Raw genomic sequence first — 72,089 nt, 5'->3', positions numbered from 1 at the left:
ATTTCTTGAGCACACTGCATTATATTTACAAACCATTGGAAACACTTTAGTGAGATAAAGGTCGACTGGTCTCTGACCAAGAGAACACATTCTTTCTTAACAAGCTGTACAGCTGTCAGATCTTTACACCAGTTAAGACCATACATCTTTGATACTTATTTAATATTTAACAACAAATAGTCAGCAATGTGGGCACCACAGTGGTTAGCACAATTGATTTGCAGCAAGAAATCCTTGATTTCTTCTTTTATCCTTTCAATGTATTTAATTAATAATATATATGCTAAAAACACATTAAACTGTACAACTCCTGTCAACTCAACCAAATTTCAGTCCTGGCTTTTAAAAAAAGCAAGACGGGGGATTTCTGTGTGCTTTTTGAATGTGTCCCCCAGCTTCTCTCTGTGAGCTCTCGCTTCCTACCACAGTCCAAAGACATGCTTGGGTTAAGGTTTATTGGTGATTCTAAATTTGCTGTTGATGTGAACAGTTGTCTGTCTCATAAGCTCTGTGACTCACTGGCAACCTGTTCAGGGTCTACCTTGCCTTTTGCCCAATGACATCCAGCCCCCCTGCAACCCTGAATTGGATAAGTGAAAGAAAATGGATTGGATGTATTGAGTGAGCCCAGGAGGAAACGTTTTGACCTTACTGTAGGGCAAACCTTAATTCCTCAGATTTCACACTTTAATTTCAATCAATTTCTTTCCATCAGGGGCTCAGGTGGTCACTTCAGAGTCAATAATTTGGTTAACAAGGACCACCAACATCTTTCACATCTCAAAAATGGTGGAAAATGCTCTAGCCACCACTAGAGCTTAAAAATGGGTGGTTCACATAAAAATTAGGCCTAAAAAATAAAACTCCCAATTCAGATTATATATAAATCACATATTTTTCAGTTATGCCATTTTTTGCAGTGTCAGCTCATCAAGAAGGTTTTGAGTTTGAATCCACCAGCTGACTTTCTGTGTGGAGTTTGCACGTTCTCCTTGTCCCTGCATGGGTTCTGTCTAGCACTTCCCCACAGTCCAGTGACATAATTGTGAGTTAATTAGTGATTCTAAACTGGCTGTAGGTGTGAATAGTGTGTCACTGTGTGTTGTAGCTGTGATAGACTGCCTTTCACCTTCGCATGATCCTCAATAGGACAAATAGTTAAAGGCCTTCTTAATAGGCCCACACATTTAGTGAAATTCACTAGTTATGTAAGCATCACCGTGATGTAAAAAAATAAAAAATAACAATTTTGTGTAAAGTCCTGACTTCATCAGACAAACAACTTGATGTATTTTTCTAATTCTCCTGCTTAATGTGGCAGAATTCACCATTGTGGCTTTGGTTTAATTTCAGCCAGTCACAATAATGTTTATGTTTTTCATCAGTGAGGCACTGAAAAGAAAGCATTTAACTCCTACTATATAAAAAATTATTCATCCTAATTACTTGGAAGCGAGTGTTGATCGCTCATTAAATTGCATTTCCATTCATCATACAAGCATCTACAGTAGCTCTGCTAATTAGCTGTCATTGTACGTGTGTGCGTGTGCATATGTGCGTGTGTTAGGAAGCTTCTTATTCAAATGCTTGTGTAAAAGAAAAAAAGAAGCAGTCTCAGCAGTGTGAATATTTCATGCTGTCCTTCACTCAGGAGAAGCTGCTGATCCTCTGACCAGGCATAATGGTGTGGTGCGTTAGCGGACAGACAGAGACTGCATCTGCTCTGACAGCCTGTCAATCAAGGTTTTCTTTAAAGAAAGCTCCTTGATCTCAGCAGAGGCTTAACCCAACTATTACAATCTGAATTTCAGCTACAACCACAGTACATGCCTTTACAGTATAATGGATTTGTACGCATTTACATATATATTCAAAAAAATTTATAGAAAATAAAAGTTGTGCAAGTTAAGAGCCAGTTCCATTTATGTAGCCTTGAGCAAACACTGAATGCTAAATATGGTGTGTTTCAACAATAACAGCACACTGGTCATTAAGAATCTTATAATACAGTCACAAAAAGCATTTTGGACTGCAACGATCTGTCTCGATCATTCAGACTCAGCAGTCCCTTTCTTCAGACCTTAAACTGTTAATTAGCATCCTCATGTGGCCAGCTGGACAAAATGCACCTGCACAAAGTCAAATGTAATACTAAAAATAATGTAAAGTTTAAACATTTAATGATGCAAAGAGGAGATTTAAGGAAGAAATGTCTTGCTATAAACTTCATCAATCGAGATAAGGAGCTATAGCTTAATCTAACTAGCTATGTGTTAACCACTAACAGCTACATCCCACCAATGCTTTACAGGAGAAACTGGACTAAAATGAAGATTTATTTTCTTAACATCAAAGAAAATATAAAGAATAATTCTCGTAACTTTATTGTATTTGGTTAATTGTGCATAGCCTACTGCTGTTATTCTTTTCTTTGCGCTTGACTCTTGGTTACGTGTAGAAAAACATCTATATGTGTGGTACTCGTCAGTGATATAGTCCAAGTTTCTACCCTTCTTTTCCCAAACGGTGTAAACTGTTGTTGTAAGTGTTGATTTCAGCAGAGTTAGAATGAATGTGTGGGCCTAATACGTATGAGTTGCACCTGGGCTGACTGTTATCCCCCCAAGTGAAATTTAATTATTTTTTAGCTTCATGCTTCAGTTTCATTTAATCTTTGTGTAGTGAAGGCACAAGTGCTCATTTTATATCAGGTCTCCTGGAGTGAAAAGAATCATAAATCAACGTCAGGATTAGAGAAATTAGAGAAGTGTCTGCAATAAATCATAGATGATGCTAGTTAGAACCACAAGAAGTCAAATACTTACTGTATAATACTTAAGCTATTGATAGAGTTTTAAACTTTTTTGACATTAGTATGTCTTTCATTTTGAAAACACATGGCCATCTGGCCCGTGTTACTGATTGTGCTAAAGTGTTCCCATACACGGGTTGGACCTCTCCTCTCTGGCAGTGTTAACTGGGGAGCAACGTCTCTTATCAGGAGATGTACTCATCTGTTTTTACCAATTAACCTACTTAAATCAAAGCCCAACATCATACCTTTGCTTGAATAAGGATTATCCACAGTTTTACTGCGTAAATTAGCAAAGGTCAGTTCACTAGTCAAAGACTGAGTTGCCATGTCTCTGATCCACCTGTGTTTACTTGAGTCATCATAAGATCATCATTTACAACAGAATCATTTCATCATCAATGAGGAAATGAGGATAAAAGAAAAAGGACTGTGTCTCTTTAACTCCTAAGAGTCTATCTAATGAGTCCCCCTTCTTTTAACATCATTGGGGAATAAAGCTTAAAGGCCTGACTGAAAACAAACACTGTAGTCTAATTAATCTCTTCTGTAGTTCATTAGAAGTGGCAGGGGATATGGGAATGCAAGTATTTCAAAGAGACAGATTTGCAAACATCAACACTGTTTCCAAAACCCTCAACATTAGGTTATTATTACAGCATCCTGTAATAACAGGGTATGAATGATAAACAATACAAAATATAAATAATAGAAATTGTAGTTTGGCACCACTCCTTTACTTATTGTGAGTTTCAAATTAGATTTTTATTTAATATTTCTATTTAAAAAGGAAAATTTTAGCATTTTTTATTTTTCCTGTTGTCAAATACCCCTTAATCCTCACCAAACACTTGTGAATCGTCAGTATAAATGATCATCATAATCATTTTTGTTATAGAATTTATTGTACTGTCATAATGGGGTTCTCAAATCCCATTAGTCACATCTTATATTTGTATTAATGCAATGGAAAACTAACTGTTGGTTCACAGCAAGAAGGTCATGAGTTCGACTCTACTTCTGGCCTTTCTGTGTAGAGTTTGTTTGTTCTCCCTTGGTTGCATGAGTTTTCTCCAGGTCCTCTAGCTTCCTCCCACAGTCCAAAGACATGCAGTTAGTGGGATTAGGTCAATTGATAATTCTAAATTGCCTGTAGGCATTAATGTTTGTCTCTCTGTGTTAACCCTCCATCAGACTGATGACCTGTCCAGGTTGCACCCTACCTCTCACCCTATAGTAGCTGGGATAGGCTCCAGATTCCCCACAACCCCGATAAGGATAAAAGGAAGAGAACGGATGGATGGAAAACTAAGTACATATTTATTTCATTGGAATTAAGATGATAAGTAGCAGCAAGGAGCTGCTAATCATAGAAGGGTCGGCATATGAAATCCTCTTTTTTCAAAAAGGAACAAACCATAACACTTTTGAAATGTCCTTTGGACAGATGAGACCAAAGAGGAGATGTTTGGCTACAGCACAACATTGAAAAACCTCAAACACAACATATCAGCACAAACACCTGTTACGACCCTCCCACACTCATTAAAGCCATGGCCTGCTGTTTGGCCAGCATGGCAGCTTTGCTGGCACTGGGTCATGATCTCAGCACAGATGCAAGTCTACAAAAGGATGGCTGAAAAAGAAAGAAAGAATGAAACTGTTGCAATGGCCCGGTCAAAGTCCAGACCTCAACCTGATTGAAATACTTGACCCTAAGAGAGCTCTGCATAAATGAAAGAACTGAAAGAACTGTGGAGCAAAATTCTTCTACAAGAGACTGAAAAAGTCAAACAGAAAACAACTACTTCAACTTATTGCTGCTAAAGGTGGCTCTACAAGCTCTTGAATCATGGGGCGTACTTTGCTTTTCCCACACTGCTTCTGCATTTTGGCTTACTTTTTGTTACCCGTCATTTATGTAAGTTGTTGTTTGTATTTACCTAATTTTAAGAACTGCTAAGAATCAGGTGATTTTTTTAATCTAGTGACAAGTAAAACCTAAAATTGAAAGAGGGTTTACTTTCTTTTTCACATGACTGTAATTAATCTCAGTTATATGTATAATTCTCAAACTTGTAGGGAAATTGGTTTAAAATTGAGGCCCGAGCACACTGAGAAATATAATGTCATGTAATTTTTATTTTTGCATAACTAATACAAACACAGTGATTTTGTCCAAACATAAACTTCTGTATGAAATGACTAAATGGCTAAACTTTATAAAACTAACAATGAATGCCGATCCATTAGGACTTGGATTTCTGCACCCACGAGAAACTCTGTGTCTCAAGACAAAAATGATCCTCTCCAGCCTCCTCGACTCCTGGGAGCCCCACTAATGAGTCCTTATTTGTGATGTCACTTCCAGAGGATGCTGCCTAATGACCTTGTCTGTAACAAACAAAGCTTTTACTGTTCAAGCTTAGGCCTAATTAATCTCATCTGCATCCATTAGAAGGTTTTGCTCTCATGCAATTAAAGCTGCAGTGTAATGGGAAAGGATGTAGAGTGATATTAATGACTCATTAGTGTTCTTGAAAAGCTCAAGTAAACCTCTAATTGTCTAATAGTCATCTCCTCTTTGAAGAGCTGTAGAAGATAAGCCTGTAATCTCAGTTGCTGCACACAATGACCCGCTTTCTCAAGTCGCACTTTTTATAATGTCTTTATAATCACTGTGAAAAATAATAGGTGCAAAAGATTAGATTGTGCTCACATTTACTTGCAGTGGTGGCAATTGGGATAAATCATGTGCTGCAGACAGAATTTACAAGAAAGTGATGGTTTCACTGGAAATTTGAGTTCTGGTTCTGTTTTTCATAATTTGAGGGCAGATCAGAAAATTCACAATTTTATAATCAATCTTAAAATGTTATATGCTATCACATCAGGAAATGTGCCATCCAATCCTGGAGTACAGTAGTATACAGAACTCTGTGCAGTTCTGTAACAAAATAAGTACATCCAATGAGACAGTAACTTCGATATAACAATGTTTAGCAGCAATAACTTAAAGTAATAATTTTCTGTATGACTTTATCAGTTCATGGTCAACTCCTCTGTGTACCCAGAGACACCAGGTTGCCCGTGGCTGCAAAACAAGCCCAAATCATTACCCCTTCACCACCGTGCTGACAGTTAGTATGAGGTTGTTTGTGCTGATATGCTGTGTTTTGGGGTTTTGCAGAGATGTTCACTCCTGGGAAGTTTGTGGGTTGTGTTAACACACAGACCTGAATACTCCAGACCTGCAAGCTGTCAAAATGTCTGCTTTTATAGAGGTGCTCGCACTTCCTGATGACCAGTTTTTCAAGTCCATTTTAGCAGCTCCTGGCTGCTATACCTACTCTCTTAATTACTAATATGTAATTTGTTTTCCCCTGCCCTCCATAGAGTCATGTGAATACGTTTATAACTAATTTTGAAATGTCCTTGAGACCCCCCAAAATATTAATACATTATTAATAATATAAAAATATATGATTACAATGTTTTCTAATTATACTGTCATCAGCTTTAACATTTGACATGTTACCCGAGGCCTGTAGAGTCTGCAGTATAGCTCTCTCTTTTTCTTTTTTTTTCAGTTTCTCTGACCTTGGAGTGAATTTGCTGGAACATCCACTCCTGGGAGGACTGGTAGCTGTGTTGAATGTTTTTACTTGAATAATCTCTGTCACTTTAAATGACTTTAAATCGTTTGGAAATGGCCTTATAACCCTTCCCACTTGCTTCTCTAAGATCATTGTTGGTTACTGCTCCTCTTTGGCATTATGTACATACCTGAATACTCTTACAAGAATGCTTTTACAAGCATGTCAACCAACAGGCTATAAACTGTTAGGCCTAAAACTTTCCATTTTGACAATACATATAGTTAGGGTTGGATCAAGTGACCCTGAACCCTCCCTTAGTTATGCTGCAATAGGCCAAGGCTGCTGAGGGCTTCCCATGATGCACTGAGTGTTTCTTATTCACTTGCCATTTTCCCTTGGGGTCTTCTATGTCTTTGAGACGTATCTCAAAAATATACATTATCCCTCCAGCATTTGTCTTTTTTGTTACACTAATTGGCAACATCATAGCAAACAGGATGACCCTATTTGTGTTCTCTATCTCTTCCTAGACAAGTGGACTAATCTTGATGAAACTTTGCATAAACATTGCCTATGGCATTGCGAGCACCAACATCTATATGGCGTGTTCAAATATTTTACACAAATGCAACAATTGTACATATCTGTACAGCTGACATTTCAACTAAACGCTGAATGGAATTTCAATTAGAAATTGATTAATGTATCAGTAACATTTATGTATCAATGTATCATTAATATGCATTTTAATTTTAATTAGAATGGTGTGTCATAATAATGGATTAATAATGGATTGGATTTATATAGCGCTTTTCAAGGCACCCAAAGCGCTTTACAATGCCATTATTCATTCACGCTCACATTCATACACTAATATAATGTATCAGCAGTTCTACGCTGACCCTGAAAACAGACGATTTTTTTTGCATTATCACTAGCTATTAGTATTAATATTGATTAGTGATAGAAACCAATGACGTGCAGCGGAACCAAAGTCACCAGCGACGGAAGTACTTTACGGATACACTTTTGTCCGTCACTCAAATGTTACCCCTGCAGCGTCCGTGCAGGTTGGTTGTAAAAAGCCTGAAGTAATGAAGATTACGACAATTAAAGTGCCTCGATAGAGACATTCATCGAGAGACAATTAAAAGGTAGCAACAAGGGGTAGTTTCTTTATCCTCACAGGTGTTTAATAGTTGTCGTTCAGGAACACGAAACGACGGCACAGCTGTGTTGTAACATCAGTGTAGCTAAACGTCCAGGGTAGCCTGACACCGACAACGCTGCTTAACTAATTTAAAGTTGGAAGAGTTCAGTGTTATTTCACTCAGGTAAACATTACAAAAAAAAAGAGTTGTAATCAAAGTTTTGTATTTTGTATTTACTCCTGTTATCTTTCTTTCAAAGTTTGTTTGATGATCTGAAACGTGTGACAACATGCAAAAATACTTTTTCACAGCACTGTAAATATTGAATTGATATTTCACAACTCGGATCAAAGCACTGAATTCTGAAACAAAAAAGCATTTGTATAGGTTACAAAGGACCTTTAGAAAGGCAGATGTATAAAAGTAACCACAATAGTTCATAAAAATGATAAATACTAACAATAAAACTAAATTATTACATGAAACTCCTAAGATACAGATCTCTGTTTACTGTCTTCAGCGGATCTCTCACAGTGCAGGTTTTAAGATGCCTACAGGCCTGAGCAGCAGCTCTTTTGTGTTCTCATTATTAATAACAGTCTGTATTCTTGTCAGCAGTGTGACTGAGTCAGCAAGTTGTATTCACACAGGATGGCGTCACCTCATGACCGCAGCCGGAAAGATGACGAGGATGACCCTGTTGAACAGATGATATCGCGCACTGGCTGCGCTGAGCTTCACTACGCCGTCCAGGAATGCATGGCTGAACATCAGGACTGGCGAGCGTGTCAAAGCCAAGTTCAGACGTTCAAAGACTGCATGATGAATTTCCAAAAGGCCCAGAAAGAACAGCTGAGGCAGCAGCAGCTGCCCTCCACCAAGTCTACGGCCAGCTGAATATGCAACATCCTACAAACACATACAGTGCTGTGTTTGGGACTTGACTGACAGCTTTAAATTGCAAAGACTGTACCTAATTTAATCATTAGTAATGAAAATAAAGCTCTAGCCGTATCATAAAATCCCTACTTACAGTCTTAAGTGTGTGATTTAGAGCCTGACTGATAATTGGGATTTAAAAGGCAATATGAAATATCACTTAACTTCAGTTAGCTTGTGTTTAAGTGTGCATATATGTGTCTCTTGCCACAAACACATTTTTAGGGGAAAATCTGAAACTTTGGGATTTTTCATGACTTCAATCCAAAGCAATAAAACACCTCTGGAATCTTTAGTGTTTAGCTTTAGGTAGATAGAAAACTGTGCAAGCCACAGATATGAATAATGGTCTGTAAACTCTTTGAAATGAAAAAGCTTTGATATTTCCTCTATGAAACCACTGTCTAAGCATCACAAGCAAAACATTAATTCAAGCCATGGGTGTTAAAAAAAAAGAGTTATAAAGAGTTTATTAAGAGTTTTGTGGAGAGAAATTTGCCTCAAAGGTGTTACAAATGTGTACAGCATGATCCACAAGCATAAACTAAGATTTACAGATGTGTGCAGTAATTTGTGTGTAACTTTTGAGGATTCACAAATGCGTGCTGCAATCCATCAAACAAATACAAAGCAATTTGAACACAAACTATTTTACAAATGTTCATCAAAGCCTGTAAAAAAGTGGATCATTTATGCACAATTTATTAATTTCAGCTCCGCAAGTCTTTCAAAAATGCTACTGTGCATGTCCTACATGCAATGTGAGTTTTGAGACAAATTTCACACAAATCGTTGTAAACATGTGATCAACTGTGTACAGATCTGTGCACAGATCCACAAATGTAAGCTGTATTCATACAGTCCCTCTCAAAAGTTTAAGACCATTTAAAAAATACAGCTGATCAAAAGTTTAGGAACGCATGCCTTTAAAATGCCAAATCTGTGCAAAAATGTGGATTCATTGTCATTTTCTGTCAGGTAGTCACACTGTCATGATGTTCTGATGGCAAAGGCAAAAAAAAAGTTCCCTTTTTGAACTTGGTTGGGTTGTTGAACTGCATAAGTAGGGTCTCTCACAGCGTGCCATCGCTACATGCAGTAAGACAGCCATTTGGATTTTCTTAAATGATCGTAAGGGTTATGGAACAAAAAAGTCAAGTGGAAAACCAAAAATTTCACCAGCACTGAATGTTTGGTTTCCAACGTTACTGCCGTGACAAGCGGATCCCACCTGAGATGTTTTCTACGCATCACAGTGGAGGGGGCGCCATTATGGTCTGGGGTGTTTTTTCCTTCAGTGGTACAACGGAGTTTCAGGAGGTGCAGGGGCGTCAAACGATGAGGGCCCTTGTCTGTGTGGTAACGACTGGGCTTTTCAACAGGACAGCGCTACAGTACACAATGCCCGCAGGACAAGGGACTTCTTCCAGGAGCATAAGATCACTCATTTGGACCATCCTGCGTGTTCCCCTGATCTAAATCCAATTGAGAACCTTTGGGGATGGATGGCAAGGGAGGTTTACAAAAATGAACAACAGTTCCAGACAACAGATGCCCTTCGTGTGGCCGTCTTCACCACTTGGAGAAATGTTCCCACTCACCTCATGGAAATGCTTGTATCAAGCACACCACAACTAGTTTTTGAAGTGATCAGCTACTGTGGAGCTACTCATTACTGAGTTCATGTTTGGACCTTTGATTTCTGGTTTTCTTTTTTTTCTTTTTTTGGGGGGTGGGGGTGGGGGTGGGGTTCTTGTTGCATGTTGAAGCTCTACTTGGAACCTTGTTAAGATCCAACCATGCAAAATGTTTTTTTTTTTTTTCCATTTTTCAAGTACTCTTAAAGTTTTGATAGGGACTATATCTGGGCTTCCTCTGTATTCTCTCCATAGAGTTCTCTCTGTAGATAATCCATGCAGTCCATGCATCAGAAAAGAAGAGGTTGAATTACAAATGTGCTAAAAGCTTTAATGGGCCAGTAGAACTGTTGTTGAAAAAAAAAGTGTAGGGAAAGCCACAGCCAGACACAGCTTTTTAAATGAGTCCTGTGAGATGCTTCAACTTAGAAAACATTAAAACATTAATTAGAATTAGTTTATTTTAAGGACAGGAAAAGTTTGATGATCAAAGTAAGCCACAATTCTGCTCTCTATGGATCAAATTAGTGCAAATAATTGGATATTGTTTAATGTTTTTCTCATTATATTGTAAGCATCACCTCATGAGATCAGTATAGGAAAACTGTATATATTTCGCTGTAAAGAGGTCAGACATGCAGCCACATGCTTGCAGCCTGTGCTGTCCAATCCTTTCAGAAAACATCAGGTGAGGATCATTCACTCCATTTGCTACAAACTGCCATGTGAATTGTACCTGTATTGTAACATAACAATATGATTTTCTTTTCCTTAGACTAATAAGGTAGTCCTCAAACACAGGTGGTGGAGTTCAACTATGCCTTTTCAAAGGACTGTTTTAAACAGCTCTGCTATCATTCATCCGCCAGGTTTCTATATCATTGGATTTGAGACCTTTCCTTTCATCAGTGTCTACTTTATCTTCCTGGCGTTTGTTTATGGTGTAACAGTGCTGTTTAACATTTTGGTGATTTATGTGATTGCTTCTACTCGTCGTTTGCACACTCCTAAATTTTTGGCTGTTGTCAACCTTGCAGTTATTGATCTGTTTCTTAACACTTGTACCATTCCCAGCATGATAAAAATATTTCTCATCCAGGATAACTTCATTCCATTTAACTTATGTTTGCTACAGATGTATGTTTATTATGTGTTTGCATCTTTGGAGTCGTTTGCTCTTGCTATACTTGCCTATGACCGGTTAATTGCAATATGTTTCCCTCTGCGTCATAACTCCATCAACACTGTGAGAAGCATGTGTTGTATTATCAGTGTATCATGGATTTTTAATATGGGGAAAACAGCTTTTAATATAAGTATAATTACTCAACTATCTTTTTGCAGGTCTGTGAGAGTGTTCAGCTATTTCTGTGACTATGCACCTGTGTTTCGGCTTGCCTGTAATGATAACACAATGCAGTGGTTTGTATCTTCCATTTTCAGTATTTTGTTACTTTTTGTCCCTTTTACTTTCATTTTTCTGTCTTATGTCAGCATCCTGGTGACAGTGTTCAGGATGAAATCTGTGGACAGTCGGGTGAAAGCTTTGGCCACGTGTGCTGAGCATCTCATTCTTGTTGCTATATTTTACATTCCTCTTATTGTTATTTTCACAATTGGTTTTTTTCTGGGTGTTGTTAATCCAGATCAGCGAGTTCTGAGTCTGTCGCTGGCCTCATGCATCCCACCTTGTATCAATCCTATTGTATATTCTTTGAAAACCAAAGAAATCAAAACCGGAGCACTGAAACTGTTCAGAAAAACTAAAGTTATTGCATAACATAACAATTAATTCTAATGGAATTAGAATTAATTAATGCTGGATGTCAGCCCAACCTTCACTATGATGAATAGGATCCTTAAGGACTTGGGCTGGCTGATCTCCTTTTGCTTTGAGTGACTTTGTATATTTATCGAACAGTTTTCTCTGGTGTCTGTGAATGCTCAAAGTCCTCCATAGCAAAGAGATATCTCAAAGATGTTGCATGTATTATCTTTCAAAATGCTAATTACATCTCTGCTAATCTGATGCTGTAGCTCATTTCCATTTGCTTCAAATATCTTCACAATGTCGTCTAGCAAAACAAATACAAAGGGAGCATAACTCCAGTTATCCTGCTCAACATCACCTAACCAGAGTATATAATGTTTTCACCATTCAAGAAGAAGAGCGACAAAGTTTTTGATGTCTTTCCTCTTAAAGTCTTGAGTAGTTTACCGCATATTTTCAGAAGTTCTACTGAAACCTGAAAGAAATGGATCACAAATTCATCTCACCTGCTAATCTGTTAATTGTGTTTTCATATTATCAATTTTTTCATGTTTTATCTATTTTATTGCTTTTATTTGTTAGTTGTGTGCGTACTATACTGAGACCTTTTGTATTTAGAAAGTAAATAAAACTTTATTTCGGGCTAATTTAAAACTAATTCAATGAAATGTGCTTAATATGAAATATGTGCTAATAACTTACACTATACTTACTCTATGTTTATAAGGTAATTATGAGCATTGGGATAAATCACTGAGCAACTTTTGATGTGAATATTGAAATTTCAAAATTAGGATTATACCATCAGTACACTTTGAACTTAGAAAGTTTGTTTTCTCATGACCACTCAGGATTTCAAATCTTTTATTTCATTCAGCTTAACTAATTTTCCCACTAAGCTAAAGTTACTATCATGGTGTAACATGCCACATGTATATTTACTGGGTGATGATTTAAAGGAATTTCGTAGGTTCTTGTACTATGTTTGAAAAAATATTTTTATTTATTTATTTATTGTTTTAAATATATTTTTAGTATTATATCTAAAGTTGAAGTTTAGTAGTGTTTCTGCTTGATGGACTATGTTAAAATTTCCCAATTCTTTTCATCTTTGGGCTGAAGGAAGGACAATACTCGGTGTATAAATGCTCAATCAACAATTATTTTATTCCATACAATTTAACACTTATGAGCACAAACCATCATGATGGGGAGAAATGCATGAAGAGGGTCACAGCAAATCTCAAAATGGTGGAGGGTTACTCAGCCCCTTATAGCCTCTACTGGCCCCCACCTAGTCGTAAAAGCCTAAACATTCACATTCTTTCTCTCACACGGCACCTAAGTTATGACCTCGGCTCCTTGTTTTTCTGCTCCCAACAAGGTGGTGGTATGGAATGTGGTCTGTCTCTTCTACTATCAGAACAACAAGGCCCTCTGCACCCAACATTCTCTTAATGATTCAGCAGTATGAAATGTCAAGAAACAGTGTAACACATTCACAGCAGATCAATGGTACAGGATAATACACACCCATCTAACAAATCTAATAATTGTCACATTCTTTTAACTCAGAAGTATAATGGAAACTAAACTACATACACATCACACAATCTAGACTAAGGGATATAATATGACCTACAGCAGTACCATAATTCAACTACTTGATTACAGATATAAGGTAACATATGATAGCCTAATAATCTCACAACTATTTTCCGATTTTACCCTAAGACATTTACAGAAGCAGAAGCCTTAGTAGCTGTGCTTTTATTACACCATTATTCTTGAAAGTATTACATACTCTGTCAGGGGTCATAAACAAAGACTCATGCTGTATATAAAAAAAAAAGGTCATAACTTTTGTATACTCCTTAGATTTTGTTCAGTTTAAATGTTCTCAATGACCCTTTATCAGAGCAGCAACTGGTGATTGTTTTACAGGTTTTAATTTTTATTTGGAGGTGCAGATTTCCCCACACACACCAGGTTGAACTACACTGAGTAGTCATACTGATGATGAACTGTTTCTGTTTGAGAAAGTTGATGTTTGGTTTAACAGTTAATAAAATTGTAACCTGTGTTATGTGCTGATTTTTTTGTTTCCAAATATGTGCAGTCAGCAATTCGGAGTTAGCTACTTGCTAGTTTTCATATAATGTTTAAGTGAGGTATTATTCAGCTTTAAAGTAAAATTAATAAAGGGTTTCAATTATACTTTACCTTGTATAGCTTCTTTATAATTCAATTCAATTCCTTATGCTTAAAAAAAAAGTTGTTTTTTTTTAAGTGAAGAGTTTATTATAAAGAAGTTAAACACTTTATATAGTTATAAGAAAAAAAGTTTAGTTGCCTTTATCTATCTATCTATATATATGGACAAACTTCTATTCTTCAAGCTTGGGTCCTGTACCAGAAGCCTGGAAACTTCAGGGTCCTTCTCATTACCTTCGCTGTTCTCAGGGCTGTGCTCTTCTGCAAATTGATCTTAAAAGTAATTCCTCCATCTGCTTGAGCTACTTGACCAGTCTGAGGGTCACTGCCCTGAGTCTCCGATTACCAGTGGCTCCTCTCTCAACTTTTGGTATTTCTTAAGCTTCTTCTGTTCCTTCTTCCTTATTTTGCTATCACTCAGTATAGCTACATCTCTTACTACACCCATCTTCCTCTGTTTGTCCACAACTACTATGTCCGGTTGGTTAGCCATCACTAGTTTGTCCGTCTGTATCTGCAAGTCTCACAGGCTCTTAGCTCAGTCATTCTCAACCAGCCTAGGGGGTGTTTCCCATTTTGTCCTTAGGACTTCAGGCCATATTCGCAGATGTTACTGTATGCCAGCCACTTGGTTATAGTTTTCCATGTATGCCCTGCATGCTAGCATCTTGCACCTTGCTGTTATGTGCTGGATAGAGCATCTTTGCATAGCTTGCACTTGGAGCCTTGCCCAGTGTGGTATATCCCAGCATCTGTGGATTTTGTGCTTAGAGCTTGTTCCTGTGCTGCCATGATTAGTTTCTTTGTGCTGTTTTTCATTCCAGCTTTGTCCAGCTACTGGTAGGATTTCTTGATATCAGCCACTTCTTCTATCTGCTGGTAGTACTTGCCACACAGGGGCCTGTTCTTCCATGATGGTTCCTCTTCTTGCTCTACAGGTTTATGCTGCCTGAAGTATTCACTAAGCAAGTGATCAGTTGTGGCCATTTTCCTGATGTTCTCATGGATTATCCTGGATAGTGGTCCTGACATTCACTAGTCCTTGGTCTCCTTCCTTCCACTTAGTGTACAATCTCATCGTACTGGATTTGGGGTGAATCCCTCCATGGATGGTAAGGAGCTTCCTTATCAAGTTAGGGTCCAGTTGATCTTGTACAGTTCCTGGCATTCCAGGATCCATGTGTGGCACTGAGTAATAGGCTTTCTTTTAGTCAATCTAGGTGGTGCATAGGTATGTCAGTCTGGTCTTACAGACTCAAGCAACTGCTGTATCTACCAGTAGCTGTTGCTTTGCCTCTCTGTTGTTTCTACCAATTCTTTTCTGGGCCCTGCTCATATGCCTGTTCATCTTAGCCGCTATGATGCCTGACAGGAGCTTCCGTGCTGTGCTGAGACAGGTTATTGGCCGGTAGCTGGATGGGACCGGTCCCTTCTGGGGATCCCTGGGAATCAGGACTGTCCAGATGTCCAGCATCTTAGCCAGTAGGCATGAATCATGTCAGAGTTTGGTGCTGTCAAAATCTTCATGCTTTTGAGACCCTTTCTTGGATGTTTTGTCTCACATTGTCACTGGAGCCTGTTCACGTTGTTTGCTCCATCTTGAACCTTGCTGATGCTGTTCTCAAAGGACTGTCCATAATACATGATCACTGTGCATGATAAGTGCCTATCTTCCTGATGTACTTATGTGTATTTGTTGTTTCATCCTGTATAGTGGTTCTGACTGTCACTAGTCCTCAGTGTTCTTCCTTCCTTAGAGTACAGTCTCACGGTGCTAGACTTGGGGTGAAACCCTCCTTGTATGCTAAAGAGCTTTCTTATCATGTCATTGATGGCTGTTATCTCCTCCTTTGGTGAGCTTGTTCGTCAGGGCTTTGATGTAGATTGCCCGGATCTTGTTCTTCCCATTCAACTGACTTAATGTGGGTAAGCAGGTATTTGGTGTTATTTATAGCTATCCTCAAAATCTGCAATGTTGGTATTGTAGTCCCTTCAGTTCTCACTACCTTCTTTCTTTTAGTTGCCATTCGACTAGAGAAGTCATTCTTCTACCGTCATCGTTGTAGTAATCTGTCAAAAACTTGTTTAAAATAACCAAACAAAAGAAAAAGTAATTTATTTGTCAAATAACAAACTGAAACAGCAAAGGAATCCTTATTTATACACAATAACACAAAAAAAAATAACATTTTTTCAGGCCTCTTTCGGCCTTGCACTCTTGCTGGTGTTATTGAGTTCCAAATAGTTTCCATTGATGAAAATTATCTTTAAATCTGCTAAATTCCAAATGTGTTCAATAGGCCACTCCATCAGTTCTAGTCATTCAAATTCATTTTTCTTGGTCAAATAGTCTCTGCACAGCTTTGAAGTCTTTTTTGCTATATGAACCCACAGCCAGTCTATTTGAGACTAGAAGGGATACAATGATGCACCAAGATGTTATGGTAGACCTTGTTCATGACACCATTAAGTTTTGGTGATTTGCCAGTGCCATTTCCACAAATGAAACCTAAAGAATCTCAATTGTGTTTCATTGCTGGTGCAATGCACCTAACGGCAAAGCTTTTCTACACACAAAAACACAACAATGCTGACAAAAGTGTTCAAACTTGGAGTCATCCATCCAGAGTCCACTCTGCAGTCCAGTATTTGTGCTGCCTGGAGGTGTTTCTTTATTTATGTTTTTTCAAGAACCAAACCAGACCAAAAAGCAATGAAATGTTCTCTGTATCACACCCTGACCCACTCCCACAACAAGCCCAACTTAAAAAAACAACAAAAAAAACCTATTTCAATTAGTGCTATAATCTTTTTTTTGTTGTTCATACATTTGCCACATTTGAGACTGCACCAGGAAGATGCAGGAATATGAAATATATTTATGTCAAGCAAAAAATGTCATTCAGGTTATATTATATTAAAAAATGTTAACAGCTTTTATCATGTAATTTTAAACTTATAAAAACAATGATGAAAGCTTTAGTCTTTTTAAATCTTAAGCAGTGTTTACACAGCAACTAACAACCACTATTTGGAGCATCATGGAAACAGAAGCAGAAACATTTATTGACTGATTTTATTGATTTATGATCATGAAGAGCATAATCTTCATTTTAAAGGTGAGGAAAGGATGTTGAAAGAGAGAAAGACGGGATATGGAATTAAGGTGTTTAGTGAAGTTGGAAGAAATGAAGATAGAGAAGTGATGAGGAAATTTGGAGAGATTTGGGGATGGAGGAAAGAGAAGAAAGGGATGGGGAGAGATGGGGGAGAGGGAAGATGGAGAAAGGAGAATGGACAGAAAGAGGTAAAGGTAGATGGGTGACAATAGAAAAGATTAAGAGCAAGGTGGAAACTATCGCTCAGCCTGAGCTTAAGGCTATCAGTAAATTTTCATAGGAGACAGAAAAACTTCTCTGCTGTCGTGTCATTGTATAGTACATCATCTGCACTTCATAGAATCTGAGAGATACTACTCACACAGTCAAAATCTGTGGGAACCCACTCTACATCAAGGATGGTAAATACAGTTATTCCAGTTTGTTCAATACATACCATTTTTCAATGCAAAAACCTGTTAACTGCACTATTACACTATTAAAATTGTATACATAAGTATCTATAGAAATGTCAATATGACTTTTCTCCAATATTTATCTAATAATGTTATTTTATTTTATTCTATTCTGCAATTAATTCGTTTTTATTACTGGTGGTATCTATGAGACACCAAATGAAGAACACAGTGACAATAAAGCCTTGTCTTATCTTGCTCATGTTATGCACTCAACTTTCGCAAAGAGTTGTGGTGGGCAGCAGGCTGTGTGTAGTTCCAAGCACAGTGCTTGGAGGTCAAGAAGTTGGCTTCTTGATGCAAAGACAGACTACTAATCCAACACAACTGTTGTGTTCAAGAAAAGAAACACATATGTTCCATAACACAGTAAAGTTGTGTCATCACTGTAAAACTGTCAGAAGTTTAGTTGTAAAACCTTCCCTGGCTTTAATACCACAACTATATTATTTTTCATGTGTGTGAGCTAAATTATCTCAACACTTTTCCACAAGATTATTTTGGTCAGACACAGTTTTTAAATGAGTCCTGTGAGATGCTTCAACTCTGAAAGTATTAAAAAAACATTCATTAGAATTCGTTTTGACTGCTCTCCATGGATCCAATTAGTGCAAATAATTGGATATTGTTTAATGTTTTTCTCATTATATTGTAAGCATCACCTCATGAGATCAGTATAGGAAAACTGTATTTATTTTGCTGTAAAGAAGTCAGACATGCAGCCACATGCTTGCAGCCTGTGCTGTCCAATCCTTTCAGAAAACATCAGGTGAGGATCATTCACTCCATTTGCCACATGCATGACTTCAAATGTGCTCATTAAAATGCCATGTGAATTGTACCTGTATTGTAATGCCTATGTAACAATATGATTTTCTTTTCCTTAGACTAATAAGGTAGTCCTCAAACACAGGTGGTGGAGTTCAACTATGATTTTTCAAAGGACTGTTTTAAACAGCTCTGCTATCATTCATCCTCCAGGTTTCTATATCATTGGATTTGAGACCTTTCCTTTCATCAGTGTCTACTTTATCTTCCTGGCGTTTGTTTATGGTGTAACAGTGCTGTTTAACATTTTGGTGATTTATGTGATTGCTTCTACTCGTCGTTTGCACACTCCTAAATTTTTGGCTGTTGTCAACCTTGCAGTTATTGATCTGTTTCTTAACACTTGTACCATTCCCAGCATGATAAAAATATTTCTCATCAAGAACAACTTCATTCCATTTAACTTATGTTTGCTACAGATGTATGTTTATTATGTGTTTGTATCTTTGGAGTCGTTTGCTCTTGCCATACTTGCCTATGACCGGTTAATTGCAATATGTTTCCCTCTGCGTCATAACTCCATCAACACTGTGAGAAGCATGTGTTGTATTGTCAGTGTAACATGGTTTCTTGTTATGGGAGTAATTGCATTTACAACAGGTATAATGACTCGACTCTCTTTTTGCAGGTCTGTGAGAGTGTTCAGCTATTTCTGTGACTATGCACCTGTGTTTCGGCTTGCCTGTAATGATAACACAATGCAGTGGTTTGCAGCTTCCTTTCTAAGTGTTTTGTTACTTTTTGTCCCTTTTACTTTCATTTTTCTGTCTTATGTCAGCATCCTGGTGACAGTGTTCAGGATGAAATCTGTGGACAGTCGGGTGAAAGCTTTGGCCACGTGTGCTGAGCATCTCATTCTTGTTGCTATATTTTACATTCCTCTTACTGTCATTTTCACAATTGGTTTTTTTCTGGGTGTTGTTAATCCAGATCAGCGAGTTCTGAGTCTGTCGCTGGCCTCATGCATCCCTCCTTGTATCAATCCTATTGTGTATTCTTTGAAAACCAAAGAAATCAAAACCGGAGCACTGAAACTGTTCAGAAAAACTAAAGTTAATGCATAACATAATAAATAGACTGAAATAGTTTGAAATGTCAAACTGATTTCACCTCATGGGGCACATACAGCCCACTTTGTTCTTAAATGGGCTAGATGAGTGAGACTCTCCTTTATTTCAGTGTAAAAAGTTTTAAATAGAAGAAAACAAGGTGGTATTTTAGCTGCATGTCTTGGTTTTCTACATGTGTAGAGTTAAAGAAAAGGTTCTGGTACCTTATTGCCCAGACTGTCCTGTATTTATAAAACAAAGGTTATCTATAGGTGGTGAAAAACGGGAACTTTTCTGTCATTTAATCATTTATCTATTACTTAATTCTTCTGGTTTACCATGATTGGTAATAGGGGAGGGGTTTTTTTTTATTGGAAAAGCTATCAATCATATGAAAATAAACTTTTTTCTTCCTTCACATTTTCTAGCCTGGCTGGATTATGCTGTTTTGTGCCCCCATGCCTTATGTTTGAAACCTTTAGTTTAGAGAATCAGTGTCAAGAAGGCTGACAACAGGGTAATGTTCTGTAAACCTGAGTCTATAATGTTCACATCATTCAAGAAGAGGAGCGACAAAGTTTGTGATGTCTTTACTCTTAAACTACTTAAACTACTACTTAAGAAATTCATCTCTCTCACTATTCTGTTAATTGTGTTTTCATATTATTGATTTGGTGGCTTGTGTGATTTTTTTTCATAATACTTACACCATGTTTATGAGGTAACAAGTAGCATTGTGATAAATTATTGAACTTTTAATGTGAATATTGAAGTTTTAAAATTTGGATTAACTGGAAAAAAAATTTATGAACCAATCAGGATTTCACATCTGTTATTTCAATAAGGAGAGCTTGTTAGAAGGAAATTTACACATAAGCTTCATTTCATTTAACTAGACTAATTTTGTGACTAAACTAAACTAAACTAACTGTCACATTGTAAGTAACACTCCATATGTATACAATGGTTAAAATAAGTATTGAACATGTCACTATTTTCTAAATATATTTATAAAGGTGTTATTGACATGACATTCTCAGCAGATGTCGGTAAAAACCCATCCAGTCCACACATGCAAATTAATCAAACCACAGATGTCCATAAAATATGTGTAATTAGTTAGAAATGACACAGTACTGAACACATGAAGAAAGGGAGGTGCAAAAAAACATGACATCAGTTGTAATCTATCAGTGATTAGTAAGCAATCCTGCCACTTTGTGCAAATTAATGTCAGCTGGTTCAGTCCCAAATGATGCTACACAAGAAACATCTCATCATGGGTGAAACCAAAGAGTCCTTGACCCTTGGAACCTTATTGCGCCAAAAGATACAGATGGCACTGGCTACAAAAGAATTTCTAAACTACTGAAGGTTCCAGTGAGCATTGTTGGAGCCATAATCCGGAAGTGGAAAGAACATAATTTTTCCATAAACCAGCCACGACCAAGTGCTCGCCGCAAGATTTCACACAGAGGTGTGAAAAGAATCAGCAGGTACAATTGTGTCAAAGAAAACAATGGCCTATATGCACGCTCATGACACAAGATTCCATTACTAAAGAAAAAGCATGTTGCAGGTGCGTTTTCAGTTTGCTGAACAACATTTGGACAAGCCTGTAAAAGAATGGGAGGATATAGTCTGGTCAGATTAAACAAAAATTGAACTCTTTGGATGCCATAATAAACACTATGTTTGGTGGTGAAAAGGCACCACATATCACCCCCAAAACACCATACTAATGGTGAAGTTTGAAGGTGAAATTTGGAGGTGGGAAAATCATGGTGTTGGGCTGTGGCACTGGAACACCACATATTACTGAAGGAAGGATGAATGGAAAAATGTAACGAGACATTCTTTATAAAAATCTGCTGCCTTCTATCAGGATGATTAAGATGAAACAAAAGTGGAAGCTTGAGCAAGACAGTGAACCTAAACAGACAGCCAGGGGACCTCTCTGTTGGTTTTAGAGAAAGAAAACAAAGCTGCTAGAATGGCCAAGCCAATCACCTGACCTGAATTCAACTGAAAATCTATGGAGAGAACTAAAGGCCAGAGTTCTTAGGAGGGAACCTTCAGGATTATTTGAAGACTGTCTGTGTAGAAGAATGGGCCAAAATCACACCTGAGCAATGCATGGGACTAGTTTCTCCATACAGAAGGCGTTTAAAAGCTGTCATTGTCCACAAAGGCTTCTGTATGACGTATTAAAGAAATTTCAGTTAGCGTGTTCAATACATTTTCCCTTTTTTATTATTCATTATTACATATAATTTAAGGACATCTATGGTTTTTATTGCTTTGCATGTGTGGATTGGATGAGTTGTTACTGACATCTGCTGAGAATTTCATGTCAACAGCACCTTTAGCAATATATTTACTTGGAAAATTGTTGATGTATATATATTTCGCCAATCTCCAAACTTTTCTGGGTTCTGGAATATTTATATATTCAGAGAGCACTTAGCTGTTTTTATTTGCCAAACAATCTGCAGAATTAAAGTTTGGTTTAATTTTTAATAAAATTGTGACCTGCATTTTAATTGCGTGCCTTGTTTTTAAATATGAGTAGTAAGCAAATTTGAGTTATATTTACTTCATGTCCTATTTAAGTGAAGTATTATTCAGTTTTGACGTTAAATGAACAACAGCTCTGAGTTGGGTGAAGGTGGAGGAGGTGGTTGAAGAGCCCAGGTCGAAGAGGAGCTTGTTGATGAAAAAAGATTACATTTCGTGAGTAAATCAGTGTGTTCGGTCAGAAGGCTGAGTGTACGGTGCTTTAATGCTAAAGGCACTGGAAATATTGGCTGCAATACAGAGACCCCGTGAGTTCTTTTAACTTTGGCCAGACCTGGCAGTTGAACAGGCCACAGGGGGTGTAGCTTTACATAGTTCTTCTTTTCACATGTTTTAAAAAAAGACTAATAAACTGCATTTCTTTCAGCATCCCATTTGGACATGTATTTTTTACACTTCACTCAGTGATTCATTTGGGCAAGTTGGTCTCCACTGGCTTGTATCCTGCTCCACTGGAGTATGAATGTGTGTGAATGTTAGATAGAAAACACTTACATAGGAAAAGAACAGAAAAAAATGCTTGTATGAATCGGTGAATGAGACAACTTGTATAAAATTGCTCTGAGTGCTCAGTTAGAGTAGAAAGAACCAGCATAAGAACCAGTTTATTTACCAAGTTTATAAAAAGAAAATTCAAATTTCATTCCACATGTTCCTCATTTAGCACTCCTAAAGATTCAATACATACAGACTTCTATGATTTTATCATCTCTAGTACAGTACTGAACCCTGTTACTAGTATTAGCATTTTCCATCGAATTATGTCTTAATTACTTAGAAAAACTGCTTCCCTGTGGACTTATTCATAGTGCTATTTCTCATAGAGCGACATCACATATATAATATTATACTATAGTATATATTAAAATATTACATACATATATAAACACAGGATAGTGCAAGAGCCTCCTTAACATCAGTTTTCATTCAATATATTCAGACTTTCATTCTACATATACATATATTATATTCTTCGACAAACAACTGTCTAAAAAAAAAGAGGAGAAAAGCAACAAATAGTTTGTCCATTATGTAAAACTCTGACATTTGTTATATACACAAGGTTATTTGGACTAATGTTAAGAAACTTTCCTTGGCTTTTTTGTCAAAGAAACATTGTTTCCCATGTTTACAACCTCAATAATATTTCAGCAACTCCCCAACTTGATCAGAAACATTTTAAAATGAGTCCTGTGAGACGCTTCAACTTAGAAAACATTAAAACATTAATTAGAATGAGTTTGTTTTGAGGAAAAGAAAAGTTGGTGATCAAAGTAAGCCACAGTTCTCTCTCTATGGATCAAATTAGTGCAAATAATTGGGTACAGTTGTAAGCATCACCTCATGAGATCTGTGTAGAAATACTGTATATATTTCGCTGTAAAGAGGTCAGACATGCAGCCACATGCTTGCAGCCTGTGCTGTCCAATCCTTTCAGAAAACATCAGGTGAGCTGCATTCACTCCTTTTGCCACATGCATGACTTCAAATGTGCTCATTAAAATGCCATGTGAATTGTACCAGTATTGTAATGCCTCTGTAACAATATGATTTTCTTTTCCTTAGACTAATAAGGTAGTCCTCAAACACAGGTGGTGGAGTTCAACTATGATTTTTCAAAGGACTGTTTTAAACAGCTCTGCTATCATTCATCCTCCAGGTTTCTATATCATTGGATTTGAGACCTTTCCTTTCATCAGTGTCTACTTTATCTTCCTGGCGTTTGTTTATGGTGTAACAGTGCTGTTTAACATTTTGGTGATTTATGTGATTGCTTCTACTCGTCGTTTGCACACTCCAAAATTTTTGGCTGTTGTCAACCTTGCAGTTATTGATCTGTTTCTTAACACTTGTACCATTCCCAGCATGATAAAAATATTTCTCATCCAGGATAACTTCATTCCATTTAACTTATGTTTGCTACAGATGTATGTTTATTATGTGTTTGCATCTTTGGAGTCGTTTGCTCTTGCCATACTTGCCTATGACCGGTTAATTGCAATATGTTTCCCTCTGCGTCATAACTCCATCAACACTGTGAGGAGCATGTGTTGTATTGTCAGCGTATCGTGGATTGTTAATATGGGAATAACAGCTTTTGCAACAGGTATAATGACTCGACTCTCTTTTTGCAGGTCTGTGAGAGTGTTCAGCTATTTCTGTGACTATGCACCTGTGTTTCGGCTTGCCTGTAATGATAACACAATGCAGTGGTTTGCAGCTTCCATTTTCAGTATTTTGTTACTTTTTGTCCCTTTTACTTTCATTTTTCTGTCTTATGTCAGCATCCTGGTGACAGTGTTCAGGATGAAATCTGTGGACAGTCGGGTGAAAGCTTTGGCCACGTGTGCTGAGCATCTCATTCTTGTTGCTATATTTTACATTCCTCTTATTGTTATTTTCACAGTTGGGTTTTTTCTGGGTGTTGTTAATCCAGATCAGCGAGTTCTGAGTCTGTCGCTGGCCTCATGCATCCCACCTTGTATCAATCCTATTGTGTATTCTTTGAAAACCAAAGATATCAAAACCGGAGCACTGACACTGTTCAGAACAACTAAAGTTATTGCATAACATAACAATTAAGTAAATCAGTCTTTGTAGAGCTAGGAAAACAGAGAAGCAAATAATGAATGATGACCAAAAGACAGGGTGCCAAGCATCTGGACACAGGTCTGCTGTTGCTGGATATTAGCTCTGCCTTCACTTTAGTAGATTATAGGATTCTGCAATGTTGGTCTGCTGTCAAGTCCTTTTTCCTGTGAGTCTTCAAAATCCTCCATAACAGCGATATGTCTCAAACATGTGGTTTGTTTTCTTCTGCAGGAAACATGTTACAGATGTATATGATGTAAAATTAGAACGTTTTAAAGGTTGAAAATACTATTAGAAATATCCTACAATTGTAAATGTGCACAATTTATAGTATGTAAACTTACTCCGCATTAAAAAAATAAAATGTACACTTCTCCCCAGATTCATCTAACTAAGCATCATTGTCCAAATTAATCAGTCATTAACACATGATCTGTTTCAGTATTTCATTCAAACTCAAATGTCGTACTTACAAATCTAACAAAATTTACGTTTTCTATTTAGATAAAGTAAGTTTGGTTAATTAGTTAGCTGAGTATTAATTTCAGCTAACATATTTAAGTGTACTGCAGAGCATTAAAACACAGTACTTCAAAAGTTGCTTTAAATTGTAAATTGAGTATCATTCTATGGATGTCTTTGGCTAGAGTTTAGGGTTGCCTTGTATACGTTAGACAGCACAGTGGTTGATTGTATCTTTGCTTTGTGTTAATTATCATTTTTAGTCCCCTTTCTTTCATTATGCTAGGTTCATGGTGAAATATTTGGACAGACAAGTGAAACCTTTGGATACATTTATTCTCACATTTTGAGAGTCTTTACCAAGTTTAACAAGCTAAAAGCTGGGACTGTGACAGGTTGAGAAATATTCCCACAAGGGACATGTGCGCAACCCCTGTGAATATGAGATGAGTCAAAAGTTAGATGGTAAGAGGATTAAGTTTTACTTTCAATAAACCATAAGTAATCATGTCTTAGGTAAAACAGGGCAGGATAATTTGTGAGGATAGGTCTTTTTCCTCTTAAAATGTGTCTTGTAAAACCTAGTGTCCAATCTTCCTACCTTCTTAGACATGATTTAAAAAATCATTTATGAACTCTAAAAAGAGCTGTTTGAAATTATTTGGCATAAACACTCATTATGAGAAATTTCTAGGCCTGGGTTAAACTGTCCCGTGCCACACTGTGAACTCATGGTATTACCAATTGGACCCATTACACAATTTTTATTTACTTATTAATAAATCTACACTCATTGTGTAATATTAGCATATCATTCTGTAATGTCTGTCACCATTTTTTTCCCATGTTTAACTTAAACATGGGTATCAAAACATACACTTCAAACAGTGTGCTATTTGTTCTGTACTCTTCTGTGTACAATTATATCAGCACATTATGCTGTAGTTCACGATTCCCATGATTCAGTAAAAGACAGTAATACTGGTATTATGATGAGTGTGTGCCCTCTAGTGGATTTATGTGTACAGTGCAGGGTTTCATGAGTTACGCTGGTAAATTTGAACTTGCAACAATCCCTGAAACATAAGTGTGATTAATTACGTTATGTATCAATATTTTATGTATCAATAAACTTCTTTTAAGATTTAGATTCTTTAGCAGATTGCTGACTGATCTACAATAGAGTCTATAGAGTCTTTATTTAGAATTTTACAGGGTATGCATTTCACATATTGCATTTAGTTTTCTGTGAAACAATACCACCACAGTGTTGATGTGATGGACAGAAATTCTGACAGAATATGCCAATCAGTAGAGGTTTACCATAGAAGACCACTAAATGCACAGACCAAGAACTAAAGGCAAGCTTCCTACAAATGTAGCTTTTATTTTAAGTAGAAATGTGGACTGTGAGAAGCAATTCAATATTAAAAATGTGTTTGAGTTTTTTTTAATTTTTAATACAGTTAAGTACAATTTCAACCACTAGATGGTGGCAGAAACATTGTGAAACAGTGAACAGCTGATTGCCTACAATTTGAAACTGACATCACCCGACCTCCAAAAATGTAAGAAACACATTTAAAATAAATATTGTAAAAGTAGAACAGTCAAAGTTTATCATCGCACCCACACTGCTACTTCTCAGTCCACACCTTAACCTTGTCAGATCTCCTGCTTAAGCCTGAAAGGTGGTTTGCTGCTATGCTCTAGATTTACCTCTTTATTTGCTCTGATTAGTTTTCCACACCACTCATGGTGAGCAACCTGTCTGGTTCTTCACAAGTTTGATCATATACTTCCTGCTCTGCTCCGGCTCAGCAATAATTATTCTTCTTTTATCTAACTACAGTCCCCAGCGTATTTATATTTATTCATTAATCACATCTAGCTTCGGCTCATGTTACAGCAGTCTTCACCTCAACATGTGTGTAAACAGTTGTATTGCTAGGCTAACCTCGGAGTTTCAAAAATTTTCTGAATTTCCCCCCACACACCAAACTTCAATATTTTGTGAATGAACCCATTTTAGAAACAGTTATGAAATATGAAACGATGGGATACTTAGAGTCACTGCAAAGGTTTTCCAACAACAATAATGTATTTAGGAGTCAACAGAGAAGAAGCCATTCCCCCAAACAGTCACAATACAGAGACAACACAGGAAGACATAATATATGTGTGTGTGTGTGTGTGTGTGTGTGTGTGTAGAGAGAGAGAGAGAATATATGTACAATACGTATAATAATAATACTCAAGTTTTCAAGACATTTTATTTCTATCCCGTACTCTTCACTGATGTAACATAACTACTCCTCTTGCATTATCCTGATTAAAATCTGTTGTAGCTTTTCCTCTTGCTGCAGTGCCCAATTTTTTAGATCAAAATATTTTCATTTCCTCACTACGACTTTCCTCCTCGCCATACACCTACATAATGACACTTAAACACTTCTTCTTCTTCTTTAAATGTTTGATTTTAAAAACTTTAATCAATGCTAAAATACAACCTCACGTCAAGAATGCTACAAAAATATTTTCTGTATTTTAAAACAACTTTTGTGTTCTAAAATACTTTCAGTATACATGTTCATGTAGTCACATAAAAAAATAAGCAGATAATCTGTTGGAGACAGTCAAAGAAGTTTTTATTGATTTTTTTCCTGTTCTTTAATACAAAGGCCATAGAATGAGAGCTGCAAATGTTTCTCATAGTTTTCCATATTTAAATTGTATTTACAATGGATTACGCAACAACTGGAATAATGTATGACTATTCCACTGTGTTTTTTATGAGTAATTTAATTGTAATATGTTTTGAACACAAGACTTTATTCTACTCTAACAATCTTTTACGATTTAATATAGCAGTGATTACAAGGTCTTGTTTTTGCTTTCATGCGATTGAGATAAATTCTTTTGCAAAGCTTCTTAACTGCATTCATCACTTCTTCTGTCTTCAAAGCATATACAATAGGATCGAGCAAAGCTGGTATGGTGTGTGTCAATGTGGAATTTATCATTCTGGCATTAGGATGGATGTAGGAGGCCCTTGTTGCTATGTTAGTGATTCCAATTGGCAAGAAGAACATGACCACAAGAATCAGGTGAGAAGTACAAGTTTTTAATGCTCTGAGTCGCTCCTTTCTTGACGTAGTCCTGCTCAGTGCTATGAAAATACAGACATATGAGGCTATTATAAATATAAGAGGAATGATGATGAGTATAGTGATAAGTGCAGATGACATGTTGTAATTTAAAGATGTATCATTACAAGCCAGACGATAAACCGGTCCATGATCACAGAAAAAGCTGTTAACCACCAAAGATCTACAGAAGGACAGACGGTTAAGAAGCCCAACCATGGTTGCTATTACACTCACCAAAAAAATCCATACAAACAGCAGAATTGCAGCAACTGATGTTTCAGTCACAATACTATGATACCTTAAAGGGAAACAAATTGCTATAAGTCTGTCATATGCCATAGTGACAAGTGTCCATGACTGCACACTTGCAAAGAACATAACAAAGAACATATAACTTAAACAGGCCTCATAGATGATGTATCTCCTGTCAAACAGAAAAGTATCTAAGAGTTTTGGGATGAGAGCTGTGCTCCCACACAAATCTGTCAAAGCCATGTTGAACACAATCATGTATTTAGGAGTATGAAGAGTCTTCATCAGCCAGATAACTGAGAGAAGAAAGCCATTACCCAAAACAGTCATGATGTAGACAAAACACAGGAACGCATAGTAATATCTAATATGAGGGATGTTGGAAAACCCACTAAGATAAAATTTTTCAGGCCGAACAAATGTGTTATTAAACATTGTAGTGGCTTTATCTTCTGTTCCCATTGCAAATATTTGTTTCCCTAAACATAAAAAGAGCAGAATATAACAAACCCTAATGAGTTACTTCACTGTTGCTGTGGAAAAAACTAAACTCACCTGAGACTCTGTCAAGTGTGCAGTGCAATAAAATGGATTGTACTGTGAGAGATGTGTTATTTATATTTCACCTCTATCACAGCATGGAAGTAGAAATTCAGGTGGGTGTGTCACATTCTCATGAATTAATTTAGAATATATTTCAGTGTGAACCTGTTAGAATTTATGTCATTTAATTGTTTATTATTGTAAATAGAGCACTGAATCATTAACGAAAAATGATTCAAACTTTTAAAAATAACACAACTAAACACTGTAAATAGTAGATAAATTTAAGTCACTTAAAACTGCGATGTCGTTTTTCTAAAAAAGCTAACTTTGAGTTGAAGCTACTAGAGCTGTTAATATTTTTTATTATTATAGAATAATATACAGATTTAAATTCCAAGGCAGACTAAGATTTACATGTTTACTTCACATGTTTTTTTGTATATTTGTGTCCCTCCAACTGAATACTTAAGTAGGGAGGCAAAGAAAACATTTTTAAAAAGAAAGGAACTGAGAAACTACATATTAAAGAAACAGAAATACATACACACATATGTACTCATATTTAGTGTATCAAATCAAATCAAAAAAATTTTCTATAGCACACTTTAAAAACGACAGTGTTGACCAAAATGGTTCACAATCAGCCAAAAAGAATGAAAAGTTAAAAAACAAAGCATTAACAAACTAAATAGACCAACAAACAACACAAGTGACAAACATAAAAAGCAAGCTGGATGATAGTCAAACTAGTTTGATTCAAAAGCCAAAGTAAAAAAGTGAGTTTTAAGATGTGATTTAAAAGACACGTTTGACTTTATGCTTTTTTGTATCATTTCTGGGATGCTTAGAACTCAAGTTACAGTCCTGGAAATAGTTTTTTTATGCACATGTTTTTTTTTTTTTGGTTTTTTTTTGTTTTTACATATTTGCATTATAACAGTGGTTCCCAAACTTTTTGTTGGTAGGCCCCGCTTTGTTGTACAAGAAAAATGTTGCGCCCCCCCCCCTCGCGGGCAACGCACGCACACAAGCACATCCTTAAAGCACACACACTCATATTTTGTTTTCAAACTCCATTGCCATTTATTTCACACCTCAAACATTTAGTAAACACTTTAGCAAATACAAGTAAACTGCAATAAATGACAGGTAGTAATAAAATAAACTACTAACTCTTTTACGCTACGTCCACACCTACACGGGTATTTTTGAAAACGCAGCTGATTCTATGCGTTTGGGCTCTTTACGGGTGCCTCAGTCAGTGATGGTATCTTGATGGTGCCTAGTGAAAACAAATATTTCTCAGTAACCTTTCCTCTCCTCAGCACAAGCGACCTCGACTTGGTAGGCTTGAACTTCATGCGTGCCCAAGAAATCATCTCATCAAGACCCTTCAGTATCCACCCGCACCCTGGAACAGATGTAGTTGTCACAGTCAGGTCGTCCATGAAAGCTCTGATGGGTGGCTGTCTGACTCCAGACTTGGTGAGTGGCCCTCTACACTGGACTTCTGCAGATTTGACCAACATGTTCATAGCAAGAGCAAAAAGGATGGGTGAGATCGTGCATCCAGTGATGATCCCCTTCTCAAGCTTCTGCCAGTCGGAAGTTGTTGTTCCAGAAGAGACTCTCAGGTGGAAGTAGGCGTAGTAATTCAGGATAAGATTCTTGAACTTCTCTGGGATGTAATACCGGTTCAATGCCTGTTCTACCAGCTTGTGGGGTATAGATCCGTATGCATTTGCGAGATCAAGCCATAGTACTGCCAGGTCCCCTCTATTCTCCCTGGCTTCCCTAATGAGCTGTGTGACCACGCCCATGTGCTCCAGGCACCCTGGAACTTTCGGGATCCCTCCTTTCTGGACTGAGTTATCAATGTAAGAGTTTTTCAGAAGATACTCTGTCAGTCGCTTAGCGACAATGCTAAAGAAAATCTTCCCTTCAACACTCAGCAAAGAGATGGTTCGAAACTGCTCGATGTTCTTGGACTTCTCCTCCTTTGGAATCCACACCCCCTCCGCTCGTCTCCACTGGTTTGCTACCTTGCCCCTCCTCCAAATCACCCTCATGATTCTCCAGAGTCTGGTGCGTAGCCTCGGGCAGTTCTTATAAACTTTGTAAGGTACTCCACTGGGCCCCGGAGCGGAGCTTGCTCTTGCTCTCTTTATCACCTCCTGGATCTCCTTCCAGCTAGGCTCCTCCCCATCAAATTCCTGCTCTGGTGCAGATGGATTGATCAGGGCTTGACAGGGACCAAGATCTTGCTCTCTACTTTCATCGCTGTAGGTCTCCTTGAGGTAGTGGTCGACCTCTGCTTTGGAGCAGACAAGATGCCCACTCCGCTTCTCTCCCAGCAGCTGTTTTGTAAACCCAAAAGGATTCGTTAGGAAGGCGGCTCGCCTCCTGGTCCTCTCCTTCCTTCGCCTCCTGTGCTCTCCTTAAGGTCATTAACCTCTTGCGGATTATGCTACGTAATTCTGCAAGGGGTCCCCTCTCCTTCTCACTTGCCGCCTTGAATTGCTGCCTTAGGCTCTTCAGTTCCTGCCTTAGCTGATGTATCTTGTTGGCTCTGTTGTTCATGGTGTAGAGAGGCTTCACTATCCACTTCTCCTCTTGTCCAAACCTCTCTACAGCTAGGCTGACTATCATTGTGGTCATTGTCTTTAGGCATTGTTCAACTTGTCCCTTTGCAGTTGCTTGCAGGATGGTATCAACATCTTCGTCGAACTGGAGCCACTCCTTCACCTTGCTAGCTTGAGGCCATTTCACCCGACGATGTTCTGATGACTTGTGAGCTTCGGGGGCCTGCATCACCTGGAGGCTCCGGGCACTGTGGGGTGACTCCGGGCCTGGTTCCTCCTTCGTCTCACCAGGTGTGTTTCCTGCGCGCTGTGATGCCAACACCTCCTGCTCACACTTCATCTTGGCCTGGTGGATCCGCAGGCCATGTCGGTTTTTGCATATCTTACCGCATATGCATTCTGCGGTCGTTGTCGTATTGCCATTGCCAAGAGTCGTATTTCTTTGATCCATCTGGTGGGATTCTCTTCCACCCCCCCTCTCGGGAATCCCTGGGGGTATATCTCTGGTAGGTTGACTTGTAGCTTTAGTGGGATCTCCCTCTCGGAAGATGCAACTCGGGATGCCACCCCTCGCTGCCCCGATGCCGTCTTTCCGAGCTGTCTGCTGTCTTTCCAGCTGTCGCCAATCTATTCCGAGGGAACAAATCGTGGCAGGATAAGCCTGATATTATTTGTATCCTGCTGTACCTTTACTGTATAAAGAGCTAACATCTCCAAAATGTGAGGAGTAGTTAGTCATTACAAGAAGTGTTTGTGAACTAAAAAGCAAGAATGTGGGATACTGTTTGTCCGTGATTTGGAGAGCCCAGCACGTGCTCCCGACGCAGGGAAAACCAATTCTGCAGGGGAGACCTACCTCGGCACTTGTTCAGGTGAAGCCAAAGGGAAGATATGCTGCACCATATTTTCTAGTCTTTGTCTTAGAATGAAGTTGGTTTGGAAACATATTCAGCGATGCTTCATCTCCTGCTTCGCATTTGTGTGGGCGTCCCGTCAAAAACCTGTCCATTATGCTAGCAGTGTCCAAGCGTCCCCCCCCCCCCCCCCCCCCCCCCGACCCCCCTTTTCAACCTGTGCACCCCCCCCCTGCAATGGCTCTGCGCCCCCACACTTTGGGAAGCTCTGCATTATAACATTTATTTTCGTTTTTCCTGCAGTACATAAAAATAGGTGTATCTTAAAAATAAAACTACGAAGACACTCAAAATAAGTTTCCTGTGGTTGGAAACAATTTTGTGCAACTTTTTTGTATTTACAGTTTTGAGGTTAAATTTCTCTAACTAGAAATATATGTAAAAAAAACAAAACAAAAACGATTTTCAATTTTTTGTAGTTTATTGCACTTTTTTGCAATTTATGTAGTTACTATGGACTAATTGCATACATATTATTAAAATTTGGGCTATAATGGTTGTATTGATATGCAGTGTTGGGTAAGTTACTTTAAATTAGTAACTTAGTTACATTACTAGTTACTTCTCTAAAAAAGTAACTCAGTTACTTCAAGTTACTCGTTACTTTCAAAGTAACTAGTTACTAGGGAAAGTAACTTTGGTTTTACTCAGAATTCTCTTGTTAATGTGTTGCTTCCGTAACTGGATACCCAGCCAGATTGCCAGTCTTCTAGCTTGCTTACTTGCCACAAGTGCACTGTGCCACCTACCAATAGAAAGGAAAAAATAATGTGCACATTTCCATGAGAGAAATCCCACGCCTGGACCGTCGTTGACCGCCGCCATGATTCTAGCCTGCTTTTTACATCCAACACATAAACTGCAGTCGTGGTGCTTTTGATTGTACTCAGAACTTGGAAATTCTGCCTTCTGAATAGGAAGATGTAGGTAACACCAGACTGCAGATGAGCTGCATACAGAGCTGGACTGGGACAAAACAATCGTCCCGGGCATCTTGACTAGAGACCGGCCCACCATTATAGGAAAAATCATAAAGCCTTTGAATGAAAATAAACACTGTTGTGACAGTGATGTACACTGTTCTGATGGTATATATGTATCAGTCTATCAATTGTTTGTTGTAAGACTCAGATAATTATTTTTTTAAAAGCGAGACATTTTAAATGAGAATAATAAAGAAAAGTATTTCCTTTCCCTGTTAATGCCCTACCTGGCCCCCTGGCAACACTTTGCTAGACCCGCCCCTGCACAGTTACCAGCTGTCAGCTACTTAGAAAAGGATCCTGGTGTTATTTGTCTCTCAGAAACAGCTCATAACTTCCCTTCAACTCATCCATGTCACCTAAAAGGTAAACATGTTTCTCCATCACCTGTTCAGCTCTGATGATTCAGTAAGGACATCTCCTGGTTTCATCTTCATGTTTCCCTCTCACCAGATAACCAAACCGATATCATGACCAGCAGCTTTACAGCTGTGGCTCCAGCAAACATCAGCTGATACTAGAAATTAATATTAAATAAATTCTAACAACAGCTGATCAAGCTTAAACGTGCTGCTGTTGTTTAACGCGACATCCGCTGGTTTCCTCTTTCTGGCGCAAAGTGGGCAATAAATAAACAAGAGAGAAAAGCCGATCAGCTGATCATTGATCAGTTTCGTGATTGAAGTAGAAACAGGAGAGGAGAGAATGAGAGAAGAGGCAGCTGTGCAGCTTCAGCTTTGTGTCTTTTTCATTGTAGCTGAAGTCCGGGACAAACTGTGTTCCTTTTCACCTCAGTACGAAACGCGTAATATTTTCTCTGAATACCAGACGATTCTGTTTTTTAGGGGACGGTTGGCAACTCTAATAATTAACCGTATGAACAAAATAAAGTTCAACATCAGTAACATAGCACCCACCCAGCTGTATAGAAACTCCGTCATGCTAGCTAGCACGCAGTACGAAAATGTCAGCATACCGAAAATAAACTCCACCTAAACTTGGTTTATATCTGATTGATAGACTGCAGGTCATAACTTCTTACCTGAAGTTCAGTTCACCTGACACGCGGACCGGCGGCCGCTTCGGGTCTCTCCTCTTGCCTCCCTTTTCCTTCATCCACCTGCTGGCCTCCACCACTTGCTAATGTTATTGAATCTGTGGAAGCTCCGCGATATCCACCACACGAAGTAACGAATAACGAGCCTATCTAAATCCCAGTAACGAGTAACGCGTTCCTGGTTTTGGCATAATAACTAGTTACCGTGCTCGTTACCACAATAATAACGTAGTTACTGTAATGCGTTACTTAATAACGCGTTAGTCCCAACACTGTTGATATGTAGCAACTTGAAATGCTCCCAGGTCTTAAAGGGTTAATCAACCAAAGACCAAGAAAGACTTTTAATTTATTTGAAACCCTGATGCTTAGCCTTGTCTGATTTTGTGATTTTTTTATATTTAAGTCATTTTTTGCACATACGATGTGCTACCTTCCCCAATAAATCTGCAGCTGTGGTTTGGAAAGGACCCATCCTGCCCCCTGTGTACAGTCCCAGCCACACTCAAGCACATCTTGGGTTTTTTTGTCTAGTTGGGAGCTGACACAGTCTCTAAGGTGATGGGGTTTTGGGGAGGTAATGTGAGAAGAGAAACTGCAGAGACGCATGTAAGAATGCGACTCTGCTTCCTTGTCCCAACTCTGGATAGTCATGTTTTGGGGGGCTTAATAAATTTGGCCAGATTTCTAGAAATGAGAGCTGCTCCATCCAAAGTGAGATGGATGCCGGCTCTCCAGGTTTCCCAGTTATCTATAAAGCCCACATTGTTTTTTGGACACCACTCAGACAGACAGCAATTTAAAGAGAACATGTGGCCATATCACTGCTGGTCCGATTTAGTGCTCAGCTCACATAAAATAATTATTGTGGGTGATTTTAACATCCATGTAAATGCTAAAAATGACAGCCTTAACATGGCATTTAATCTGTTTTTAGACTCAATTGGCTTCTCTCAAAATGTAAAAGAACCCACCCACCACTTTATTCACATTCTAGATCTTGCTTTAGCATATGGCATAGAACAGGGGTCCCCAACTCCAGGCCTCGAGTGCCGGTGTCCTGCAGTTTTTAGATGTGTCCGTGATCCAACACAGTTCATTCAAATGGCTAAATTACCTCCTCAACATGTCTTGCAGTTCTCCAGAGGCCTGGTAAGGAGCTAATCATTTGATTCAGGTGTCTAGACCCAGGGTGAGATCCAAAACCTGCAGGACACTGGCCCTCGAGGCCTGGAGTTGGGGACCCCTGGCATAGAAACTGAACATTTAACTGTGTTTCCTGAAAACCCTCTCCTGTCTGATCATTTCCTGATAACATATAAATATACAATAATTGATTACACAGCAGTGGGGAGTAGATTTCATCATGGTAGATGTCTTTCTGAAAGTGCTGTAACTGAGTATAAGAATATAATCCACCCGATGTTATCATCTTCAATGCCCTGAACCAACACAGAGCAGAGCAGCTACCTGAATGCTACTCCAACAGAGGTTGATTATCTTGCTAATAATTTTACCTCCTCACTACGTATGACGATACTGTAGCTCCTGTGAAAAATAGAGCATCAACTCAGAAGTACTTGACTCCATGCTATAATTTTCAAACACAAACCTTAAAGCAGATACCTTGTAAGCTGGAGAGGAAATGGTGTGTCACAAGTTTAGAAGATCATCATTTAACCTGGAGAAATAAACTACTGCTTTTTAAAAAGACTTCCATGAAGCTAGAACATCTTACTACTCATTGCTGATGAGTAGTAAGATGTAGTAGTAAGAACCCCAGGTTTCTCTTCAGCACTGTAGCCAGGCTGACAAAAAGTCAGAGCTCTGTTGAGCCAACCATTCTTTTAACATTAACTAGTAATGACTTCATGAACTTCTTCACAAATAAAATTTTAACCATTACAGAAAAAAAATTACTCACAATCATCTCATAGATATAACATTATCTATAGCTACTTTCAGTACCATTGATAATCTTTTTCTCCAACTGATCTTTCTGAGTTAACTTCAGTAATTCCTTCCTCCAAACCATCAATATGTCTTTTAGACCCCATTCCTACAAAACTGCTCAAAGAAGTCTGCTTCAATCTTAAATATGATCAACCTATCGCTAATAATCGGCTATGTACCACATACCTTCAAGCTGGCAGTAATTAAAATGTTGCTTAAAAAGCCATGTCTTTACCCAGCAGTCTTAGCTAATTATAGGCCAAACTCTAGCCTTCCTCTCATATCAAAAATTCTTGAAAGAGTAGTTGTCAAACAGCTAACAGAGTTAGCTGTTTCAGTCAAGAGTTTCAGTCAGGTTTCAGAGCTCATTACAGCACAGAAACAGCTTTAGTGAAGGTTTCAAATAATCAGGCCCCATCTTATCTCAATGACCTTATAGTACCATATCACCCCATTAGACCACTTCGCTATTGCACTGCATGCCTACTTGTTGTTCCTAGACTATTTAAAAGTAGAATGGGAGGCAGACCCTTCAGTTTTCAGGTCCCTTTTCTATAGAACCAGTTTGGATTCGGGAGACAGACACTATCTCTACTTTTAAGATTAGATATAAAAACGTTCCTTTTTGCTAAAGCATATAGTTAGAGCTGGATCAGGTGACCCTGAATCCTCCCTTAGTTATGCTGCAATAGGTGTATATTGCTGGGGGATTCCCATGATGAGTATTTCTTCTTCAGTCACCTTTCTCACCCATAGAACTCTCTGCACTGAATCATACCTGTTATAAATCTCTGGCTCTCTTCCACAGCATGTCTTTTATCGTGTCTTCCTTCTCTCACCCCAACCGGTCTTGGCAGATGGTCGCCCCTCCCTGGGCCTGGTTCTGCCGGAGGCTTTTTCCTGTTAAAACTGAGTTTTTCTTTCCCACTGTCGCCAAAGAGCTTGCTCATAGGGGGTCACATGACTGTTGAGTTTTCTCTGTATGTATTATTGTAGAATCTACTGTACAATGTAAAGCACCTTGAGGGGGGTGTTGTTGCGATTTGGCACTGTATAAATAAAATTGAATTGAAATCTTAAAACAGAAGTATGTATTTACATTTGTGTATATTAAACTGAACAATGCAAAGAGAAGTGGTAAATGTAGTAAATATAAAAAGAAATCAAACACACAAGCAGTGTTAAGAAAATTGGAAAGACACAATTAGTTGCTGCAATTGTCTTTTACCATAACACCAGTTAATAAGTCTTACAAATAAGGTAATAAATATAAAAGAGATTAACAAGTAAATAAACATATTAGTACTCACAGTTGCTTCATAAATATTCAGATTAAAACATCTGATGCACGTTAAACACCCTTAATTGCTTGTTGAAAGCTTGTTAAGCTTTCTGTTGTGCTGGTAGAATAAGGCAGCCTGTCAGGATTGTAAGTAATTTCTTTTCCACAAGGAGTCACTGCTAGGCTTCACAATGACAATCATGTATTTAGGAGTATGAAGAGTCTTCACCAGACAAATAATTGAGAGAAGAAAGCCATTACCAAAACCAGTTATGATATAGGCAAAACAGAGGCAGACAAAATAATGCCTAAATCTCAAATCATTTTGATTTTAACCCTGATATTAATATACACTTATTAATTCCTGTCAGTGTCGAGATGGTTGACTTGTATCTTCTTTCCACTACATAAAGATCTTTCATCCCTTGACTCAGCCCTTTGAAAGGTAAATTAATACAGTGATACAATATAAGTGCCCCCCTCACATAATCATGATTAAAAACTGTTGCACCTTTGCCGATAGAGCAATTGTTCCAAACATTTTTATTTAGATGAAAACATTTTCAATTATAATTCTGGTTGCAAACTTACTTAACATTTTTATTTCACAAACGCTAACTGGAATCAATACTTCACTTTAATGCTTTGAGAAAAAGCATCAAAAAGCAAAATTTGATGCTTTTTCTCAAACCAAAAGACAGTTCAGTCAGAACTGCAATTTGTTTCATGCATAATTTCATATTTAAATTCTACTTCTCAACACTCTTAACAACAGTCCACAACATATTATGAAACACTTGGCTTTACTGGTATAATTTATGGCTATTGCACTGTATTACCAATGAGTAAGTTAATTTCAATATGTTATTCTATAACACTCCTCTACGATTTAATATAGCAGTGATTACAAGGTCTTGTTTTTGCTTTCATGCGATTGAGATAAATTCTTTTGCAAAGCTTCTTAACTGCATTCATCACTTCTTCTGTCTTCAAAGCATATACAATAGGATCGAGCAAAGCTGGTATAGTGTGTGTCAATGTGGAATTTATCATTCTGGCATTAGGATCAATGTAGGAGGCCATTACAGCTATGTTAGTGATTCCAGTTGGCAAGAAGAACATGACCACAAGGATCAGGTGAGAAGTACACGTTTTTAATGCTCTGAGTCGCTCCTCTCTTGATGTGGTCCTGCTCAGTGCTATGAAAATACAGACATATGTGGCTATTATGAATATAAGAGGAATAATGATGAGTATAGCAACAAGTGCAGATGCCATGTTGTAATTTAAAGTTGTATCATTACAAGCCAGACGATAAACTGGTCCATGATCACAGAAAAAGCTGTTAACCACCAAAGATCTACAGAATGAGAGACGATTAATAAGCCCAACCATGGTTGCTATTACACTCACCAAAAAAATCCATACAAACAGCAGAATTGCAGTAATTGATGTTTCAGTCACAATATTATGATACCTTAAAGGGAAACAAATTGCTATAAGTCTGTCATATGCCATAGTGACAAGTGTCCATGACTGCACACTTGCAAAGAAAATAACAAAGAACATATAACTTAAACAGGCCTCATAGATGATGTATCTCCTGTCAAACAGAAAAGTATCTAAGAGTTTGGGGATGAGAGCTGTGCTCCCACACAAATCTGTCAATGCCATGTTGAACACAATCATGTATTTAGGAGTATGAAGAGTCTTTACCAGCCAGATAACTGAGAGAAGAAAGCCATTCCCCAAAACAGTCATGATGTAGACAAAACACAGGAAGATATAGAAATACCTAATATGAGGGATGTTGGAAAATCCACTGAGATAAAACTTTGCAGGGTGAACAAATGTGATATTAAAGATGGTAATGGTTTTATCTTCTGCTCCCATTGCAAATATTTGTTTCCCTAAACATAAAAACAGTAGAATAGAATAAAGCATAATGAGTTACTTGATTGTTGCTGTGCAAAAAACTAAATTCACCCGACACCACAGAGCATTGCACAAGTGGGTTATACTGTGAAAGATGTGCCGCTTATATATTACCTCTATCACTGTGTGACAACTCTATCAGAGTTTATGTCATCAATATGATGACGTAACTGTTTAATTTTGTAAGAGCACTGAATCATTAATCAAAAATGCTTAAAACAGCACTGGAAGCAGTAAAAAGTTTTAAGTGTCTTAAACTGAGTTGTGTCTGAGTTAGTTTAAACAAGCAAAATTTGAATTGAAGCCACTAAGAGCTATTAACGCTATCTGTTTGTGTGTGGAAGGCTGATGGGGACACTCAAGTTTGTAAATGCAATAATTCGTACCATAGGTGCATCTACTAAAATCTCAGATGAGTTTGAATCTCAGTGACCTTGACCTCAAAGTCAAGGTCATGTAATGACCCCATGATGTTTCAACGTCTGATGCAGGCCACAATGACTGATTTGGTCTTTCAGATTGTGTTGATCTATTTGGATGATCTAGTCGTGTTTTCAACAACATTCCAGGATCACCTTGTGAGACTGTTTTGAAGAGACTGAGGGATACGCCCCGTATCCCTCAGTCTCTTCTCAAGGTTAAGGTTGAAAAATGCCATTTCCTCCGGCTCAAGTTCAAGTTTCCCGGTCATGAAGTGTCGGCTCAGGGGATAAGCACTGATCCTGACAAGATAAGCGCTGTGGCAAAATGGCCCATCCCCAGTACTGTGATAGAGCTAAGTTCCTTTTTGGAATTTTGCAGTTAGTATAAGAGATTTATTGAGGGCTTTTACCAAACTGCAGGGCCACTCCATGATGTAGTGAACGTCTGCGTTAAGAAGACCAGTCATGGCAGGGCTAAACAGCTTTTTTGCTTCAGCCTGGATGTCACAGTGCTTACAAGCTTTTGAATTACTTAAGGAAAAGTTGACTAGTGCCCCTGTTCTAGGCTATGCTTCGTTCTCCAGAGGCCTGGTAATGAACTAATCATTTGATTCAGGTGTGTTGACCCAGGGTGATATCTAAAACCTGCAGGACACTGGCCCTTGAGGCCTGGAGTTGCCCACCCTTGATGTACACAGTAGTGCCTCTAGAAGGAGGGCCAGTGAAAAGAGTGCACAGATCTAACTTGAGGCCATGTGTCGGGTCTAGCAAGGGCTACATGACTAAGAAGTCAATTCTGAAAATGAGCACCAAGAGTCTGACACTGAGTTTGAGCACCCAGAGTTTGCCTTGGTGGAGGAGGTCCGGTACACAGTGGAGCGGTCAGCGGCTCAGGAACCTGAAAATTTCGTTCCAATGGTCGACGATTCTGGAAATCATTTGGAAAATGGAACTGAAAATATGGTGGAGGGTGAGGATCTACTAAGGCAAGAGAGCAGCAACAACTCTGATAACCTTGCCAGGAAGCATTGGATTCTCCAGAGAGGAATCAGTGACAAAACCTGTTCCAACTCCTAGGAAAATGAAAAAAGGGAAAGCGGAGGCAGATCCGTCCACACCTGCCACACGCAGGAGTAGGAGAAAAACAGCAGGGATACACACTCCTTCAGTCCGGATGTACACTCCCAGGTGTTAGCCGGTATGGTTCTCTACACCACCAAGCGTATATAGATATAGATAGATACACAACACAAATGCTACAGCAAGGGGGAGCCAGAACAACGGGTCAGGAGGGAGATATACATCAGCCCCACCCAACATTAGGTGGGTACCAAGCCCCAAGTGAGATGGAAGGAGTGTTGAGTGCGAGAGGAACTGACCTGACCAGCTCATCTACACCATGGCAGCAGATATCAGTGAGATGCTTGGCTACAAGATGAACAGCCTCAAGGCAGGAGGCAGAGAATAAACAGGAGAATAAACAAGCTTTTCTCCACTTAACCATCCAAGGTGTACTCTCAGTGGCAGGGGAACAAAATGACAAATGCACAAACAAGGCTGGAGACTGACCAATACTGGAAGAGCATATGCGAGAAGGAAGCAACTAGTGATGGGTCGGTCGCGAATGAAATGGCTCTTAGAGCCGGATCTTTGGTGTGAACGACGCGAGCTGGCTCCTTATTGGGAGCCGTGGGGTTTGTTTTTTTTTCTTTCTCTCACCCTCTCTCTCGCACTTTTTTGTCCGCTTCACTCCGCAAGTGAGCCTTGTGCTTTGCACTGGGAAGAGGGGGGAGGGGCGCTAGTTACACTCGCAGTAGCACAGGAACAGAGCGGGAGGGAGAGAGAGAAAGAGAGCCAGGGACAACAACGTCACATTAGAAAGCTATAGTAATCATCCACAACTATTTTCAGTTGCGGATGATAAAGGATTCAGAAAGTTTATTCACGCAGGCCCATTTGACAGACAATATGCATGTTGTTTTTGTTTTCATATTTTTTTGTGTTTTGTGTTGTTTCACTTTAAATTTGTTTAAAAGGAAAAAGCTGAAAGTTTAAATAGTTAAAAGTTGAAATGTGAATAGTTGGTTTTTGTATTATATGACTTATTTATTACATTTTATGTGGAGTGAATAAATAAAAGTATATTTACGGTGGCCCCTAGAGACAAAGCACGTATAAACTCCAAAACACATAAAAACTCCAAAACACGTAAAAACTCAGAAGCATGTACAAACTTCTAAGCACGTACAAAAGACAACAGAAGTGCTCCAGAATGCTAGGCGCAGTGTTGAGCTTTGGTTACCTAGTGGCTACACCAGCCAGGAAGTACCAACAACCGGATTTGGTGTGTGGTAGTAACAGGTAAATGAACATTATTTGAATATATATGAGTGCTTGTGTATAAATACACAAACAATACACATATGCTTTTAATTGTGTAATTTAAGTGATCTAGGTAGCTCTGTTTGGGAAGTTCAGTTAACGCTAGAAATGTGTTTTGGAGTTTGTACGTGCTTTGTCTCTAAGGGCCACCGCATATATTTATATATAAACATATATAAATAAAACCACTTTGTTTTTTACATTAGTAATTCCTTTTGTGCATAATTTTATATTATTGTTAATAATAAATCAATTAAAGCAACAAAACAACCTGAAGAGCCGGTTCGGAGCCGAAAGAGCCGGTTCTTTTTAGTGAGCCGAGCCGAAAGAGCTGGTTCTCTAAAAAGAGCCGAAAATCCCATCACTAGAAGCAACCCATAACTAGGGCTGGGTATCGTCACTGATTTCTATAATTGATTCGATTCTGATTCACAAGGTCCCTATTCGATTCGATCCCCGATTCAATTCAATTCAATTCAACTCAATTCAATTTTGACTCAGTCAGAAATATTATAATTCTGATCATTTATCAGTACTGACCCTTGTGAGACTTCATCAGAGGTGTAAGCATCACAGCAGATGCCGTTGTGTCAAAATGACTGAGGATAAAACACAGAAAAACATGAATGAGATTTTCTTGGCCTGACTTTTTATAGCAGATAACCTTAAAAAATATTCTGCAGTAGATCAAAAACTGAAGAAAAACCATGACTCAACATATGAACATTACCTGATGCTGCTGATGTGAAGTAGAGAAATGTTTTATTAGAGACACAGCTAAGTGTTTTGCTATTTGGCATAATTTTAAAAAGTTTAAATTTCTTCGGTTTTGAACAGCAGAAATTAGGCTTTCTTGCCTAGTGGGTGAATAAGCTGACTAAACTCCATGAGCGTCTGGCAAGACTACCAGATGCTAGTCAATGAGACAAACTCAGAATGGCTAGCTGTAGACCTGTAGACCATACAGTCCTGATTCCCAAGGACCCCCAGAAAGGACCAGTCCCATCCAGCTACCTGCCAATAATCTGCCTTAGTACCACATGGAAGCTCTGTCCCCACTGCTGTTCTGCAAAGGTCAGAACCCCCTCAGTGAGATCATTGACAAGACTGGCTACGGATACCGACTACAGAATGGAGCAATCAGCCACCTCTTTTACATGGATAACATCAAGTTCTATGCCAAGAGTGAACGGGACATTGATTCACTGATCCACACCACCAGGATCTACAGCAAGGACATCGGAATGTCGTTCAGACTGGAGAAGTGTAGTGGGATGGTAATGAAGAGAGGGAAGGTAGTCAGAACTGAGGGGATGAAACTACCAGAAGACACGCTCTGAGTCGCTCCTCTCTTAATGTGGTCCTGCTCAATGCTATGAAAATACAGACATATGGAAGGACAGGCCCCTGCACAGTATGTACCACCACCAGATAGAGGAGGAGACTGACATACAAAAATCCTACCAGTGGCTAGTCAAAGCCGGACTGAAAGACAGCACAGAGGCACTAATCATGGCAGCACAGAACAAGCTCTGAGCACAAGATCCATAGAGGCTGGGGTCTATCACACCAAGCGAGACCCCAGGTGCAGGCTGTGTAAAGATGCCCCTCAGACAATCCAGCACATAACAACAGAGTCCAAGATGCTAGCAGGCAGGGCATACATGGAACGCCATAACCAAGTGGCCGGCATAGTATACAGAAACATCTGTGCCCAATACAGCCTGGAAGTCCCGAGGTCAAAATGGGAGACACCCCCTAGGGTGGTGGAGAATGACTGAGATAAGATCCTGTGGGACATCCAGATACAGACGGACAAAATGGTGGTGGCTAACCAACCGGACATAGTGGTGGTAGACAAACAGAAGAAGACGGCCGTAGTGATAGATGTTGCAGTTCCCAATGACAGCAACATCAGGAAGAAGGAACATGAGAAGCTTGAGAAATACCAAGGGCTCAGAGAAGAGCTCGAGAAAATGTGGAGGGTGAAGGTAACGGTTGTTCCAAGTGGTAGTCGGAGCACTAGGTGCAGTGACTCCCAAACTAGGCGAGTGGCTCGAGCAGATTCCAGGAACAACATCGGAGATCTCTGTCCAGAAGAGCGCAGTCCTAGGAACAGCTAAGATACTGCGCAGGACCCTTAAGCTGACAGGCCTCTGGTAGAGGACCCGAGCTTGAAGGATTGACCGCCCACAGGGGCAAGTGGGGAATTTTATATAGATATATATATATATATCTCTGTGTGTGTGTGTGTGTGTGTGTGTGTGTGTGTGTGTGTGTGTGTGTGTGTATAATTCAGTCACCCAATTAATCAATATGAGCTGGTGAACACTTCACAAATGTGTATGGTATTAATCATATAATAAGACTAATGAACACTAGTTTCGTAAGCATTTAGAAGCCTTTAAAAAACAAAGAACAACTATTTTCAAAAATTACATGCACATAGTTCAAATGAGGAACCATGAGCATTTACATAACATTGTACACACCACTTAGATCTATAAAATACCACAAGTATAAAGTTAGTGTTTATCACTATTTTATATACTCAATCATGTATAATACTCAAATTATACAAAAAACGTTGCAGCTTGCATAAACAGTATATCAGCTAAAATGCTCCCTAAGAAACTATTTTCAATATGAAATATGTTCAGTTTACACTCTTATGTAGTCAAGTAAATAATAAAAACATAAGCAGATAATCTGGTGGAAAAATTTTGAGAAAATTTTAGCATTTATTGCTTTTTTTTCAAACTGAAAGACAATACAGTCAGAACTGCAATTTGTTTCATGCATAATTTTATATTTAAATTCTACCTATAGCAGTGTACAGTCTTAACAACAGTCCACAACATATTATGAAACACTTGGTTCTACTGGTATAATTTATGGCTATTGCACTGTATTACCAATGAGTAAGTTAATATCAACATGTTTTTCTGTAACACCCTATGATTTAATATAGCAGTGATTACAAGGTCTTGCTTTTGCTTTCATGCGATTGAGATAAGTTCTTTTGCAAAGCTTCTTAACTGCATTCATCACTTCTTCTGTCTTCAAAGCATATACAATAGGATCGAGCAAAGCTGGTATAGTGTGTGTCAATGCAGAATTTATCATTCTGGCATTAGGATCAATGTAGGAGGCCCTTGCAGCTATGTTAGTGATTCCTATTGGCAAGAAGAACATGACCACAAGGATCAGGTGAGAAGTACAAGTTTTTAATGCTCTGAGTCGCTCCTCTCTTGATGTGGTCCTGCTCAGTGCTATGAAAATACAGACATATGTGGCTATTATGAATATAAGAGGAATAATGATGAGTATAGCAACAAGTGCAGATGCCATGTTGTAATTTAAAGTTGTATCATTACAAGCCAGACGATAAACTGGTCCATGATCACAGAAAAAGCCTTTAACCACCAAAGATCTACAGAATGAGAGACGATTAATAAGCCCAACCATGGTTGCTATTACACTCACCAAAAAAATCCATAAAAACAACAGAATTGTAGTAATTGATTGTTCAGTCACAATACTATGATACCTTAAAGGGAAACAAATTGCTATAAGTCTGTCATATGCCATAGTGACAAGTGTCCATGACTGCACACTTGCAAAGAAAATAACAAAGAACATATAACTTAAACAGGCCTCATAGATGATGTATCTCCTGTCAAACAGAAAAGTATCTAAGAGTTTGGGGATGAGAGCTGTGCTCCCACACAAATCTGTCAAAGCCATGTTGAACACAATCATGTATTTAGGAGTATGAAGAGTCTTTACCAGCCAGATAACTGAGAGAAGAAAGCCATTCCCCAAAACAGTCATGATGTAGACAAAACACAGGAACGCATAGTAATATCTAATATGAGGGATGTTGGAAAATCCACTGAGATAAAATTTTTCAGGCCGAACAAATGTGTTATTAAAGATAGTAGTGGTTTTATCTTCTGTTCCCATTGCAAATATTTGTTTCCCTAAACATAAAAACAGTAAAATAGAATAAAACATAATGAGTTACTTGATTATTGCTGTGTAAAAAAACTAAACTCCCCTGACACCCTGTCAAGTGACTAGTATAAAAAACTAAACTCACCCTTGACCACAGAGAGTTGTAAGTAGGTTGCACTGTGAGAGATGTACAATTTATATATCACCTCTACGGCTGTGTGACAGTGAAAAGTCAGGTAGGTGTGCCCCTTACTATCAGGGTTTATGTCATCATGAGATGATGTAACTGTTTAATTTTCTAAAAGCTTTTCATTATTATAAAATAATATTTAAATTTAAACTGTGAAAGCACATTTTCACAAAGAATGAATAAATAATCCTCTCATACATATGCATACACACACAGGTACTATAGTTACATCACTCCTTGATCTTTGTGTCTGGAAAGCTGATTGGGTATTGTCAACACATGAACACTCGGCAGGCACATGAACACTATGCATGCTCAAGTTTGTGAATGCAAAATCTCATAATATAGGTGCAACTACTAAAACATTTGGATGAGTGTAAATCTCAGTGGTCAAGTTTCCTAAAAATCTTGTGAATTTGATAATTTGATCTTTAAAGAGGTTTATCCTTCGATTTGAACCTCAGTCCTTGCTATTTTAAATAGCAGTATTACTTTCAGTGTGGTTCCCAATGGTTTTAAACATGCAATTGTAAATCCTTTATTTAAAAAACTGGCCTTGATCTCTCAGTTTGCTCAAATTTTAGACCGATCTCAAAACATCCCTTTCAAAGTTATTGGAAAAAAATAGTTTTTATCCAACTGAATACGTTTTTGGATGATAATGGTATTATGGAGGTTTTTCAGTCTGGTTTTAAGCATCTACATTCCACTGAAACAGCACTTTTACAGGTTTTTAATGACATCCTTTTAGCAAATGATTCTGGATTCTTGTAATTCTTGTGCTTTCAGATTTTACTGCAGCGTTTGACACTGTGGTCAAAAGTATTCTTATCTCCTGTTTGGAACGCTGGGTTGAGATTAAAGGTGCAGCACTGGATTGGCTTTGTTCCTATTTGAGTGGCAGAATGTTTAGTGTTAATGTTGAAAACTTCTTTGTTCATCTAAGCCCTCTTTTTGTGGTGTGCCTCAGGGCTCAATCCTTGGTTCTCTTCTTTTTTTCATTGTACTTGCTCCCTTTGGGCTTCATTCTTTGAAAACATGATCATGAAATCCCTTCACACGGACAAACTAAATAACACAGACGAACCGACGATGAGCACAGGTAGACACACACTATAAATACACATGGAAGGGAATGAGGAATGGCCAAAACAGGAGGGAGACACAGCTGATCCTTATTGACATCACAAGAAACGAGACACAGACTTTCAAAGTAAAACAGGAAAAACACACAGACCGCGAACAGAGGAGACAAATGGGCAAGAATGACCCGACACTAAACAGGAGGGAGTGCAAAACCAAAACATAACTAGGAAAAGCTTAACAGAAAACATAACCAGAACACAAGATAATATTCATTAATACAAAAGCCCCGAGTCACAGACTCAGGACCATGACATCCTTAGATGATAAAAGGCAGTCCTTGTTGTCTCCTTTACATGAGACTCGAAGGAGAGCACAAACCACACACCAAACCACACACACAAGTTCTTTACCTTGTCTTTGCAATTTATGACAAGGTCATCAATTCAAAGTACTGAAATTTTTGTGATCCAATGACCATCAAATCCGTCTTATCAGTATTAAGAAGCAGGAAATTATCAGATAACCAGCCCCTAATTGCAAATAGACAAGCTTGTAATTTAGACAATTCAGCACAGTTTCCAATGGTTAAAGAAACATAAAGCAAATATAGACTTACAGGTTGAGAAATATAATCCGGGCAGGTGGAAACTAAACCCAAGTCTTTCACGGGATGAACAATTCATGGCAACATTAAAAGATGATATTAACTTTTTTGGGGATGTAAATATTGGGACCACAGAGAGATTGGCTACTGTATGGGACGCCCTAAAGGCCTTTATTAGAGGCAAATGTCTGGGATATAGTTCAAAGAAGGCAAAAGAAAGTAAACAAAAAATACAGACTTTGGTAAAACAGATAAGTCATTTGGAAAAACAATTGGCAGAAAATTATGTAGAGAGTAACTTCAGAAAAATATGCCAATTGAAGTTTAATCTTCATGAAATTTATAATAAGAAAGCAGAGTATGCATTGTTCAGGCTTAAAACAAATTTCTATGAGAATGGGGAAAAAACAGGACAGTTATTGGCTAGACAACTTAAACGGCTAGAAAATCAAAGTGTGATCACGTCAATTAAAAAAGATGAAAAATTGATGACATCATCTGGGGATATTAATGCCGTTTTCAAATCATTTCATGAGGATCTCTATACTTCTGAGATCACGGCTAGTATAGAAGAATTGGAATCCTTTTTTGATAAATTAACAATACCAAAAGTTCTTCCGGAAGAAAAGGGCCGATTGGAGGCACCTATAACAGAGGCAGAAGTTAAAAAAGCCATTAATGCAATGAAAACTGGGAAGTCACTGGGTGTAGATGGCTTTACAGCCGAATATTATCAAAAGTTTACAGATATACTTGCCCCATTTTTAACTAAAGTATTTCAGGAAGCTTTCCAATATGGCACACTTCCATATGTTCAATCAAGCTATTATAACTCTCTTGTCAAAAGATGATAAAGATTTAACTGACCCAACCAATTTTAGACCTATTAGTTTAATAAATGTGGATTGTAAAATACTGTCAAAGATCCTAGCAGCAAGATTGGAGACGGTGTTGCCACGAATTGTTCACAAAGACCAAGTGGGGTTTATTAAGCATCGATCATCAGCTGATAACATGAGGAGACTATTACATCTTATGTGGGCCAATAAAAATAACCCAAAACCAGTAGTAATAATTTCGCTTGACGCACAGAAAGCTTTTGACAGGGTTGAATTGAGTTTTTTATTCACTGCACTGTCAAAATTTGGAATTGGTGATAATTTTTGTAGATGGGTTAAGACACTCTATTCAGGACCGAAAGCCTCTGTTCTCACCAATGGACTGATGTCCCCTTTCTTTAATATTTCAAGGTCTACCAGTCAGGGTTGTAGTCTTAGCCCACTCTTGTTCACTATCTTTTTGGAACCCCTGGCTATTAAAATTAGGGAAGATTCAAGTATTGTGGGTGTGAACGGAGGGGGGAGAGAACATGAATTATTTCTATATGCAGACGATATTTTGGTGGTGTGTCAGGACCCTACTAATTCTATAACAAAATTGCTAAATGTTATTGGTGAATTGTCTAAGGTATCAGGCTACAAAATTAATTGGCATAAGTCAGAGGCAATGCCAATATCTCAAACATATATTGCTGATTCATTATCAGCTTTCAATTTCAAGGTGTTAGAAAAAGGGATAAAATATTTAGGAATAACACTTAATCTGAATGTCGATGAGATTATGAATGATAATGTAGGAAAACTACTAACTGGGATTAAAACTAATTTGGAGAAATGGGGTAAGCTGCACTTGACATTATGGGGCTAAGTAAATACGATAAAGATGGCAGTAGCTCCTCTGATCAATTATTTCATTGGAATGATACCAATTTGTATTTCACCTCAAATCTTCTCAACATATGATAATATGATAAAACACTTTCTTTGGGATGGTGGTAGACCGCGGATTAATCTTGGTAGACTGTACCAACCGAGAAAAGAAGGAGGTTTATCCCTACCCAACATAAAACAGTACAGCATCTCATTTGAGATGTTCAAGCTGTGTAAACACTAGGCAGGAATAAATTCGGACCTAGACTGGGTTCTAATGGAACGTGAACTGGTCTTTCCATTCACTCCCATTGAGGTGATGGCTCAAAAACCGGACAATAAAGGGAATGGAGTAGATAACCCTATTTTAAAGCTGTAATCTCTCCCCATACTTTCAAAAATATGCACCCCTGTGGCACCCCAGTGTGTGAATGTGTGTGTGAATGGGTGGATGTCTGGATATGTAAAGCGCTTTGGGGTCCTTAGGGACTAGAAAGCGCTATATAAATACAGGCCATTTACCATTTACCATAATCCAAAAATAAAAATAGGTAAACAATTTATTGGCCACAGTGGCACAAAAAAGGCATAAGATTTATAAGTGATTTATATGAAGATAACATGTTTATGTCCTTCAATGATTTGACAGTAAAGTTTAATTTGGAAGGACTCGGCCATTTTTGGCAATATTTACAAATGAGAGACTGCCTGAAAGATAAAATAAAATTGTCTCAGGAGAAAAACGTCATAGAGAATTTCTTTGCACTTCCACCCTTAACTGCAAAGGCATCAAAATGATATCATTTATGTCATTGGGTTAAAAACAACATATGTAAAAGTCTTAAAAGGGCTTGGGAAAAAGATCTGGATTGTTCCTTCGATAAGGGAACATGAGATTCAATTATTTCTGAAAATGGGTTCTACATTAGGGAAGCTAGAGGCCAATGTATTCAATATAAAATTCTCAATAGGTACTATTATACACCAACGAGACTTTATAAAATGGGACTCAGTAAAGACGACCTGTGTTGGAAGTGCCAAGAAGGAAAAGATGCATTAGTACATGCTTTATGGGAATGTCCACTGGTCTCCCCAATATGGGAAAATGTTTTAAAATATATGGAGGGTTGGGTAAAACTTGAATTACCTAGATCACCAAGACTGTGCCTATTGGGGGACAGAGGCGAGGTGCCAAAGTTAGATAAAGCAGGCTTTAGAGTGTTAAACACTGGGATTGTGACGTGTGTTCATCTCATTTTAACACTTTGGAAAGAGCCTCGGACTCCAACCCTAAAAAGGTGGAAGGAGAAAATGACTGAAAATGCCGCATGTGAGAAAATGCTGGGAAGATTGAGCAGCAAGACAGAGACTCTAACAGAACAATGGGACAGTTTTTTTTGTTTATATGGGCCTACAACATGAAGACAATGTAAGATACAGTATGAATTAAGAATTAACTGTGTGTGCAACAGTTTATCTATTTATTTATTTACTTTTTTTAAATTTATTTATTTTTCTTCACTGAGTGTGTTTTTTGTTGTTTTGGGTTGTTATGTTATGGTTTTCTTAATTGTTCAAAATAATAAAATCTTTAATTACAAAAAAAAGGAACATAAAGCTGCAGGTCATCAGCGTAACAGTGAAAGGTTACATTAAAAGAACGTAGGAGAAGACCAAGAGGCAGCAGATACAGAGAAAACAGCAATGGGCCAAGTACAGAGTCCGGAGGGACCCCATGTCTCACAAAACAAGTCTCAGAGAGATCATTTTTAAAACTAATAGTCTGGGATCTCCCAGACAGGTAGGATCTCAGCCATGATAATGTGTTTCCCCTAACTCCTATAAAATGTTCTAGCCTACCCAATAGGCTAGAAGTTGAAGCCTCTACCTCCCATCCTACTTTTAAATATCCCAGGACCCATAAGTAAGCCAGCAGTCTGAGAGCAAAGAGCTCAATTGGGGTGATATGGTACTATAAGGTCTTTAAGCTAAGATGAGGAATGAATATACAAAACCTTAAAAGGGAAGAGTAGGATTTTAAATTCATTCACTGTCTGGATTTATCGGCTGCCTCCGAGGTCCCACAGGCTAACCAAGCCTGATCAGACTCCTTCCTCAGCTCGATGGTTCCCTTCATCTCTGATGTCGACCATCTGATTCGGGGGTTACCAATACGACAGGCATGAACCACCTTGTGGCCACAGCTCAGAGCAGCAGCTTCAGCTATGGATGTGATGGACATGGTACATTTGGACTTAATGTTTCCAGTTACCCTCGGAATACGGTAACTTCTGCCTTCTTTTGGCATGTCCAGAAGTCCAACTTTTTGTGCAATGGTTGGTATCTTTTGGGTGCTACCGCAGGTGCCTTTGATGGTGCAAAACATTTTGTCGACATTGTTGTGTTTGTTGGGGTGAAAACTTACAAACATACAGTACAGCGCTTCAGAGTCACACTGCTAGCGATCAAAGATTTATGTAAATTTGACAAGCTGAAAGCATTTTGTACTGTACAGAAGACACGACATGGAGGAGATTGGATGCAGAACACAATGCGCTGTAAAAAAAAAAAAAAAAAAAAGCATGCAAAAATGCACAAAAAAAAATCTGTGAAACAGTGAGGCCGCGAAAGGTGAACCGCATTATAGCGAAGGACCACTGTATAATTTTTACAGAATTGGTCCTAGCACCAAACCCCTGTGGAACAGTGGCTTCATGACAACTACTTACAATTGAACTCTGAAAAGTCAGAAACATTAATTATTGCCCCCGACAACCAGATATCTCTAATCAAACAGCATCTTGGTTCTCTTGGCTCATCTGTTCACCCGAGCCTCAGGTACCTTGGTGTGATCTTTGATTCTGCCATGTCCCTAGAACAACACTCTCGCCAGTTGATTAGTAATTGCCTTTTTCAGCTAAGAAACATCTCCAAACTGCAAACTTCGCTGTCTAAATCTGAGTTAGAAACGGTTATTCATGCTTTTATTTCATCTCGCTTAGATTATTGTAACAGTCTTTTTCTTTGTTTGAGCAAAAGGAATCTTGACTGTCTCCAGTTAGTCCAGAATGCTGCTGCAAGGCTTTTAAATAAGACACGAAAAAGAGAGCACATTACACCAGTGTTACGTTCATTACACTGGCTTCCAGTACATTTTAGAATTCATTTTAAAATCTTGGTACTGACTTTTAAAGCTTTGAATTGTGATGCCCCTGCCTACATTTCTGATCTTTTAGAACCCCACGCTCCCTCTCACAGCCTGAGATCATCTAATCAACGGCTGTTGGTAGTCCTACGAACTCGTTTTAAGACCAGAGGTGATAGACCTTTTAGAGCGGTGGCTCTACCCCAGGTTGTGGAATGCTCTCCCTCCATCATTACTTTGCCTTGATTGTATTTATTCTTTTAAAAAGCAGCTTAAGACTCATTTATTTAGATTGGCTTTTAATTAGATTTGTGCTGTATGTTTGTTTATTAACGTATTGTGGTGGACCGCTAGAGGGCTCCAGTCACACCCAGTGTTGAGGAAGTGTGTTCCTGTGTTTTGTGGCGCGATGATGTTGGAGAGGAATAAAGAAGGAGTGAGAACTGAAAGCTCTGTGTCGTCCATGCTTACCTTCACAGTATTTGATATATTTCTTTTTTATATCACTGTGAAGCACTTTGTGGTTTTTATCCTGTGAAAAGTGTTATATAAATAAATTGATTTGATTTGATCTTCATAATTGTATGTGTGAAGAGGACTCTCCCTAACACGAACAAATTGGAGTCTATTAGACTGATATGAGTCAAACCACTGAAGCATCTATCTATCTTTAACCATGCTCTAATCACTGTAATAAAATATTATGATCAACAGCATTGAACGCTGCACTGAGGTCTAGCAAGACAAGCACGAGATACTCAGTGTAAAACTGGTTGAGATTGGTTGGGGATGAACACCAAATGTGGCTCAATTAATTAAGGTGATTTGTTGCACATCTATGTATTTCAACGAAAATGCCCTCTTCTCAATCCCGCCCCATCTCAATCATTTTCCCTGCTTTGCTTGGGAGACTGCCAATGCACAATTCTCCTCCTGCTCTTGTCGGCACACCTCTTCAACCACAAGCTTCCAGCACTGGCTTGGTGTTCCATTATGTCAGAATGCAGTGCACCCTCCCAGCCCAAAACCTCACTTACCCTGCTTACACAGCTGAAAATGCCTCAGTTCTTGAATGCTGACACTGTGGCTACTTATGGGCATCTGCACCAAAAAACACTTCTAGATCATTCTGCCCGAATTTAACCCTGGGCACAGTGCCTTAAATTATGCATAAATCAAATGTTTTCACCTTCTTTCATCTTTTTGGATGCGATAAGCCCTGGTGACAGATACAACAGTACGACTGTCTTCGATGTGTTATTGTTCCCTCCATTTAGGCTCAAATCGGTTTGATGTTTGATGGTGTGCACTGATGGAAAATAAAAACCTCCTTCATATTATAAGTAACAAGTCTGCTTTAAAAATGTAAGGAAGAGAAAGTAGAAATATTTGTGTTACATTGTAAGGAGTCAAAGTTAAAAGATAAGAAAAACATACTGAAGTACAGATACCTGTAGCATTAAGTATTTGTACTTTGTTGCTTCCCACCTATGAATTTAACACATCTGAACAAACACTGAACACATTTTCATGCTTAGGTGCCGTAGTAGTCTTAAAGTCTAATACCTTTTGATAACAAAAATGAGCCACTTACAGACTTAAAGGTGTATTTCTAAATATTTCACCACAATACTCACTACCATTTGCATAATCTTGATTAAAAACTATTACACCTTTGTCTCTATTATATTTTCAACTTGTCCACTGCTTCTGCACTTTTCCCCATGTGCCCAAAAAAACCACACTATCAGACGTATATACATTGTTTGACATCTCCTTTAAAGTTTTTCTTTGTGAAACATTAACTGTAATAAATGCAGGCATTACAAAAAAGCAAAGCAACTTTGTGGTGAAAAATGTTTTGAAAATATTCTTGTTTCTTTACTTTAAAAAGCTACATTTATGTTTTCAAAAATTTTCATTACACATTGATGTACTTAGATAACAGAAGCCAGTAGTTGATGTGGTGCAAGAATTCAGAGGTAAAACAAAATTTAGCTTGATCCTTTTTTAACACACAGGGAAAAAAGTGAAGAGGGTTTCATGCTTTTCAATATTTAGATTAAATTTAACTTGTGTACAGCTACAACAACAGTCCACATCTATTTCAAATTTTGCTTCTGCAATGGAAGGCTGTTTTTAGTGGATTAAGGTGCAGCTAATTCATTGCAATACTTATGAATAAGATATTTCAAAACAAAGAAACTCTATTCTGCTTTAGCATTCCTTTATGTTTTTCTTTTTTTCTTGTTACTAAGATAATGTCTTTTGCAAAGCTTCTTGATAGCATTCATCACTTCTTCTGTCTTTAAAGCATATATAATGGGATTGAGCAAAGGTGGTATGGTGTGGGTCAATGCAGAATTTATCATTCTGGCATTAGGATGAATGTAGGACGTGACTGCAGCTAGATTAGTACCTGTCCACGGTAGGAAGAAAATAGCAACAAGGATCAGGTGAGAAGTACAAGTTTTTAACGCTCTGATTCGTTTCTCTCTGAATGCAGTCCTGCTCAGTGCTATGGAAATACAGATATATGTGGCCATTATAAATGCTAGGGGAATGATGAGAATTATAATGATTAGGGAAATTACCAGGTTGAAATTTACAGTTGTATCATTACAAGCTAGACGAAAGGTTGGCCCATGATCACAAAAAAAGCTGTTTATTACTAAAGATCTACAAAATGAAAGACGATTAACAAGCCCAATCATGGTTGCTATTGCAATTACAAAAAAACACCATACAAAAAGCAGAATTGCAGTAATTGATGTTTCAGTCACAATATTATGATACCTTAAAGGGAGACAAATGGCTATAAGTCTGTCATATGCCATAATGACAAGTGTCCATGACTGCACACTTCCAAAGAACATAACAAAGAACATATAACTTAAACAGGCATCATAGATGATGTATCTCCTGTCAAACAGAAAAGTATCTAAGACTTTTGGGATGAGAGCTGTGCTCCCACACAAATCTGTCAATGCCATGTTGAACACAATCATGTATTTAGGAGTATGAAGAGTCTTCACCAGCCAAATAACTAAGAGAAGAAAACCGTTCCCCAAAACAGTCATGATGTAGACAAAACACAGGAAGACATAGAAATACCTAATATGAGGGATGTTGGAAAATCCACTGATATAAAATTTTGCAGGGCGAACAAATGTGTTATTAAACATGGTAGTGGCTTGGTCTTCTGATCCCATTGCAAATATTTGTTTCCCTAAACATAAAAAGAGCAGAATACATAAAAGATAATGATGTACAAGATTCTTGCTTTGGCAAAACCTAACCCCACACCAGACTCTATCAAGCACACAATGCAGCAAAGAATGTTGTAGTGTGACAGTTGTGGTATTTATATTTTATGTCTATGTGACCGTAGAAATTCAGATATGTGTGTCACATGCTCATAAATTGAATTGAGTTTATGCCATCCATCAGTGAGCTGATGTAACATCAGTGCCTATGTTACATCAGTGAGCTGATGTAACTTGGGTGGTGGCTATGTTGCATCAGACATAGCACTAAATCATTACTGACATAATAATTTAGTCAAAACTCAACACAATACAATGAAACTGGAACTGTAAAGGAAATTAAGTGATTTAAATTGAACTGTGTTTTATACAAGCAACCAAATTTTCAGTTAAAGTTATGAGGGAACTATTTTGTCATAGAGTTTATGTAAATGGGGAGTTTCATCCCAGCTGGTTTGTGTCTGTGAGTGTGTACTGTCTTCCTCAGGGATAAGAGTGATAAGAATGATAAGAATTTAGCGATTACGATTCCATTATCGATTCTCATCAGCTCATTGTCAACGTGATCTCTAAGCAGCATATCAAAGACATTACATTCATGCAAAAATAATTACATGCTGAGTGTTCAAATGTTTGTGTATGTTGGAGATATTTTCCTTCTTTGTTGTGAACATTACTCAAAAAACGTAAAGTAAAAAAGTTATTGCTAGGGGGACTCCATTAAAAAATTATCTAATTAATTAGTGGCTTTCTAATTAATTAACCTTGATTAATCACATTTAATTGCACAAGAAAATCTGCCCCAACATGCAACTGTTTTTTTAATTTAAAAGGGTTTTAGTGGGTGACAGAATCAAATAATAGACATGGACATGAATATCGTAAACTCAAGCTCTTTTAATTTCTGGGGCAAAAAAAAATTTAAACTGCATTTCAATTCAAAACATAGAAACAAAAATAATATCCTCGGGCCAAAATTGGGCAGCCTTTAAAATAAAGTACTTTTTTAAGTACATGAAGTACTTTTTCAAAATGGTATTGTCTTTAAATAATAAAAAAAAATTTAATATAAAGTGCAGTTTTTCTTCTTAAAAAAATAAGGGGGGGGGGGGGACACACCTGACTCTTGGTTTCTCTGTATTGCTGTAGGGTCTTTACCTTTCAATATAAAGTGCCTTAAAGTAATTATATATAAAAAATTGAGTTAGGCACACAGCATAATGGCTGTGTGCCATTATGCTGCGAGTTGTCAGAATGTGTTTCAGAGTGGCAGAAAATCTACAAAACAGGCACCCAATTCAATTCAGTTATATTCATGTAGCTCTAAATCACAACAACAATCCTCTCAAGGCGCTTAATATTGTAAGGTAAAGATTACAATTATACAGAGTGTCACTGCTGGGTGGCCAACACAGATGAATGAACTCAGGTGCAGACAACACTCGGACACGCGGAGTGTAAATGTAACGCGATTGTTTATTACAGCAAACAAGATGTGACACACAGCGGGGAATAGTTGAACGCAAAAAAGACACAAACCATGAACTAAGAGTGAGAGGCACTAAAAAATCTCTGGAGGAAATTAAAAAACAAATGCTAGAATAAACTATGAACTTGAACGATAATGAGGAGAACAGGTCACTAGAGTTACACTATGAAAATATTCACAATACGTTCTGTGGAGTGCCAAACACTAACACTATGAAAACAACTCAAACATAACTATGTTATGCTATGAACAAGTCTATACTATGATTTAACTAGACAGCGCTAAGAGAGAAACAACAATATAAACCATGAGCATGAACTGTGAACAAGAATGACACTTTATGTGCTGTGGGAGAGTCCAGTGAATTAGTCTCTTGCTGGCAGGGGCAGCAGCCAGGGAACCCGACACAGGGTATTTTCCAGTGCAGGAACCATGTACTGCGGGGCAAGTCAGGATTGCAAAGCGGGGCTCTCAGAGTCACTAAAAATGAGGGAGACAAGGATTAGAGCGAAGCTGGGCACAGGGCAGGCAGGTGGGTGAAACGAAGAAGCTACGAGCGGACCAGCGGCTGTATGAAGACAGGTTTATGGCGGTGAAGCACTGGCATCCGACAGACTACTGAGAGCAGAGGAAAAAGAGGTTAGTACTGAGTTTAACTATGATGAGGCTCTATGACTGTGAGGCCTTCACCAACAAGGGTAAGTTGATGTTCTAGCCATGAGTGTTTCTGAGTGCTGGCTCTGCCCGTAAGTGGAATCACCGGCACGCTGGGAAAATCCAGCACACACCCGGACCATGACACAGAGAAACCCTTACAATCAAACAAACCCCTATAAGCAAGTACTTTTGTGACAGTGGAAAGGAAATCCCCTTTTAACCAGGAGAAACATCCAGCAGAAACAGTGCATCATGAGAAGCCCCCTGCATCCTAAGTCTATTCACTAAGAGTGGCATAACTAAGGGTGGATTCGGGGTCACCTGATCCAGCCCTAGCTTTGGCAAAAAGGAAAGTTTTAAGCCTAATCTTTAAAGTAGAAAGGGTATCTGTCTCCCAAATACAAGCTGGGAGTTGGTTCCACAGGAGAGAATCCTGAATGCTGAAGGTCTTTTAACTTTTAAATAACCCAGGAACCACAAGTAAGCCAAAGTGCTCTGTTGGGGTGATATGGTACTATAAGATCTTTAACATAAGGTGAGGACTGATTATACAAGACTTCATATGTGAGGAGCAGGATTTTAAATTCAATACTGGATTTAACAGGGAGCCAATAAAGAGAAGCCTGTATAGGGGAAATATACTCTCGTTTTCTATTCGCTGTCAGTACTCTTGCTGCAGCATTTTGGATCAACTGAAGGTGAAGAAGGAAGTTTTTAGGACATAATGATAATAATGACTTACAGTAGTCCAGCCTAGAAGGATTCCTTTTTCAGGAGGGCGGCGCAGACACATGTAGCGACGGCTCTCTGCCCCAACAAAACAGTCCACAAAATCCACAAACTTTTCATATATGAAAGAGCTACAAATTACACTAATGAACTGCAGACCGCTTCGGAAGGATTTACCATCAGCGAACCCCGCTACTAGATTTTCCCCACAGTGGAAACGTCTCAGGTTGTTTACAGGTGACTCCACTCATTCGTTTTTCGTTTTGCTGCCATCAGGAAGGAGACTGAAGAGCATCCGGGCTAGAACCAGCAGACTGAGAGACAGCTTTATCGATCAGGCTGTCAGGATGCTGAACTTTCTCCCTGCTCTGTCCCTCTCGACTCTCACACACACACAAACTCCAGACCTGCATTCCCCTCTTCCCTCTGAACCCCCACCCCACCTCAGACATTCAAAAGTCTGAACCACCACCATTGCCCTTTCACTGATTCCCCCACCCCGATTGCACAAAAACTCTTGCCCACAAACACTCAGATTGTGTTGGACACTGTTGTTTATATAAGATTGCATTGTACTGTGTTGTATATAAGACTTTTATTTTACTTTTATCTTTTTATCTTTATGTTGTTTTAGTGTAACAGTGAGGGCTGTAGGAGCACTGCAATTTCAAATTCCTGTGTATGAGCTGTACATATGGTTTTGGGCAATAAACCTGACTTTGACTAAATGCATGAACTAGTCACTCTGAGAAAGGATGTTTCTAATTTTGGAGATATTGGACAAATAGAAAAAAGCAGTCCTACATGACGACGATGATGATGATGATGATGATGCCTTTATTTGTCACTTGGAGTTACCTGTAGCGAAATTGGACCCCTTCCAACTGTACATACATTACACAAACAACACATTGGGGAGACAGGTCAGAACAGGTGGCGTAAAGAAAAACAATGAAATGTACAATACAGAATCGGTGATAAAGGGCAGCCCTGGCGGAGCCCATCACCCACCGGAAACGAGTCCGACTTATTGCCGGCAATGCGAACCAAACTCTTACAACGGTTGTATAGGGATCGAATGGCCCGTAGCAGTGGGCCAGACACCCCATACTCCCGCAACACCTCCCACAGGACACCCCGAGGGACACGGTCGAATGCCTTCTCCAAGTCCACAAAACACATGTAGACTGGTTGGGCAAACTCCCATGCACCCTCAAGTATCCTCGAGAGGATAAAGAGCTGGTCCAGTGTTCCGCGACCAGGACGAAAACCGCATTGTTCCTCCTGTATCCGAGGTTCGACTAACGGACGAACTCTCCTTTCCAGCACCCTGGCATAGACTTTCCCAGGGAGGCTGAGGAGTGTGATCCCCCTGTAGTTGGAACACACCCTCCGGTCTCCCTTCTTAAAGATAGGGACCACCACCCCGGTCTGCCAGTCCAAGGGTACTGCCCCTGATCTCCACGCAACATTGTAGAGGCGTGTCAACCAGGACAGCCCTACAACGTCCAGAGCCTTCAGGAACTCGGGGCGGACCTCATCAACACCAGGGGCTCTGCCACCGAGGAGTTGTTTAACTGCCTCAGTGACCTCGACCCCAGAAATTGGCGGGTCATTCCCCTCATCCCCAGACTCTGCTTCCTCCTCGGAAGACGTGTCAGTGGGATTAAGGAGGTCCTCGAAGTATTCCTTCCACCGTCTGACAATTTTCTCAGTCGACGTCAGCAGCGCTCCGCTAGCACTATACACAGTGCAGGTAGAGCACCGCTTTCCCCTCCTGAGACGCCTGACGGTTTGCCAGAATCTCTTCGAGGCAGTCCGAAAGTCTTTTTCCATGGCCTCTCCGAACTCCTCCCACACCCGAGTTTTTGCTTCAGCCACTGCCCGAGCCGCATTCCGCTTGGCCTGTCGATACCTGTCAGCTGCCTCTGGAGTCCCACAGGCTAACCAAGCCCGATAGGACTCCTTCTTCAGCCTGGTGGCTCCCTTCACCCCTGGTGTCCACCATTTGGTTCGGGGATTACCACCACGGCAGGCACCAACCACCTTGCGGCCGCAGCTCAATGCAGCAGCTTCGGCAATGGAGACGCTGAACATGGTCCATTCGGACTCAATGTCCCCAGTCTCCCTCGGAATGTTGTTGAAGCTCTGCCGGAGGTGTGCGTTGAAGATCTCGCGGACTGGGGCCTCTGCTAGACGTTCCCAGCACACCCTCACTACGCGTTTAGGTGCACCGGGTCTGTCCAGCGTCCTCCCCCGCCACCTGATCCAACTCACCACCAGGTGGTGATCAGTTGACAGCTCAGCCCCTCTCTTTACCCGAGTGTCCAGAACATATGGTCGCAGGTCTGGTGATACGATTACAAAATCGATCATCGACCTGCGGCCTAGAGCATCCTGGTGCCACGTGCACTTATGGACACTCTTATGTTCGAACAAGGTGTTCGTTATGGCCAAACTGTGATTTGCACAGAAGTCCAATAACAAAACACCACTCGGGTTCAGATCAGGGAGGCCGTTCCTCCCAATCACGCCCCTCCAGGTCTCGCTGTCGTTACCCACGTGAGCATTGAAGTCTCCCAGTAGGACAACAGAGTCTCCAGGTGGGGCACCTTCCAGCACCCCCCCCCAGGGACTCTAAGAAGGCTGGGTACTCTGAACTGCCACTCGGCGCATAAGCGCAGATGACAGTCAGGACCCGTTCCCCGACCCTGAGGCGCAGGGAACAAACCCTCTCATCCACCGGGAAAAACCCCAATGTACCGGCAGCAAGCCGGGGGGATATTAGAATACCCACCCCAGCCCGCCGCCTCTCACCAGGGGCAACTCCAGACTGAGACAGAGTCCAGCCCCTCTCCAGGAGACTAGTTCCAGAGCCCAAGCCATGCGTAGAGGTGAGCCCGACTATATCTAGCCGGTACTTCTCAACCTCACGCACTAACTCAGGCTCCTTCCCCACCAGAGAGGTGACATTCCATGTCCCTATTGCCAGTCTTGGCAGCCGGGGATCGGTCCGCCAGGGCCTCCGCTCCTGGCCGCCGCCCGACACACATTGCACCCGACCCCTATGGCGCCTCCTGCGGGTGGTGGGCCTGCGGGAGGATGGGCCCATGTCTCCTCTTCGGGCTGTGCCCGGCCGGGCCCCATGGACTAAGGCCCGGCCACCAGACGCTCGCCCTCGGGCACCCTCCCCGGGCCTGGCTCCAGGGCGGGGCCCGGTAACCCTATCCCGGGCAGGGTAAACTGTTCCCTCGATGTTCTTTTCATACGGGTCTTCTGAATCGCTCTTTGTCTGGTCCCTCACCCAGGACCAATTTGCCATGGGAGACCCTACCAGGGGGCAAAAGCCCCCAGACAACATAGCCCCTGGGATCCCTGTGACACACAAACCCCTCCACCACGATAAGGTAGCGATTCACCGATTCTGTTCATAATTTTTATGGACAGGATTTCTAGGCGCAGCCAAGTGGCGGAGGGCTTTCACTTCGGTGGCCTCAGAATCTCATCTCTGCTTTTTGCGGATGATGTGGTTCTGATGGCTTCATCGGGTGGGGGCCTCCAGCTCGCACTGGAACAGTTCGCAGCCGAGTGTGAAGCAGCGGGAATGAGGATCAGCACCTCCAAATCTGAGGCCATGGTTCTCAGCCGGAAAAGGGTGGAATGCCCACTCCGGGTCGGGGATGAGTTCCTGCCCCAAGTGGAGGAGTTTAAGTATCTCGGGGTCTTGTTCGCGAGTGATGGGAGAAGGGAGCCGGAGATCGACAGACGGATTGGTGCTGCGGCTGCAGTGATGCGGACGCTGCACCGGTCCGTCGTGGTGAAGAGGGAGCTGAGTGTAAAAGCGAAGCTCTCAATTTACCGGTCGATCTACGTCCCGACCCTCACCTATGGCCACGAGCTGTGGGTAGTGACCGAAAGAACGAGATCGCGGATACAAGCGGCAGAAATGAGCTTCCTCCGAAGGGTGGCTGGCCTCTCCCTTAGAGATAGGGTGAGAAGTTCGGCCATCCGGGAGGGGCTCAGAGTAGAGCCGCTGCTCCTCCACATCGAAAGGAGCCAGTTGAGGTGGTTCGGGCATCTGACAAGGATGCCCCCTGGGCGCCTCCTGGGTGAGGTGTTCCGGGCATGTCCCACCGGGAGGAGGCCCCGGGGCAGACCCAGGACGCGCTGGAGAGATTATATCTCTCGGCTGGCCTGGGAACGCCTTGGTGTTCCCCCGGATGAGCTGGAGGAGGTGGCTGGGGAGAGGGAGGTCTGGGCTTCTCTGCTTAGGCTGCTGCCCCCGCGACCCGACTTCGGATAAAGCGGATGAGGATGGATGGATGGATGGATGTACAATACAAAAGGGGAGTGGAGGAGAAAAAAAGAACTATACTCAGACTGAGCTCCTCATAGGGGATCAGTATGAGACAGAAAACAAAAACTCCTCAGCACAAAAGCACAGGAACCTGACATCATAACACCAAGAAAACACATGACAAGCAACAGGGGTGGGTAAATAGGGTTAGAGTAAGCCACTGTAGACAGCAGCATCAGGTCACGGCATATTTGTTTGATATGCGTATTAAAGGAAATATTCTGGTAATAAACAACTCCAAGACTTCACAGTGTTACTGAAGGCCAGGTGAATGCCATCCAGAGTAAGCACCTGGCTAGAAACCGCATGTATATGATTTTTAGGGCTGAGTACAATAACCCAGCGGTCCCCGGGCCTCGGACTGGTACCGGTCCGTGAGTCGTTTGGTACCAAGCCACGAGAGTTGAGGCTCAGGTGTGAAATGTATGGCTTTCAGGGTTTTTATTGGTTTTCAGCATTATTTTGTTATCGTTTTTATCGTTAACTCGGTTTTCCTGGGTCTTTTTACGTGTGTTATGAATAAATCTTCTTTATTTCGGTACCGGTACTAGTTTTATTTTGTTGTATTTATCCGCGACACCTTAAAGGCCGGTCCGTGAAAATATTGTCGGGCATAAACCGGTCCGTGGTGCAAAAAAGGTTGGGGACCGCTGCAATAACCTCAGTTTTATCTGAATTTAGAAGCAGAAAATTAGAGGTCATCCAGGTCTTTATGTCTTTAGCACATTCCTGCAGTTTAACATATGGATAGTTAAAGTTGGGTATCATCTGCATAGTAATGAAAATGCATGCTATGCTGTCTAATTTTACTGCGTAAGGCAGTGTTTCTCAAACTTTTCACAATTGCTCTTGAAGTACCATCCTCATGACCACCATTAAAGTACAGTAGTATAGACCTATTTAACACCATATACAGTTTACAAAAGACAATTTTATATGAATGTTATTTATTTTAACTGTCATAAACAGGAGAAGTGATAATAATAACAACTCTACTGCATTAAAGCATTCACAGCAGGTGGGATATCCGGTCTTGTAGTAATGACGTGATGAAACCTGCTTGTTTGCGTCCAAACTACTCAGAGTTTATTAAGGCTGTTGTGTTTTTAACATGTTTTAAAATGCGTGACAACACAAACTACCATCATGTAGTGGCCTCACTGGATCCACAGTTTTAAGGCCCAGGGAAACGAGCGGCTGCGACCGCTGGCAATAAGGAAAGGCTGTTCTTCATAGAGGACTCACGCTCGCTGAGACGTTTTCTGATCGACTCCGTCTCCCAGAGGAGCCTCTGGACCCTTTCAAGGGTGCTCACCCAGCCACCTGCAGCCATTCCCTCCCAGGGCACTCTCCGCCTGCCTTCAAAGTGAGTCAGTCTGTGTTAGGTTATTCAGTTCATTCTCATCCCAGTTTCCTTTTCTCAGCTAATTATTCTCTCTTTCCATTCCAGAAGATCTACGCCTGTGTTACCTGTTTCCTCCCCTCGTGAATAGTTTAAGCACTCAAGCTCTGTCCTGCACATACATTTCCCTGTGAGACTTTTTGTAAATAAAATCTGTGTTTTGCGACTCACCCTGTCCGTTTCTGCCTCTTTGTGTTCACATTGTTGTAGCGGCCCCTGTTCAATACTGTAGTGGTCATCAGTATCGAACACAGGACTGAGGTCTAGCAAGACAGGCACGACATGCTCAGTGTACCACTGGTTGAGATTGCTTGGGGATGAACATCAAAGTCAGCTAAAATAATAAAGCTGATTTGCTGCACATCCATGTATTTCCAGGAGAATGCCCTCTTCTCAACCCTGTCCCATTTCAGCCATTTTCCCTCCTTTGCTTGGGAGACTGCCAATGCATACCTCACCACTTGCTCTTGTCGGCACACCTCTTCAACCACAAGCTTGCAGCACTGGCTGCAACGTAGTGCACCCTCCCAGTCCAAAACCTCATTTACCCTGCTGTACACAGCTCAAAATGTCTCAATGCTTGAGGGCTGACACTACATGCCAATTGGCTATTTATAGACATTTGCATTTAAAAAAAAACCCTTCTTGATCATTCTACCCATATTTAACCCGGGGCACAGTGCTTTAAATGATGCATAAATTAAATGTTCTCCCTCTGTTACGTCCCCACGAAGGAGGTCTAGGGGTGTGAGTGGGGACTGGTAACAAATGGGTCCAGAATGGAATGAAAAGGAAACCAGACAGAGGTGTTTAGTATATAATATAGTTTTATTACAATTAATTTTAACTTAAAGCGACGCCGCTTTATCGCCGCTTTATCAATAACACTAGAAAAAGAAAAAGTTCACAACAACAAAGGACACAACAACCAAACAAAAAAACTCCACACCACGAGGAGGCACTTCCAGGAGTCCACAGGCCCACCCTGTCACTAGCAGCATCAAGCTCCACTGCTGTTGCGGCCCACAAGCCCACGCTACTCACATGAAGCAGCTACTCTCCCCACTGCTCTTACAGCTCCACACCACAGGCAGGACAACCGCATAATAGGACCTCTTTCAACACCTAGAACACAATGTGGAGACACCAGAGAAAACCACCCTCCCACATCCAATTCATCCCCAGCTTATATAACCTCAGAGAGGTGATTGCTGACGGGGCCCAGGTGTTAAACGAGGCCAATGAACAGCAGCTGTGTCCTGGGGAGAGAGAAAAGTCAGAGAGAGACAGAGGGGTGGAGCAAGAGAGGAGGAGGCGAGAGACAACACCACACCCACACAAGGGCAGTTTCAGGAGGCCCTGCTAGGGCTGTAACACCCTCTTTCATCTCTTTGTGCGGATAAGCCCTAGTGACAGATACAGCAGTAGGACTGTCTTTGATGTGTTATTGTTCCTTCCATTTAAGCTCATATCAGTTTGATGGAGCACGTTTGCTTTGAAAATGTAATGAGCAGAAAGTATAAATATTTTTGGTAAATTGGTAAAAAGTTAAGAAAAAAATACTCAAGTACAGATACCTGTAGCATTTGTAACTTTGTTACTTCCCACCAATGAGTTTAACAAACATCTGCACAAACACTGAACACATTTTCATATTTAGGTGCCATAGTAGTCTTACAGTCTAATGGCTTTTGATCACACAAATGAGCCACTGATAGATCTTACAGTGTATTTCCAAATATTTCAGTGAGTACCACAATAGAGACCCCCATTTGTATAACGGTGATTTAAAAACTGTTACACCTTTGTGTCATGGTTCTCTAGTGGCTGCTCTGGGATGCTTTTCTCACCATTTTCGCCAGGGCGGCATTTGCTCTCCTGTGTCTTCCTGGTTTCCACACTCACGCACAGCTCACCAGTTGCTCATCACTGCTGATGGATCCAGACAGTTCTTAAGGGTGTTTTGGGGGTACTGTTCCTTGCTGGATCGTTGTTTTTACCTCTGTCCCTGGTGCTTCCTCAGAAGTCTGTTTCCATCTCCCTGTATAGATCTCTCTGGATCCTTGCCTGTTTTCCTTGGACCCAATCTGGATGAGCGTGAGTGAGAGTGAGTCACGGAGTGGAATTGGACGGTGTGTGTTTCTTGTCCTGCACTGTATGAAGAGGAGTGTGAGCATGTTTTTCCCTGGCCCCGGCCTTGGAATCCCTGGAACCCTCTTCTCCCTGTGACTGTATATATGTAAATATTTCACCAGTGTTGTAAGTACATCCCCTTTGACTGCACAGCTCAGTCCTGCCATTGAGTCCTGCTTAATTGAACTTGACACTTTGTCTAGATGGCAATGGCTCTTATATTTTCAACTTGTCCGCTGCTTCTGCACCTCTCCCCATGTACCCACAAAATCACACGATCAGACGTATACATTGTTTGAAATCTCCTTTAATCTTTTTTCTTTCCAAAACATTAATTGCAATAATTACAGACATTAGAAGAGAGTAATACAACTTTATAGAAGAAGGAAAGAAAGCAGCACAACTTCGTAACAAAGGTACTGAAAAATGTTTTGAAAATATTCTTGTTTCTTTACTTTGAAAAGCTGCTTTTGTTTTCAAATATTTTCATTCCGCATTGATGTACTCAGATAACAAAAGCTGGTAGGTGATGTGGTGCAAGAATTCAGAGGGAAAACAAAATATCACTTGGTCCTTTTCTTTATCACAGAGGGGTTACTGTTTACTGTTGCATTTTCAGAATTTTAGTACTAAGGATATAGACTTTTATTATATCAAGAAAGCACAAGCGTGTGATGATCAAAATGATGACCGCTTCCAGGACAAAAACAACTGTATTATCATGCTAAAACAACTTCTACTCTACTCAAGAATCTGCACAGACAGCATCTTAATGCAAAGCTAGCTAAGACAGCAGAATGTTGACCCCAGCACATCATTCAGTCCAACACCGTCAACAGGTAACAAAGACAGTGATGAGCAGACGGGTTGCAGCATTCTACCCTTTATTTCTCAATTTCTCCTCAAAGAGGAGAGGTTAGAAGCCATGGCACAGGGAAGAGAGGCCTCAAGTTCTTGGTCAGCTCTTTCTGTCTAGACTAGGGTGGTAACCAAAAGGTAGACTGACAGTGGAACCCCAATACAGAACGACTGGCTTGGCTCTCTGTTTAAAAATTGCTCCTAATCTCTGATCCTATGAGTATTGCCCAGCAGGAAATGCAGAGTTTAAATGGAGCCGATGTCCAACACCGTCAACAGGTAACAAAGACAATGATGAGCAGTGGACTCTCAACAACACACCCGTTACGGGAGCTCCCCTCTATACAAATGCACTTGGAGTTATCATAATAGTATCATTGTAGTCACCCTGTCTCAAGTCTGTTAACTCATAAGTATGACATCATGTAGTACCATCTGAACTGATGAGTCAGTGTTTACAGATAGCATTTTAATTAATATTTTAATGGGTGTAGCGGGGCTGTATGTTAACTTTTCCTTAGCTTGTAGGTTACTAGTTTTGTAGAAAAGACCAAAAAGTTGTAGCACAAGCATGAAATGTGGTGTTTTTAACATTATCTCTTTTAAAAATCTTGTTTCCCGTGATGTAATGATTGTCTGATTTACTCTTTTTTGCTGCTCCTGAGCAGTACAGACAAAATAAAAATTGCACCTTAGCATCGTAAATCAGACACAAGTCCTTTTCCCACTCGCTGTTGTACTTATAAACGTTTCTTTTCTTGCTGGACGTACCTTCAGCTGCTCCAGGTTGTGTGTTTGTTTCACCCTGATGGCCTTCTTTTCTTCTGTTTTCTTTTAAAGGTTTAAAATATCGCTCGATTTCTTTCATTGTGAAAAAACGCTTCCAAATTCTATTAGATTCACTGAGCCACCTGCGCATACAGTGTACCAGTGGACTGGCGGCAAACACAATGAAATTATGAGAATTGTTGTAAAATCTAAGGGTAATTACACTAATACAATAACAATTTGATATCAAAACAGACTACAGCTACTCTGTAGCATTGTGACATAGCATGGCTTCACACAAAAAACAAAGCGGCTTGCAAAGCTGTTGCACAAGTGCTACTTATGTAAAATAATTTATTGCACAGACAGTGTTTTTCATCACATGCACAGTACAGCCCTGTGTATGCTGCTCTAACACTGTCCATAAACGTAACACGGGTGGCTGCTTTAAACTTAATTTGTGATTCAAAATTAACCAAGAAGTAGAAACAGAAAAATGAATTTGGACTGGCAAAATTACACAATTATACATCAATATATGGGCATCTTTATATTAATATAACTAGATATATTATTTATAGATAGTGTATATATGTCCACATACAAGAACAAATACATTTGATGAAATATGATAAGCACTCGCTTCCTCTTACTTCTATTCAAATAGGAAATGGTTCATATTTTCGTAGTGGAATTTATTGCCTGTGGTCTGAATGATAAGTTTTGTTCATTGTGTTTATATGATGGCTTTCTTTCAGATTTTACATATGTCATGTAGAAGAACCCATAGTCACATATTCATATGTTTAGGGACATTATTGCTAAAGAAATTATTTTTTTACTTCCAGTCATGATGTAGACAAAACACAGGAAAACATAGAAATATTTAACATGAGGGATGTTGGAAAATCCACTGAGATAAAATGTTGCAGGGCGAACAAATGTGGAATTAAACTTATTAGTGTCTTTTTCTTCTGAGTCCATTACAAATAGGTTTCCTTAGTCATAAAAATCACAGATAAAAGCACATAACACAAAGTGAAGCATCTGATCCAAAGTTGCTGTAATGAAATTTTGCCCAAAAATGGTAAATGGCCTGTATTTATATAGCGCTTTACTAGTCCCTAAGGACCCCAAAGCGCTTTACATATCCAGTCATCCACCCATTCACACACTGGTGATAGTAAGCTACGTTGTAGCCACAGCCACCCTGGGGCGCACTGACAGAGGCGAGGCTGCCGGACACTGGCGCCACCGGGCCCTCTGACCACCACCAGTAGACAACGGGTGAAGTGTCTTGCCCAAGGACACAACGACCGAGACTGTCCAAGCCGGGGCTCGAACCGGCAACCTTCCGATTACAAGGCGAACTCCCAACTCTTGAGCCACGATCGTCCCAAACTACATAAGCAGTGCACTAAAGTGAGGCGTCTCATGACCAACCTGGTATTTGTATTTTACCTCTAAGACTGTGATGCAGCAGAAGCAAGTAATTATGTCACATGGCCATTAATTGGGTAGATTAATGACCATCTTATTTTCTACTCACTGGGTGGCAAAAAAAAAGGTAAAATTCCAGCTGCTCAGGTTTCAGTGTAATATAATAAAATTATGTAAATTTAACATCACATAAAAATACTTAGCTTTTCAGCAGGTACACTGGAAAGATTATTGTAGTTCAGCATGATAAATTAAAATACAGATGCTTTAGCTTTAAATCAACATTAAATCGTAAATTTAACAACTGTATACATTACATAAACAGATTTTTCATGTTATTTTACATTAAATATGTTAATGCATTCTCTTTACTTTTTGCATTTATACTGATATTTCATGCATCCAAGGAATAGTGCCAAGAAATTAGAATCTAATTCATGACAAAGGAAGACAAGGTAAGGCATACTTGAAGATGTTCAAGTTAAACAGGTTAAAACCTACATCTTTCATTTAGTAGTCTGTTTTCTTTACATAATAAATTCAATTACTATTGTTCTTTGAAAAGTATAGTTAATTAATATGCATATTTTATACCTGGCTCTATAGTTGCAATCAAAGCTTTGACACAGTTTTTATTTTAAAAAAAATAAGTACATCAATTGCAAAATAAAATGTGTCACTATGAATCTAACTGTAAGAAACATCCATAGCAATATAAGCGTATGTGCCCCAGTAAAAGTAGATTAGTGCCAACAAATTCATTTAAATTATTTAAGGATCCCTGGGTTTTTAGACCCAGGGTTTTGTATTTACAGTTCTTTTGGGTTTTGTGATTCCTTGTTTATTGATAATCTCTTATGCTGTTTGACTCTTCCCGTGTATCAATAATATACTATAGTTTCCTTTATAATTTATTTTATCCTTTGCAGTCTCTGTTTATATTCTGCCTCTTCTTTCCTGTTTTATTGTGAAAGTCGTTTGTCTTTTGTGTGTTGTGTCGAGGTTACTTCCCTTGTCTTATTATTCCTCAATATTCCAGATTTGATTCAGGTGTGTTTCCTATGTGTCTGCAGTTCTCCTCCTGTATATACTGTCTCAGTCTTCCTTTGTCCTGATTTAGAGTGTACTGCTCAGTTCCCCAGCATTATTCTGTTGCCTGGTCCAATTGTGTCTCAGCTCTCTAGTGCAGGTGTAGGCAACTCCAGAACTTGAGTGCCGGTGTCCTGCAGGTTTTGGATCTCACCCTGGGTCAGCACACCTGAATCAAATGATTAGTTCATTACCAGGCCTCTGGAGAACATCAAGACATGTTGGCCGTTTCTCAATCCTCAAGTACGCGAGTACGTACTCGCGTTCTCGGTGAGTACGTACCCGCCGAGAACGCGAGCACGGACTTGTCGGCCGTTTCTCAATTCTCAAGTACGCGAGCACGGACTCGTGATTTGTACAGTCGGAACACCTGCGTGCGTGATGATGTCACAGGTCCGGAGTTTTTACTGCCGTCCCCTCCTAATTTAACTGTGAGTAACATGTTATGAAGCTTAACTTTAATCACAGCCAAACCGATTTACTCAGGAACAAATAAAACACTGAAATAAACCAAACATTAACATTTAGAAGTGATCTAAGTGACTTAT

At 39.5% G+C, this 72,089-nt stretch overlaps 7 protein-coding genes and 1 pseudogene across 12 annotated transcripts; 3 read left to right on the top strand and 5 right to left on the bottom strand.

Moving 5' to 3' along the window:
* Positions 1–7,411: 7,411 nt before the first annotated feature.
* coa4 (cytochrome c oxidase assembly factor 4 homolog) lies at positions 7,412–8,796 on the top strand. 6 transcript variants are annotated; one of them, XM_025911105.1, is made up of 2 exons: positions 7,412–7,565; positions 8,213–8,796. In XM_025911105.1, exon 2 carries the CDS (start codon positions 8,214–8,216, stop codon positions 8,457–8,459), a length of 246 nt encoding a protein of 81 aa, XP_025766890.1. In that variant the 5' UTR covers positions 7,412–7,565; position 8,213; the 3' UTR covers positions 8,460–8,796. The 6 variants fall into 6 exon arrangements, with proteins under 6 accessions (XP_025766890.1, XP_003457585.1, XP_005462401.1 ...); XM_003457537.5 differs by having other exon boundaries at positions 7,419–7,565; positions 8,178–8,796; XM_005462344.3 differs by having other exon boundaries at positions 7,430–7,565; positions 8,181–8,796.
* A 1,485-nt stretch (positions 8,797–10,281) lies between these two features.
* LOC109203805 (olfactory receptor 2AT4) lies at positions 10,282–19,589 on the top strand. The gene is made up of 2 exons (XM_019363539.2): positions 10,282–11,482; positions 19,154–19,589. Exons 1-2 carry the CDS (start codon positions 10,956–10,958, stop codon positions 19,587–19,589), a joined length of 963 nt encoding a protein of 320 aa, XP_019219084.1. The 5' UTR covers positions 10,282–10,955.
* Positions 19,590–23,759: 4,170 nt separating this feature from the next.
* On the top strand, positions 23,760–24,722 carry LOC109203806 (olfactory receptor 2AT4-like). Its single transcript, XM_019363540.1, has one exon. It carries the CDS (start codon positions 23,760–23,762, stop codon positions 24,720–24,722), a length of 963 nt encoding a protein of 320 aa, XP_019219085.1.
* A 3,335-nt stretch (positions 24,723–28,057) lies between these two features.
* On the bottom strand, positions 28,058–29,068 carry LOC100703929 (olfactory receptor 146-like). The gene has a single exon (XM_003457547.3). It carries the CDS (start codon positions 29,066–29,068, stop codon positions 28,058–28,060), a length of 1,011 nt encoding a protein of 336 aa, XP_003457595.3.
* Positions 29,069–30,378: 1,310 nt separating this feature from the next.
* Positions 30,379–32,029, bottom strand: LOC112848078 (uncharacterized; annotated as a pseudogene).
* Positions 32,030–38,805: 6,776 nt separating this feature from the next.
* Positions 38,806–39,928, bottom strand: LOC112848077 (olfactory receptor 146-like). Its single transcript, XM_025911076.1, has one exon. It carries the CDS (start codon positions 39,865–39,867, stop codon positions 38,806–38,808), a length of 1,062 nt encoding a protein of 353 aa, XP_025766861.1. The 5' UTR covers positions 39,868–39,928.
* Positions 39,929–45,614: 5,686 nt separating this feature from the next.
* LOC109203807 (olfactory receptor 146-like) lies at positions 45,615–46,628 on the bottom strand. The gene has a single exon (XM_019363541.2). The coding sequence runs from the start codon at positions 46,626–46,628 to the stop codon at positions 45,618–45,620; it is 1,011 nt and encodes a 336-aa protein (XP_019219086.1). The 3' UTR covers positions 45,615–45,617.
* An 8,953-nt stretch (positions 46,629–55,581) lies between these two features.
* Positions 55,582–56,687, bottom strand: LOC100704199 (olfactory receptor 146-like). Its single transcript, XM_019363543.1, has one exon. It carries the CDS (start codon positions 56,563–56,565, stop codon positions 55,582–55,584), a length of 984 nt encoding a protein of 327 aa, XP_019219088.1. The 5' UTR covers positions 56,566–56,687.
* Positions 56,688–72,089: the final 15,402 nt, after the last annotated feature.

Source organism: Oreochromis niloticus, linkage group LG10 (assembly GCF_001858045.2).
Source record: "Oreochromis niloticus isolate F11D_XX linkage group LG10, O_niloticus_UMD_NMBU, whole genome shotgun sequence".
NCBI classification, from domain to species: domain Eukaryota; kingdom Metazoa; phylum Chordata; class Actinopteri; order Cichliformes; family Cichlidae; genus Oreochromis; species Oreochromis niloticus.
This window is presented reverse-complemented; position numbering and strand designations above follow the sequence as displayed.

Bases quoted from the DNA above. Each gene is read 5' to 3' on its own strand.
- coa4 (XM_025911105.1), top strand. From the start codon at position 8,214: ATGGCGTCACCTCATGACCGCAGCCGGAAAGATGACGAGGATGACCCT.
- LOC109203805 (XM_019363539.2), top strand. From the start codon at position 10,956: ATGCCTTTTCAAAGGACTGTTTTAAACAGCTCTGCTATCATTCATCCG. The intron at 11,483-19,153 runs GTCTGTGAGAGT...CTCTTTTTGCAG, and splicing joins ACTCAACTATCTTTTTGCAG to GTCTGTGAGAGTGTTCAGCT.
- LOC109203806 (XM_019363540.1), top strand. From the start codon at position 23,760: ATGATTTTTCAAAGGACTGTTTTAAACAGCTCTGCTATCATTCATCCT.
- LOC100703929 (XM_003457547.3), bottom strand. From the start codon at position 29,068: ATGGGAACAGAAGATAAAGCCACTACAATGTTTAATAACACATTTGTT.
- LOC112848077 (XM_025911076.1), bottom strand. From the start codon at position 39,867: ATGCTTTATTCTATTCTACTGTTTTTATGTTTAGGGAAACAAATATTT.
- LOC109203807 (XM_019363541.2), bottom strand. From the start codon at position 46,628: ATGGGAACAGAAGATAAAACCACTACTATCTTTAATAACACATTTGTT.
- LOC100704199 (XM_019363543.1), bottom strand. From the start codon at position 56,565: ATGGGATCAGAAGACCAAGCCACTACCATGTTTAATAACACATTTGTT.